At 32.9% G+C, this 62469-nt stretch overlaps 3 protein-coding genes and 1 long non-coding RNA gene across 4 annotated transcripts in view; 2 read left to right on the forward strand and 2 right to left on the reverse strand.

Moving 5' to 3' along the window:
* Window positions 1–128, forward strand: part of LOC122295061 (uncharacterized protein At4g22758) — a 1270-nt gene extending 1142 nt beyond the window's left edge. Inside the window, exon 2 of the mRNA XM_043104083.1 lies at window positions 1–128. This exon is cut by the window's left edge and continues 338 nt beyond it. The gene's annotated coding sequence lies outside the window, so the exon portion shown is untranslated.
* Window positions 129–26045: 25917 nt separating this feature from the next.
* On the forward strand, window positions 26046–30742 carry LOC122294811 (histone deacetylase HDT1-like). The gene is made up of 10 exons (XM_043103796.1): window positions 26046–26203; window positions 27229–27299; window positions 27407–27618; window positions 28304–28317; window positions 28393–28452; window positions 28545–28663; window positions 29122–29220; window positions 29349–29439; window positions 30222–30354; window positions 30445–30742. Exons 1-10 carry the CDS (start codon window positions 26191–26193, stop codon window positions 30503–30505), a joined length of 873 nt encoding a protein of 290 aa, XP_042959730.1. The 5' UTR covers window positions 26046–26190; the 3' UTR covers window positions 30506–30742.
* A 2481-nt stretch (window positions 30743–33223) lies between these two features.
* On the reverse strand, window positions 33224–35219 carry LOC122293463. The gene is made up of 2 exons (XR_006237289.1): window positions 34945–35219; window positions 33224–34100 (listed from the first exon to the last, which is right to left on the reverse strand). It is a non-coding gene; the product is annotated as an uncharacterized LOC122293463 (long non-coding RNA).
* An 18148-nt stretch (window positions 35220–53367) lies between these two features.
* LOC122294372 (glucomannan 4-beta-mannosyltransferase 2-like) lies at window positions 53368–60741 on the reverse strand. Its single transcript, XM_043103058.1, has 9 exons — window positions 59825–60741; window positions 59534–59632; window positions 58952–59204; window positions 56871–56981; window positions 55749–55885; window positions 55439–55552; window positions 55094–55293; window positions 54782–55000; window positions 53368–54015 (listed from the first exon to the last, which is right to left on the reverse strand). The coding sequence occupies exons 1-9, from the start codon at window positions 60152–60154 to the stop codon at window positions 53853–53855; spliced, it is 1626 nt and encodes a 541-aa protein (XP_042958992.1). The 5' UTR covers window positions 60155–60741; the 3' UTR covers window positions 53368–53852.
* Between the last annotated feature and the right edge of the window lie 1728 nt (window positions 60742–62469).

Here is a 62469-nt window from a genome sequence, read left to right on the forward strand (position 1 = left end):
TGCACGTCTCTTGGTCATTGTTCCAACCTTTGTTGATCATTGTTCCAAACCTTTGTTGTTATTACAGATAAATCCTAAACATTTGGAGCTTGTAAATATGTATAAACTTTGGCCCATTTCTCATCTTATTTGTTTTTGTTGAAAATTGCCTAATGTATCAATAAAGGGTTTTTCAATTTTGGGTCGAAAACTCACTCAGACGCTTGCAAGAAGAACGAGAGATCTAGTTTTGAGAGGCAATGCCGCAACGCTGATTTTAATGGATGAGTCGGAGCTTTTCCTAAAAATTTGTGAATGACAAAAGAGATCTTTGGACTGAGTAGTGCATGAGTGTCATCGGCGTGCTTGGCAAGATGGTGGGCAATGCGGCAGCGTGTAGCTTTAGGCAGCATTTAAATATTGGGCAGAATTAAGTTGAACTGAATTTTATTATGAATATTAGTAAATTGAGTTGATAGAGTGAGTTATGTGAGATTTATTTAAAATAAATTTAAATGTATTTAGATGTAAATATGAGTTTAGTAACTTTTATGAAAAATTGAAAAGATTGTAGGCTCCATTTATAAAGATGTGTTGAGTTGAAAAATATTGTAGATCTCACGAGTAAGAAAGTTTTGAGTTGAAATGAATTTAGTAATTTGAGATTTAGATATTTAGATGTTAAACTCAACTGAAAATTAGATTAAATTGAGTTTAACAATCAAACGGGACGTTAGGTTACGTTTAAATATTGAGACGAACTTAAATAATCTGTAAGTAGTAATAAATAAATAATAAATAATAATAATAAACAGTAAATAGTTTATAAATAATAATGAATTATTTATGAATAATAATAAATAGTTGAACTATTACATTTTTCAAACATTGTCCATGGCTAAAATTGAGCATATCTTCCTTAGGAGTGAAAAAAAATAAAAAAATAAAAGATTTTCTAAAAGAAGAAGAAGCAGAAGAAGAAGAGAGACACAAAGGAGGCAGTGTGGCCAGGATTTGAATTCTCTAGAATTACAACAGACGAATGGACATATAAAATAAATTTTATAATATTTATTGATTATTTAATATTAATAAAAAATTTACTGACAATCATTAAATACTGTAAATCTGATTTCTTTATTATAAATCCTAGAATCCGAATAAGACCAAAAGGTCCGTTGTGACCTTCAATAAAATGAAAATAAAGATGTTGAGTTGAGATGATATAAATTAAATTTTTTATGAATAATAATGAATTGAGATAGTAAAGTGATTTTTATAAAATTTATTTAGATAAATTTAGATATATTTAAATATTAAAATAAGTTTAAATTTATTTATAAAAAAATAAAAAAAATTGTAGGTTTAGTGTGTAAATAAGTGTTAAGTTAAAAAAAATTTAAATTGAATTAAGTTAAATTTAATGATTTGAGAGTTATGTATTTAAATATTAAATTAAATTTAAAATTAGATTAAATTTAATGAATCGGGAGGGTAAAAGTAATTTTTTTAAAAAAGTTTTGTCTTATATAAAAATAAAATTAAAAATTAAAAGCTGATTCCGCCTGACTTAAAACAGGAAATGCAAAGAGAATGAACGCGACGAGAAGCCATGGAGGGAGTAAGGAGTCCTGGATCTCTACGGTACCTACAGGCTACAGTATTCAGCAGTTAGAACGTGAACTCATGAATTAAACAACACTATTTAATTCTCCTTTTTTAATGTCAATGGAATATGGGTCCCCTATATATGAATAGTAATGCTATATAAATAATTCATATGGATTCATATGTATCTGACAATATTAATCAAATCAATCATCTTTAAAACACGCTTATAATGACATGAATACACATTAATAATGTGACTAGGATATCTCCATTATGTGGAAGGGAAAAGATATTTATATGATCGTGAATTGTGAAACTGTCGTGTAATTATTTTAAAAAAAAATTAATAAAATATGAGATTTATATAAAAAAATTAATTATTTAATAATAGATCTCATTTTTTTTTAAAATAATTATAATATGTTTACGTACTTTATAATTATATATAAACATGAGTATTTTATAATTCTTATATTCACAATAATACTTAAATTCTTTAAAATAAAATAAGTTCAACTAAAATTTAACAATAATAAGTTATAAACCAATTACGAAGATATAATTTTATAAATGTATAGACAATTTTGAAGGCTAAATATTTGTAACTAAAAAAGCGATAAATAAAATAATTTTATAAAAATAGGTTTAAAAGTTAATGTGACGTGACATAAAATTTCTTCTTAGAGTATTATATAACATGATTTACCTGTCCACGTCAACCAATAACAGCATCCGTATAATTAATAATATACATAGATTCTTTACATTTCCATATAATATAAATTCTTTATATTTCTTTAGCCAAGGTTGTCTTTGAGTTGAAATACTCTTCTTCTTCCATTTTGTGGACCGGTAATCCTACTAGGACCCAAAGGGTCAATCATGTAACTCTATATTATCTTTCCATGCATGAATGTTAGATGAAAGAAAATTACTATTTATTGTATTATTATTTTATCATATTGATGTGATGTTATTTATTAATTCTTAAATTTATTAATTTTTAAATAATATTGATCTAATTAATTATAAATAATTCCCACTTGCACAATAAGATAAAAAGAGACTGGCATGATCCTAAAGCATAACTTTGATCAAAATAAACTTTAAGTCAAAGATCTTCACGGTAGAAGCAACTCCTCCTCCTCTTCTCATTCCCACCTTTTCCCATCTACCTATTTTGTCTATCAAGGTAGTTATTTTTTTTAATTTATTTTATTTCCTTTAAAATCGAAAAGACAGATTTATAGAATTTGAACAACTTTCAAGAGACACACGCAACACAAAAAGACTCAGTCAACAAATCGATCCTTATTCGCATCTATCTTACTACTTTTCTTATTGTTTTCCTTATTCTTTAGCAAAATTAAAAAAAGAGTTCGTATCTTGAACGTTTGTCTATAAAGGCTGAGTCATATCTTTTTATGAAGGGTAAGGTTGAGTTTGTATTTAGGTAAAGTGCTGTATCTTGGACATTTGTCTATTGAGAGTATTAGCAGTAGTGAAGACCATATCAATCACAAATAGAAATATTATACTAGTGAAACTCCAAATGCACTAATTGATTTATAAAGTAATGGTTGATAATATGTATCCAATTATGGATATAAGTTTCTCTAATGAATAAATGATGATAATTTTCTTTATAAAAAAAGTCAAAGATCATTTAAAGTAGGATATCTAAACTCCTCAATCAATTTTGAAAAGCTTTAATCTGAGCAAGAAAAGTTCGACACCAAATTGGCTTGGCTTGGTTTGATTTGGTAGGTGAGATATCTCATTAAATCATTACAATTTTTTCAAACTCTTATATAAAATATAATAAATAATTCAATTTTCTTAAATCTTAAAATAAAAATTATATTAAAAAATTATATTCTAATAATATTTTTTTCAACTTTTAATTTTTATCTCATCTCATATAATCTATGTAATTAAACGAGACGACAAATAAAGGTAAGTTTCTACTTATGCATAAAGTAAGGTAAATTAACGTTATTACCAATACCAAAATAAAAATGGCTTGCCTCTAATATCGTAGCCAAATTCATGGCTGTGAGATTAAAGTTTTAAACACTCGTGCATGCATGGTGTGCGATATGTCCAATCCATTAGATTCCCTTGCCAAAAAGATCATTTGGATATGGCCCTTTGAAATTTTAAAATAATTTTATACATAAACATTTGAAACCTAAGTGTTATATTATTATTAAATGGATTACACTTTTAATTTCTTATATTTATTATATTTAATTAAGAGATCTTTGTATTCCGATCATTGCATGCATCACTTATTTGAACCTTTTCATTCCAAATTATCTCTTAAAAATCTAAAAGATGCTCTCTATTATTGGTGAGGAAAGATAAGATACTTTGACATAAATGATCAACAATTCCAAAGATTTGGTTACAAAGAGAAACAAAAAATTTATAAATTAAAGTGATCGATCTATCTTATAATAAAATGAAGTTTATAATTATTATACCATATCAATCACATTAATTTATAAAATAATTCTTTTATGAATCTTTTATAATTCTTTTCATAGATGAAATATTTCGTATCTTATTATTACCATTTATTTTTATATGTTGCCAACAACTAATGGGCCAACAAATATATCCCTAAATAATTTCGCGCAACATTATCGTGGGACTAAGGTTGCATTTGGATGGTGATCAGGTGATCTCATATATTATGTGAATAATAGTAAAAATGTAGTAAAAATAAAATAAAATATTGAATAGTTGTACAAAATAGTAAAAAATATGTGAAAAATAATAAAAAAATAATAAATAGTAATTGAGTTTCTCAGAACACTTGCTGAGATCTAGAAAGGTTATTCTAAACTCTTTAGTCTAATCATTTATTTATTATTGTTCCAAAGTGAATCTACCTTAACCATTTCCTTCCACTTTTTAAGTGGAAATGGTACGTACCACGTAGAACATCGTGTCTATACATAATTTAGTCCAAATCATCTTTCATCTAATGTCAAAACTTTGAGAATTCCATAGATCTATGGAATTTTGAGAGCGTTGTATGAGGTTGAAAATTATTTCCAAGTATCAGATAAAATATTATTTGACTATTTGACTCGAAATCTAGCATTCTCTTCAACATTTACATTTTCAAAATTGTAATATATGTGGATTTAAAATCTTCGAAATGTAATTAATTAACCTCACCTTTGAGAATAATTAATTAAAGAAATTATATTTGATTTATGTTTAGAAATCTTAAAGAAATTATTTATCTTTACCCAAAAAACCATATGTTTTCTCTTGAAAGTTGAAAGATCATTCATAGGTTCACAAAAGTAGTTTTACAATACAGAATGCAAAGTACCTTTGACTTATCTAATAATTCTTTTGATAGCTCTAAAATGGTCCTCTGTTGATGCATGCATGTACTGACCTATGATGTTAACAAAGTAGGACAACTTAAGCCGTATTATGGTATGGTATTGAAGAGCACCAACAATAGATTTATATAAGGTGGAATCTGACAAATTGGGAGTGGCAATAGGTTTGATATCAACCCTACTCTTTAAGTAAATCAAGAGTATATTTTGTTTGGGATAAGAACAAACCACTAGTGGTGTTAGACTTCAATGACCAAGAAATAGTGCCCAAGAAACCGTGCCTAGGTTGAGCAATGAGGGTGTCTAAGTTGAGCAATGAGGGTGTCGAGCAGCTGGTTGTTTTTACTTTTGACAACAATTATAAAATATATAGTATATATTTTGGAATCTAGGATCGATATAGAGTAACAAGTATGTAGTTCCTGCAGGTTTATGATATACAAAGAGAAAAGAATCAGTACAACTGCATTGAAAACCAAGCTTGAATAAGAAGTTGATGAACTTGTGGAACCAAGCAGTGCTTGCTTAAGTCCACAGGAGTCTTTCAGTCCTGAAAGACATGAGGGGGGAGATTTTGGATTATTAGTATAACCAGTAGTTGCTCCGAGGCACGAAGGTCCAAGTTTGACTTTGATGAAGGGCATGAATTTCTTCATCCATGCCGCATATCTATTCAAGATGCTTTAAGGTTGATTTGAGGCTTTTTGGTTCTTTCATACGTTTGGATGCTGAGGTATTTTTAGATTATCTATGAATGGTAGTGAAAGAGTAATAAATAGTAATAAAAAAATAATGAATAGTTTGAGAATAATAATGAGGTTGTTTGAGATTATCTAAAACTAGTGAGGGTGGCAAGCCCATGTGACTGCAGCATGATAAGATTTATACCTGATTGGAGTAGAAGGTGGTGGTGGAGTTATTGTTGATGAAGAATGACCAGCTTCAATAGGCAATTATGGTATGGCCTTGGGAGTGAGTTGAGTTTAAGGAAGAGGGAAGACAAGGGACTACTAAGTCATGAGTCATGGGAGGCAAACTATGGACTTAAGATGAGAATGAGAGCTTTGTGAAGTAGGAAGTCTTGATCAGCAGCACTGGAAGGAGTAGGTACGTGATTGCTTGCAATTGCTGACATTGAGATGTGTGGAGCATAAAAATAAGAAAAAAATGGGCAAGAGAAGAGAAAGAAGTTTGAGAGATGTCTGCAAAGGAAATAACGGTCATCAAAGGTACTGTGTCTAGAAATATAAACACGTGTACTTAGATCAAGACAACGAAAGCCTTTGTAAACAAGGCTATATAGCCCATGAACACACATGGAGAACTTTTTGGGGCTAATTTTTGGGAGTTATAATCAAGTAAGAAAGGAAATAAACAACTAAATGTTCTAAAAAGAGAATAAGATGATGTTTTACTCAATAATATTACATAAGGGGAGCTACCTTGGAGAATTTTAGATAGGAGTTGATTGATGGTGAAAATGGCTGTGGAGAAAGCTTCAACTAGAGGGATGAATTAGGATGGGAATGGGAAAACATAGTTAGACCTACCTCAGTGATGTGCCTATGTTTGTGCTCTGCCCTACCCATTTTAAGCAGGTGTGTATGGGCAAAAGATGTACTACTGAATGCCATTATTATCTAAGTAAGTTTTTAAAACAATTGCTGGTAAATTTAGAAATACCATCACATCATTTTGATTTTAAAGGAAAATTGATTTTCAACACAAGCCTTTGAAACCAAATTAGCAAGAAATGTATAAAAAAAAAGTCAAATTTGATTTTTAATGGGTAGAACTAAGTAAATCTTGAGTGATTATCAATGAAAATCACATAAAACCGATAGCTAGAGGAAGAAGGAATGGGGAAGGTCCCCGTAAATCACAATGTGTTAAGTCTAAAACCACGATATTCAATGATATTAAAAGGAAACCTATGACATTTTCCAAATTGATAGCTAGCAAACAGATGGACTAGGCAAGATTAATGTAACGGATAAAAGTCCATTTTCATTTAAGAGTTCTGGTACATGATTTGAGATATGCCCTAATTTAGCATGCCCAAACAAAGAAAGAGGCACCGAGTTGCTGAGACCAAATGAGGATTGATAAATGATTAAGAACATAAGAGGCCATCAACACAACTACCGGTTCCCAACTTAATTCCAGTGTGTAGGTTGTGTATGAGAAATCCAGAGTCAAAAAACTTGATGGATGGAACAATGATTATTAGTAGTTAACTTGCTACTAGAGATTAGATTTTTAATGATGTGGGAAAAATAAGAGAATCATTAAGAGAACCACCATGTGTAACTGGCAGAGAAGCTTTGAAGCTCCATTTCCAACTAAAACTTGGTTCGTACTCATGTAAATGGTAGAGGTATCAAGTTGGGAAATATGTGAGTATGGGTGTACTAGTTAGGCTTGTTTGGACTATAGTCGAAACAGGAGAGGGAAAATACTTTTTGTTGTTATTCACTGATGTCTGTACTGAATATGCGTATACATACAATGACCATTATACCCTCATAACATACACTAATTACAACTACGTACTCTAACACTCACCCTCAAGCTGGGGTATATATATATATATATATCATACAAACCTAGTTTGGAATAAATAAGTTTTAACAATTATAACATAGTGGTTTGGTGAACACATTTGCAAGATGATCAACAGATTTTACAAAGGGTATAGAAATGTCACCATTGAATATCTTATCTCAAATGAAGTGACAATCAATCTCAATGTGTTTAGTCCTTTCATGGAACACGAGATTAGATGCAATATGCATTGCAGCTTGATTATTACAAAATAACTGAAAATGGACAGGAGCTGGAAACTCAATCTCATGAAGAAAGTGTTGCAATCATGTCAGCTCACTGGTAGTGTGAGTCATTGCTCTGTATTCATCATCTGCACTAGATTGAGCTACTACTGTTTGCTTCCTACCCTTCCATTTAACCAAGTTACCTCCCACAAAGGTACAATATCTAGTATTTGATTTTCTATCTGAAAGAGATCCTGCTCGATCAGAATCTGAAAAAGCTTCAATTCTAATATGTCCATTTGGTCTATACAACAATCCAAGGCCAGTAGCTCGCTTAAGATAACAAAGAATATAAATTACAGCATCCCATTGTGAGACCTTAGGCATTTGTAGAAATTAGCTCAATACACTCACTACATAAGAGATATCAAATCTAATGGTAGTCAGATAATTTAATTTCTCAACAAGTATTTGATACCGACCTGGATCTCCAAATAACTCTCATTCCTATTTCAAGAGTTTACGAATTGAATCCATAGGAGTATCAATAGGACGTGCACCTAATATGTCAGTTTCTTTCAAAAGATCAAGTACATATTTTCTCTAAGATAAATTAATACATTTTTTAGATCTACTAACTTTGATTCCAAGAAAATATCTAAGTTTACTCAAATCTTTTGTTTGAAACTGATAATGTAAAAATTGTTTCAGTCTGTTAATTCCAGTTGAGTCACTCCCAGTAAGTGCATGTTTGGGATTGTGGTAGGAAATATAACTTATAACTTTAGGACCTATAACTTATAATTTAAGTAATAAGTTCTACTATTAAAAAATTATTTATTGTTTGGTAACCATATATTTAAAATACTTTCAAACATGTTATGTTTATTTGAAAACAAATTAAAAAAGTACTTTATAAGGTAGAAATAATGATTATTTGAATTTTTAAAGATTATGATCATATCCTTGAAAGTTTAAAAGTTGTAATTATCTTAAAGTTGTACGGATATTTTCGTCTATTGACATTCTTTTTAAAATTCGAATTACGTTCCGTATTATTCAGAAAAGCATATTTGAGAAGAAGCATCAAAATGATGCTTTTTCTCAAACGTATTTTTTAGCTTATTTGAGATTAAAAATATTTTAATATGTAACACCCAAACGACCTAATTTTTTCATTAAAGAGTTTTTAAGAATCTTTAAGCACTTTTTATGACTCCTAACGCAACCTCAAACAAATCCTAATTATAATGTTATATACGCATACAACTAATAAGATATGATCTGCATCACTATGTAAATGAAATACCAAGTGATCTGTTTGGCATTTATGAAGACCAAATATCAATACAATATCAGCGAACCTCCCAAACCATGCTCAAGGAGATTGCTTCAAACCATATAATGTCTTTTTTAACTTGTACTCAGTACCTTGACACTCCCCATGAATAACAAACCCAAGTGGTTGCTCCATATATACTTCCTCATTTAAGTCACCATGTAGAAAGACATTTTTAACATCTAACTGAAATAATGGTCAATCCAAGTTAACAGCAAGAGAGATTAATACTCGAACAGAAAAAATTTTGGCAACGAGGGAGAGTGTCTCGTCGTAATCAATGCCATAAGTTTAAGTGTAACCTTAATAATCAAGCGAGCTTTCAAACATTCCACAGAACCATTAAGATGGAATTTGACTGTATAAACCCATCTATAACCAACAAGTTGTTTTCCCGGTAGTAGAGGAACAAGATCACATGTTACATTATGTTGAAGAGCATCCATTTCATTTTTCATAGCTATCCTCCATCTCAGATCAGATAAAGCATCCTGAATTGTTTTAGGAACGGAAAGTTTTGAAAGTTGAGAAGTAAAAAATAAAAATGATGGAAACAAGGCATGACAAGATACATATTGACTAATCGGATGTTGAGTAACACAAAAACAAGTACATTTTCAGAGAGCAATATGTGGAGAGTCTGAAGCACAAGATAATTCAAGATCTAAAGACGGAGACAAAGTTGATGGAGGCAGGGGAGCCAGGGACCGTAAGTGAAACGAGTACACCTGTAAATGGACAAGGAAAGTCATTGAAGAGGATTGGGTAACAGTTGGTGATTGTGCAAGAGAAAAGATAAGAGTAGATAATGGTAGATGATCACACTCAATAACCAGAGATGTGTCTAAGAAATAAGGTATGGAATAAAAAAATGTGATATCAGCACTCGTAAAGTAATGTCTAAGACCAAAACTAAAGCAACGATATCCTTTTTTAGTATAAGAATAACTAATAAAGAAACACTTGGTAGCACGTGGATCAAGCTTATCAAAACTTAGACCAAGATTATGAACATAGCAAAAACACCCAAAGATTTTGGGAGGAAGAGAAAAAGATTGCTATGAGAGAAACAAGATGGAGAAGGAAGAGGAACCATCGAAAATAGATGAAGGTATACGATTGATAATGTGACACGTGGTAAAAACACCATCACTCCAGAAACATTTAGGAACATGTATGTGTAATAAAAGTGTTCAGGTTACATCTAACAAATGGCGATTTTTGTGTTCAGTCACTCATTCTATTGGGGTGTATAAGATGATGAAGTTTGATGAACAGTTCCTTTATTGCATAAGTAAGTAGCAAAAGCACTAGATTGATATTCTTTAGCATTGTCAAAACGCAAAACTTGAACCTTTTGTCTAAATTAAGTTTAAATTTCTTTTCGAAAAACTTTAAATATGGAAAGAAGTTCAAAATGTACTTTCATTAGAAACAACCATGTCATACGAGAATAGTCATCAACAAATATTGAAACTTGTTTGATACAATGTTGATTGGTCCTCATATATCATAGTAAACCAATTCAAAAGGACAAGATGCTTGATTATCAACTCGAGATACAAAAGTCACACGATGATGTTTACTAAGCTAACAAGCTTCACAAGGAAAGGAAGACACATTTCCAAAATTCCTAACTTGACGTTTCAAAAGAGAAATAAATGGGTGTTCAAGGCGGCAATGCCATTCAAAAGCAGATGATGATAAGGATGTGAGGGCTCGAGTGAGTGACTGCTTGACATTAACGTAATACAAACCACCAACTTCATACCCCGTACCAATTTTCTTCCCCTTCTTGAGATCCTGAAAGATACATACAGAGGGATAAAAGGTAACAGAACATTGAAAATTTGAGTAATTTTACTAATGGACAGCAAACTAAAAAGAAAACTAGGAGCGTATAGAACATATGACAATGATATAGAATCAGTGAGCTTAATGGATCCAATGCTTATAATTTTGGTAAGAGAACAATTAGCAAGATTAACACTCTTGGGAAATGACATAGTACCTAACTTAGATAAGGAATGAGACAAACCAGTCAAATGTTCATTAGCTCCTAAATCGATAATCTATAGATTTTGAGTAGATGAGACAAGACATGCAGATGTTGTACTTGGTTGGGTAAGAATAACTATGGAAAATGAAGCCATCTGTGTGACTAAAAACTGATCATACTCATCTTTCGATATGCTAATCATCTCTAGAATCAAGTTGGAGCTCATTGCATATGATGTAGCATCTTGGCAAATAACCTGATTAGCAGACCCAGATAGTCTACCATATAGATCCCAATAATATTCAACGAAGTGGTTAGTGTAACTACAATGGGTGTAGTTACGAAATTCATGACCTCGAGTGCGGTTACCTCTGGCATCACGTCCCCCATGTGCACCTCTACCACCCCAACTTCCACACCCACCAGGAGCAATATAGGAGGCAAATAAAGCGAATCTCTCATTATTCTGATCAGAAGATAAATGAGATCCATGTCCAGATAATGTGGCTTGCAGAAGTCAAGAGAACACATCAAGAAATGAGAGAAGTTGTTGACTTGCCAAAATTTGAGAGTGAACTGACTCATACTCAGGTTTTAAGCCAACAAGAAACCGAACAAAATTGAGCTCCTCACGTTGTTTTAGCTTAGTTAAAACATCAAAAGTGATAGGTTAATAAATTTTGAGTTCTTCACATATGCTTATCACTTGAGAATAATACTCTTCCAGGCCCAAAATACCATGTTCCAACCCAAAAAATTGTTGACAAAACACATAAATACAGGTTATGTTTCCAGCACTCGAGTACATCTGTTTGAGATGCCTCGGTATCTTTTGAGCGGTGTCAAAGTGTACTAAACTAGCACAAATATTAGGCTCAATACTAGCCAACATCAATGAGCAAATTTGAGTATCTTCTTGCTCCCATTGAGCAAATGTAAAACTAGTTGAGTCAGGATGAGATCAACCAAGTGGGTACAATGAAGACCATTGGCTTTCAAAAACATTTCAACAAATTTTGAACATAATATATAGTTTTTTTCATTTAACTTCACTATAGTCATAGGCATATTAACGTTTGGTATAATAGATAGTGAATCAAACTAAGCTGTCATGGAGAAAAGTATGAAAATATGGATGAAAACTAAAAAAATAAAACCTGGAAAATTAAAAAACCAACTTAAAAACTCAAGTCTCATATATGTATCGGTTGAAAATAGACTGTACTAGTTGAAACAAGCAATTTTCATATCTAAACTGGCTTGTTTCAGATTTGAACATGTATATTTCAGGTATGAACCAACTTGTTTTAGGTCTAAACCGATTTTTCACAAATACATTGATTTATTCATTGCTCACTTTATCGTGATTTCGTATAGTTCATCAAGCGACTCAAAGTTGACATCATGTACTAAACTGGTGTGTATCGGCCTGTTTCAGGTTTGCCGGTATCGCCTTCAAAGAAAAGCTTAAACAAGAATAAGCTATCATAAACCAGGGATAAGGGAAGCTAAGTTACTTGATTCCTGTTACCAAATAGGTGCTATTCCATATAGGAATATGCTCTTACTCCAGGTTGGTGGCATGTACAGTCGATGATAGGATAGTGGAGACCTACAACCAAATGCTCTGAGACTTCCTCGTTGGCCGGCGTTAAACAGTAAGAAAGAAAAAATTACTTTTTGTTGTTATTCATTGATGTTTGTATTGAATATACATATACATACAATGACCATTATACCCTCATAACATATACTAATTACAAATATGTACTCTAACAAATGAGTTAAGATGAGATGAATCGAGATAGTTTGTGAATCGTAACAAGATATTTGAGTTGAGATGATATGAACTAGAAATAGTTTGAGTTAAAATGTTTTATGGGATCTTGAGAAATGAGAGAGAAAAAGTAGAATAAAAATATTATAATGTTGAAATATTGTTAGAATATGAATTTTTAATAGTATTTTTATTTTTAAATTTGAAAAAATTGAATTGTTTTTGTATTTTTTTGGAATATTGGGAAAAATGTTTTAAAAGAAAAAGTTAAAAATTTAAAATTTAAAATTATTTGTGTTTGTGGTGTTTAGATATTAAAATAAGATGAAATGACATGGGATGAGATGAGATCGAAGCATCTTTATTCAAACCAAGCAGAAGAAATTTCATTGATGGAAGAAAAGGATCATACACTATTTGCAACATGAGCAATTTGATTATATCATGACCAATTTGATTATATCTTTCCTAACAAACAGTTATAGCATGACTAATTTTGCCAAAAGTTTAGCAAATAAGTTAGTTTGCTAAACTGGAGGAGTTTTGTAGTTTGAGTTTGCATATACACCAATTGCGCTTTGAGTATGATTACCTTGTGTTCCCCCATGATGATTACCATCACGACCGGCATTTTGATCTCCTTTTTTAGCAGAGAACACTACTGCAGTGGTGGCATACCCTTCTAGAAATCTAATGAAGTCATGACTCTATGCTTTAGGAATAATATCCTTGAAAGATGCTTTTGGAATATATAAGGCTAAGAATCAGTTTGATCGGTGGTATAAGCAAAAGGACATGTCGAATTTTTTACTATTCAACAAAGAATTCATTACTGCATAGTGTAAAAATGTGTATTTCTTATATATTTATTGATAGTCAAAGAGGGATATATATATAAAAGATTTGAGAAACAGATCCCATATGATTTTGGAAGAGTGATTTACTGGAAGAGAAATCAAGGGAAGCAATTTTCTATAAATGTGTAGTTGTTAACACTCCCCCTTAAGTTGGATTATGAACATCATGAATATGCAACTTGTGAAGAAGGTAGATGAATTGCTGAAGTCCCAATAGTTTGATGAAAATGTCTGCAAATTGTGTATGGTAGAAATATGTGCAATTTGAATCAATCCTGACTCAATTTTCTCATGGAACAAATGGCAATCTAATTCTATGTGTGTTTGTACGCTCGTGGAAAATAGTGTTAGCGACAATATATAAGGCTGCTTTGTTGTCATAGAACATAGTTGCTGGTTGTGGATGAGTAACCTGTAAATCACTAAAAAAATAACGAATCCATGTAAGTTCACAACTGGTTATGGCCATGGCTTGGTACTTTGCTTCAGCTGATGAGCGAGACACTGTTGTTTGTTTCTTAGTTTTTTATGAAAGTAGTGAGTCTTTAAGCATGGTATAAAAACTTGTGGCGAAACGTCTTATCATATGGCAACTTGTCCAATCTAGGTCACAATGAATTGTAAGAGAAAGAGAGCTTGCAGTCGAGTACAAGAGGCCTTGACCAGGAGAATTCTTAAGATATCGAAGCACCTACATGGTTGCATCTAGATGGAGTTCCTGAGGTGCATATATAAGTTGACTTAAGGTATGAACTGCAAACATGATATCTGAATGAGTGATGGTAAGGTAAATAAACGCCCTACATAACAACGATAAGTGGATGGTTTTCTGGAGAAATTTACCTTTCTCTTTGGATAATTTCAATTGTTGCTCCATAGGAAAATTTGAAAGTCGAGCAATAAGTAATCTTGCATCAAATAAAATATCTAGAGTGTAGTCTCTCTACGAAATACAAATTCCTTGTTTAGAATCTGTCACGTCAATTCTAAGAAAATACTTAAGTTATCTAAGGTCCTTAATATCAAAATGATCCTATAGAAAACTCTTAAAATGAGTGACAACTAAATGATCATTTCCTACAATAACTATACCTTCCACGTAGACATGGATGGCAGTGAAACAAAAGCCTCTTTAACAATTGAATAAGAAATAATCAACCTTAAAAGGTGAGAAACTTACATTTTGAAGAGCATAGGAAAGTTTTACAAACCAATTTCTTGAGGCTTGCTTAAGCCCATATAAGGACTTATTTAAGCAATAAACACAATTCTCACCCTATTTTTCAAGACCAGGTGGAAGAATCATATAAACCTCTTTATCTAAATTACTATGGAGAAAATCATTATTGACGTCTAATTGATGAAAAAAACCAATTCTAAATAGCTACAATAGCTAAAAGACAATGCACAATAGTTGATTTAGCTGCAGAAGCAAAGGTTTCATGATAGTCTAACCCGGCCTTTTAAGTGTAACATTTAGCAACAAGATGAGTTTTGTAACATTTGACAATGCCATCAGACTTGTACTTAATCTTGTAAACCCAACGACAACCAATTGGTGCATGTCTAGTGGGTAAATCAACCAAGGTCCATGTTCCATTAACTTCCAATGCAGCAAGTTCAACATCCATGGCCTTAGGTCAATGAGGGTTCTACATAGCTTGAGCAAATGTTATACGATCTTGTTCTGTAGAAATAGTAGCAATGAAAGAATGATGAGTAGGAATTAAACGATCATAAGAAAGGAAATTGGATAGAGAGAAACATGTACCTTTAGGAGGGACTTGCAAGGATCCCAATGATTGAGTGATAGAAGAGATTGGTTGCATCGGATAGTGGTAGTCTTGAAAATGAATGGGGCATTGACGTTACCATATGGATCGTCGAATGATTAGAGAATGAGGTATATTGTTTGCAATGTTTGTGTGGGTATTTTCGATTGAAGGTGGAGTTGAAATTGTAGTTTATGGTAGGAATGTCAAATCATGTTAACAAGTTGTGTCAAGGTATGTATATTATATTATATGGGTAAACCCGACTATGACCTGTTAAGCTTATTGCATCAAAATCTCAAATCCTAACATGATCCATTAACATAACTAGTTGACATGACATGACTTGTTTTGACTCGTGAATGAATACTACGAAATAGGTTAACATGACCAGACCTGTTCAACCCGTTTATGTAAATGGGTTGAACAGACCTAAAATTAACCCATTTGGCCAAATTAAGTTTAGTATAATTTTATATAAATGTTAAAATCACAATATCTATAAAATATATATATAAAACTAACTACAAGTACAAAATTGTAATCTAAACAATCAAAATATCTAAATTAAAATCTCAATATTTTTTTTGATATAAGGGTATAGCTGTAATTTTAACTTTCTAAACAGGTCATAAATGGGTCAAAACGGATTGACCCATTATCAATCCTTTTGAACCAAAGCTGTTAAGACAATACTCGAACTCATTATTATCGTGTCGTGTTCTTGTTAGATTAACGGGTCATGTCACATATTGTCACTCCTAGTCATAATATCCATATGGGTTCATAAATACGAATCAATGCGTGTGAGAAAAATTAATTGGAATAAATGTTATATCCGCGTCAACTTTCTTCTTCATCTCTTTCTTATGCTATTTCTTCTTCTCTTTCATCTAATTTTTCTTTTTCTTTTTATAGGTGGTTTTTCTTGTTGAGTAGAGAGAAAAATATAAATATAGACAGTAAAAATAATTATATATTTTCATGTATTTAAACTTGAAAACTCTTTCACAGGTCATACAACATACCTTTATGTTGGCCCTAATAATAAACTAGAAAACTTGGACCATTAGAATAAGGAAAAAAATATTTGTTTTCTTTAGGTATGGTTTCTATTATATGAAAAACCAAGCATAAACCTCCCTACATTTCATATACACAAAATTCATTCACTTTCCTTGACACCCATCCCGAGTGTACAAAATAGTTTGAGCATATATCTCTTAACTTTATTGAGCTTTCCTTTCATCTAGAACCTTGAAGAGAGTGAACCCTACTAAAGTTTTGAACAAGAAAATAAATTTTCAATTTCATAATAAGTCATAAAAGAAAAAATTAACTCCTAGTTCACCTAGACATAAAAGTGATTGTCCCACAATTTCAATAGAAACTTCTAAAATTCAAGCAAAGAGACATATAATAGTGATCAATATAACAAAAATTGTTAAAGCGTCAAACTTGAGTTTCAACAAAATTTTGTCAAAAAAGTGCATAAACAAACAAAACACAAGCACGGCCACACAAATATATTACCAAAGCTCATTTAGAGGATGAGTGGCCTCCAAGAATTTTATTCCTAGGAAAATTATTTGGGTCTATCAAACTATAAACATTAATTATCATCACTATTTATCTCTTGCAACTATATCAAAAACAAGTTTACGATATCCTCTTATGCATGATTTTGAAGTACAACATTTCTATTGTAATCTCTACTAAAGTCGATTTTGAGCTTTTTACCTTAATCAGTTAGTATTTACAACCCAAATAAATAAATGTTTATCAAAAATATGAGTTTTTTAAACTAAAACATTGTTTTCAATAAAAATTGTTTTCAACAAAAAGCTATCATGCATGCTATCATATAAATAATTGTTTTATTTTTATTTAAGTGTTTTTTAATATTTTAATTCGAAGAGAATCATTTGGGCTTATCAGACTATGAACATTACTAATTATTATTACTAATTATTGTCGATGAATCTGACTGCAAGATTGGAAATTGATCTATGATATACTCTTTTGTATCATTCCAAAACAATGTCTTTTGATTGTGCCCTCTTCTAAATTTGGCTTTGGATTTTTTATGTTTGATTGGTTAGGATTTCAAATTTAAAAGAATTATTATTTTATTAAAAATATGAGTTTTGAGTTTAAAATATTATTTTCAACTCAAAATCTCACGCATGTCAGAAATGAGTATTTTGATTTTATTTAAAATTGTTATTTGATATTTTATTCAAAAGCAAAATGTTTTCACTAATTAACTTATGAGCATTAATATTCAACATTACTTAATCTAGTAGTTGACTCAAAAACTAGTATATGATATACTCTTTTGCATCACTCCAAAGCACAACATTTTGATTGTGACATATCCTAAAATCAAATTCAAAGTTTTATATTTGATTTGTTGGAATTTATTACCTGAAAGAATAATTGTTTCAATTGAAAATATGTGTTTTTTAGTCTAAACTTTATTTCGACTCAAAATATCATGCCAGATCATCTAATAAATAAGTCTAAAATATTATTTCAACTGGGTTAACTACCTTCAAGGTTCCTTATACGTGCTTCAACCTGTAAAAATTGTTTTCATGTGAGAAAAATTTCATTATAAAGGTCATACAAGTACTAACACAAATTTGTAAATTTGTCATGTTGACTTTTATTCGATTTCTCAGTCTTATTGAGCTATTTCGATGATCATTAAAAACATCATATTTAATATAAAATGAAGTTTTTGCATTAAGAGATCGAGAAATTCTACTCTTAAACCTTGATGGTACCTTACCAACTAACGAGGCATGTGATATAGGCTCATATTTGGGAGTAGCATGCCAAGCAGCTTCACAAGATTAAATTAGTCACGTCCATGAACGACGAGGCGAGCACCAACAAGCTCTTTAACAAATGAAGTCAAATTTGGTGCAATTGTAATCATTATATTTTCAATACAATATATAGTTTAGTTTATTTAAATGACTCTAAGGTGACTCATAGAAAATTATTGATTATTACATCCACTAACCAATATACAAGTTTAGATAAAATTGAAAAAAAAAAAAATATGAAATGGGTTGCAATCCACTTATAGTACATTAAGTGGTCTAAAAGAGATGAATTCTACACAATATTTTTAAATACTTAAAAAAAAAGCAATTCAATCTCAGAAAAATCAAGTTTTGCAACACTAATACAATCATCTATGAGCATCACCATCATGCCATAAATGATGTTATCTTGAATAATCTTGATGAGCTCAAAAAAGACCAACCATACCATTCTCAAATCCTTATTCCTTATGTATTCAGGTTTGTATTAAAGTCATCAAGCAATTCAATGGTCTAAATGATTATTGTCTATACTTATGAAAAGATTATACATATGAGTTAAAAGTAGAGCATATTTTCAACAAAAACTATCATACATGTCATCTAATAAATAAGTATTTTATTTTATTTAAAATTTTATTAGATATTTTATTCCAAATAAAATTGTTTGGGATTGTCCGATTATGAACATTAATCATCATTGCAGCTTAATCTAGCAACTAACTCTGAAACATTAATGTGGTGTACTCTTGCGCATTATTTCAAATCTAACCATTTGAACGTGCTCTCTTCAAAAGTCAGTTCCGAACTTTTATATTCGATTGGTTGATATTTCTTACCTAAAAGTATCACTCTACCAATAAAAAATATGAGTTTTTGAATCCGAAATAATATTTTCGACTTGAAATAACAGACATATCATCTAACAAATAAGTATTTTGATTTATTTCAATATTTTTATTTGATATTTTATTCAAAAGAAAAGTGTTTACACCTATCAAACAATGAACATTAATTTTTATAGCTACCCAATTTATCATCTATCTTTGAAATAGATTTATGATGGACTCTTGCGCATCATTATGAACCATGACATTTTGATCATCCTCTCTTTTTAAGTCAGTTTTGAAATTTTTTATTTGATTATTTGCTATTTCTGATCTAAAATAATAATTTTTTGAAATGAAATTATGATTTTTTTAGTTTAAAACATCAAGAAAATTAGATACAAAAACCAGTACCTGACAAAGAGAGAACTAATTTGTAGAGTTCATTTATATTAACCAAATCAATGTCACTGATTTCATTGCTCATGGATATCATAGTAAGTTCCTTCAATTTTATTTTAACCTCATTTAGCAATATTTGTAATATTTGAGTAATTAAAAGATAAAATTTTATGAGTATAATCTTCATTTTTTCATTAGAGTAAAAATATGATATTCAATATAACAAGGAGCTTAGTTAACTTAAATGTGATGTAAACTTAAATGTAATGGACTTTAAGGTGACTCATAAAGAGTGATAGGTTAGTGGCAACCACTAGCCAATATGTGATAGACTTAAAAGTCAAAAACCTTTATTTCATATGTATTCTACTTTATTAAGGTCATCGAACAACCTAATGGCATGAATGATCATTGTATATATTTATGAAAAATGTAATATATATATATGAATTAAAAGTGCAGCATTTTTTTAACAAAAACTATCATACATGTCATCTAATAAATAAGTGTTTTGTTTTTATTCAAAATTTTTTTATATTTTATTTTAAAGAAAATTGTTCGGACCCATTAGATTATGAACATTAGTCATCATTGCCTCTCAATTTAGCAACTAGCTCCAAAACATGTTCATGATATATTCTTGCGCATCATTTCGAATCACAATCATTTGAGTGTGTTCTCTCCTAAAGTCAGTTTTGGACTTTTACGTTCGGTTGGTTGTTAGTTCTTACCTAAAATTATCATTGTAGCAATAAAAAATATGAGTTTTTTTAATTCGAAACAATATTTTCAACTCGAAATATCATAAATGTCATCTAACAAATAAGTGTTTTGATTTAATTTAATATTTTATTTAGAAGAAATGTGTTTGGCCCTATCAAACAATAAGCATTAATTATTGTCACTACTCAATATAGCATCTAACTAAGAAACAAGTCTATGATGGATTCTTATGCATTATTCTGAACCACAATATTTTGATTATGCTCCGTCCTAAATTTAGTTTTGGAATTTTGTATTTGATTAGTAGGTATTTCTTATCTAAAATAATTATTGTTTCAAATAAAAATATGAGTTTTTTATTCCAAAACATTATTCTTGACTTAAAATATCATGCATGTCATCTCATAAATAATTTTATTTATTTATTTATTTTTGATATTATTCAAAAGAAGATTGTTTAGGTCTATAAGAGACTATAAGAATTAATCATTACTGTCAGTCAATCTAGCAGTTAGCACGAAATAGGTTTAACATTTACTTTTACGCATTATTTTAAATTATGACATTCCAATCATGATCTCTCCTAAATCGATTTTAGATTTTTTTTTTTTTAATCTTATTGGTTGATATTTCTAACCTAGATAAGTAATTGTTTTGCAATAAATATGAGTTTTTAAGTCCAAAATATTGTTTTCAATAAAAACTATAATATATAGCATCTAATAAATAATCATAGTCTCAATATAGCAGTTAGCCTGAAAAGAAGTCTCTGATATTCTCTTATGCATTCTTCTAAGCCATGACATTTTGATTGTGCTCATTCCTAAAATCAATTTTAGACTTTTAAATTTAATTGGATGATATTTCTAAATTAAAAGAATAATTTTTTTATTTCTAAAAATATAAATTTTTTTGTCCAAACATTATTTTGGACTCAAAATGTCATGTATGTCATCTAATAAATAAGTCTTTTTATTTTTTATTTAAAATTATTTTTTGATATTTTATTTAGAAATTTATTGTTGAGGCTTGTCAAACTATTAACATTAATCATCATCACTACTTAATCTAGCAACTAGCTCGAAAATTAGGCTATTATGTACTCTTGCATATAATTCTGAACAATAGTATTTTAATTATGCTTTCTCCTAAAGTCGGTTTTGGACTTTTTATGTTTGATTGATAAGTATTTCTTACACAAAAAAATAATTTTTTTAATTGAAAATATGAATTTTTGAGTCCAAAACATTATTTTCGACTCAAATTATTTTTAATGTAATATAATAAGTTAGTATTTTTTTAATTTAAATTTTTTATTAGATATTTCATATAAAAAAAATTGCTTTGTGTCTATTAAACTTTGAGCATTAATCATTAGTACCGCTCAATCTAGCACTAAACTCGTAAACATGTCTATAATGTATTTTTGCACATTGTTTCAAATAAAAACATTTTGAATTATGTTATTTCTGGATATTGGTTTTGTGTTTTTTTTTTTTTTATAAATTGGTTTGTATTTCTTACTCATATGTGGGTTGTGGTAGCTATGAGAACTGGTTGTTTTGTATTTTTATTGCTATTGAGAAGCAAATTTCTTTAAAATTTTTTATATCTTATTCTTTTTTCTTTTGTTATTTTATTTTTTATGGGACATCTTTTCACCTCTCACTTTATTGTTTTGATAATTAAAACTCTAAAGCCCAAATTTAAAGTTACGATCTCGAAATTGTCGGCCGTTCAGAATTACCTATAGTCATAATATCCATATGGGTCCATAAATATGGATCGATGCGTGTGAGAAAAATTAATTGAGATGTTTTACCATCAACTTTTTTCTTCATATTTTTCTTCTGCTATTTCTTTTTCTCTTTCATCAAATTTTCTTTTTTTGCAAGTGATTTTTCTTATTTAGTGAAGAGAAAAACATAAATACAAAGAATGAAATTACATATCTTCTTGTATATACACTGAAAAACTCTTCTTCAAGTCATACAACATACATCTATAGTAGCCCTAATAATAAACTAGAGAATTTATATGAAAACCAAATATAAACCTCCCTACATTTCGTATATACAAATTTCATTCACTTTTTTGGACAACTATCCAAAGCATGCAAAAATAGTTTGAATATATATCTTTCATATGATTTTTTCCCGAAAGAAGGGGTGTTGGCATTCTATTTATAAGGCAAGTGACAGTGAAGATGCATTCACCCCAAAAGATGAGGGGGGTAAAGATGCATGAAAATGAAGAGCATGCGCAACTTTAAGTATATGGCGATGTTTTCATTCAGCCACACCATTTTGTTGTGGTATGGATGTACAACTATGTTGTTGAAGCATACCATGATATGAATGAATGATAATAAATCATTTGAAGAAAACTTAGTACCATTATCAGAGCGAATGCATTTAATTTGGCATCCAAATTATGTTTTAACCATGCGGAAGAAATTTTTAAGAAGAGAACTTGTTTTAGATTTAAAACACATTAGGTAAACCCATGTACAATAGGAAATGCTTTGCCTCCCCAAATACTGGGCTCCGGTTAGATAAGCAATAGAATGACCTCCCCAAATATTCCAGTGAATTAACTCAAAAGATTTAGGAGAAGTTATTGAGTTACTAGAAAAAGGAAGATGAGTTTGCTTTGCCATCGAACAAAATTCTCAAAATAAGGATGCGTCGAAACAAATTTCAGGAAATGCTCGAGTGAGTCATTGAAATCGTTTATAAGAATGGTGTCCCAACTGTTGATGCCAAATGTCTGGAGAAATTTTATTGCAAGCAAAACAAACTGTAATAGGATAAGAGTTAATTAAATTGAACAAATAGAGGCCGCCAACTTCTTTACCAAACCCAATCATCTTCCTTGTTGTAAGGTCCTGAAAAATATAAAATTTAAGAAAGAAAGTAATAAAGCAGTGAAAAGAACGAGTGGGTTTACTAACAGACATTAAATTGATATTGAAGGTTGGAACATGAAATACATAATCTAAGTGCAACATGGAAGTAAGATCAATGAAACCAGTAGAGAAAACATGAACAGAAGTTCCATTTGGTAATCGAATAGGAATTGGATCAACAATAGAGGCATGAGAAGTAAACAAAGTAGAAGATGAGGCTATGTGACCGATGGGCCCTTGTGTTAACGATCCATAAGGAATTTAAAGTTGAACTTAAATTAGAGAAAGTTGTTGTAGAGATGAATGAAGAACAACAAGTATTTGTTTGGCTAAGCTATACGAGGTACCTTAATTAAGTAAAGCTAGAATTTGTTTATACTGTGCTAGAGTGAATAATGGAGCCGCAGAAGTAGAGTCATCTTGGTTAGCATTATGAAAAGATGTCTTAACACCAAGAATACCTTTGGTGTAAGTATCATCTTTTGATTTATGTAAACGATGGTCTGGTGGATAACCGTGTAGTCGATAACATTGGTCAATGGAGTGGCCAATTCTAGGTAGTCCAAATTTGTGAGAATGATCACATGTTCGATCTTAACTTTTTCATAACCCGACCATTCGTATTAGAATTTTAGGCAGAACGTGACCCTAAAAAGATTAATTCACAGGAAGAGCCATGCAGTCATAACTATGGAGAGAATTGGGGATCTCTTGTTGTTTTTTTTCTTGTAGGACAAGAGCATAAGACCTATTAAGGAGAGGAAGATGATTCATCAATAAAATCTATCCACGGACAACAGCATAGGAGTTGTGAAATCCCATAAGAAATTGAAGAACTCTTTCTTCTTGATCATGATCATGGAGAGTCTTTATTGCTCCACAATTACATACTGGCAATGGTGAATAAGATGTCAACTCATTCTAATATCCCTTCAGCTTGTTGAAATCAATTGCTACATAGGGTTGGTCTCGTAGCGAGGAAGAAATGGCTTGTCGAATTTGGTAACAATGCGGAGCATTACTTTAAGAAAATCGTTCTTTCTAGTCAACCCTTACATTAGAGGTAGAATTAGTGTAGATAACACTAGTGGGAAGATCAACATTGACTGAATTGAGAATCCAAGAGAGAACCATGCCATTGCATCGTTGCCATAGTGCAAATTCATCTAGGTACTTGGTTGGGTTTAGTCTAGGAATTGTTTGGTCTATAAAACCCAATTTATTTTTTACATTTAAAGCCATTCGCATGACCTGACTCCAAGTCGAATAATTGTCCCGAGTTAATGAGCCAGAAATTAAAATGATTCCTTGATTATTTGGACTGTGAAGATGGTATGGACTAATGATATGGTCAGTCGCAGAAGAAGTTTTGACCGACATAGAGGGGTTTTGAGATAATTTTTCCATGAAAGAACTTGAAAAACAAGGATTGAAATATCAGCAAGTGTGGGAAATATGAAGAAGGAGAGCAAATCAATGTGAGAACCAAAAAAGATATAAAAACGAAGAAGAGAATAACACGATAAGATTTTCTTTGATACCATGTAAAAATGTGTGTTTCTCATATATTCATTAATAATCAAAGTGATATATATACAAGATTTGAGAAACAAAACCCATATGATCAGACTACAAGAAGGAAACAATAAGCTATACAAATAAATTTTATACAAACTTTCCATAACAGAATTGAATGATTTTGGACAAAGTGATTTACTGGGAGAGAAATCGGGGAAGCAATTTTCCATAAATGTGTAGCCATTAACATATAAGGATGTGCAAAAAAAAAAAAAACTACTAGTCTGACTTGCCTGCTCGACGCAAACTGATAAGAGTTCTATTGGGTTGAGATTGTTTTAATTTTGAATATAAGTCAAGCCGATATGTTCATTAAATAGGTTTATGGTGTACGGTTACTGAGTAGAAAAAATATTCTTTCAATTTTTTGTCTGTATAGTTAGCACCACAACTTTTTATGGAAAGTTATACTTGGCCCTATGAGTTTGCGCCTTCAAAGTTATCGCTTGGGTATTTTATTTTTTTATTTTTTCTTAATAGTTAAGAAAGTGAGTATTAATAAAGTGATGTAGTTTTTATTTATTAAAATATTTAAAATAAAAAAAAGATATAATTTATATTAATAATAAATTTGAGTGGGTAAACTCATAAGGCAAGAGCACCCACTTTTTATTGCATGGAGTGAATCTTGAATCAACTTTTGCTTGTTTGTTAACTCCCCAGTAGGTTCTATTTAGCATTGGCAGGCCCAGAAGGACAATTGGGCCCAAGTAGAAATCCATTCATGGATTTTACACACAAATGGCCTAATAATTTGGTTAGATTTTTTTTTCGTTAACACAGCTCAATAAGAAAGTTCTTGAGATCAAATTATTAATATTTTAATTTTTTTTATAATTATAATAAACCTTATTATAGTGTTTACACACCTATTTATAAGATAATCTTATAAACTATAAATGTCATATTTTTATGGTATCACATATTATTATTTCATTAAATATTTTCTAAAAATTTCAGTGAGACGATAGTTTAGAGCACTGACAGGAAAAACTAAAAAAACAAAAAAACATTGGCGAGAATCTTCACTAATGATGCACGTATAATTTTTATTTTTATATAACTATGTGTTAAAATGACCATATAATACTATTTTTTATATAAAATAAATATTCTATTTATAAATAAATTACATAAAAATTATCATATAAATTTTTTTATCAGATTTTAAAATAAATTTGACGGGTGATATAAAATCATATTAATTTATATAATTTTTTTATAATTATAATATTTCAGCGTTATTTTATAAATTATTTTAAATATTCATCGTTTAAAACATAATTTTATAAGAAATGTAAAAAGGATCGCAACCGAATCATTTTCCTTCTTTATAATGCCCTCCGAACCCTCGTAGTTCTGTCTCTTCGAGAAGCCAGCCCTACTGACAGTCTCGCTCTCTCAAACAAACCCTCTCCAAACCCTAGCCTTCTTCTTTGTAGCCGTCCATGGAGTTTTGGGGTAAGCTACCTCCGCTTGCTCTCTTTCCTTCTCCATTTCAATCATCTTTATCCTACTGTTAGGGTTGGGTTTCTCATATCTATTTCATTTCTCGCGGACTGTGTTCTCTTATTCATGTTTTTCCGTCCGGGTTTCTTTTCTTGCATATGTAGTACATCTGATTGTGTCTCTCTGTTTCTTTTTTTAAGAGTGTGTGCTTTCGTCTTAAGAAATTGAATTTTCTTTTGTTAAATATATATATATATATTTTCTGTCTTGGCTACCCTTATGTATGGTTTTATTGAAATGAGAGAGAGTATATGGGCTTGTCTTTTATCTGTCATTTCCTTTTGTGTTGGAAAACTACGTTCTAATTTTTTTTACGAGTTTGTTTCTGTTTCTTTTCGGTAAGCGCTTGTCGCTTGGAGCTGGGGAGTTTGTTTTTATTTCTTTATGTTAAAAGGTACCGGGTAATGTATCTGTTACTTTTAGGTTTAGCTGCGTGCAGTCGCGTGATTTTTGTTTTGTAAGATGCTGGAAATGGTTTTTATTTTATTTTTTAGATGTTGCAAAAAAAATTTAAAATTTTGTTTTCCAATGCTAAAGTATCTATTCTGGGCCTGAGAGAGAATGAGAAGAAAAATAATGAAATTCCGAAGAGACATAAGGATGAAGTCTTATGCTTATTTCACTCTCTGTTTGTGTTTTGTGTGTTGCTTGGTATTATGATGATTTCGAGTGTTGTGTTCTGTTATGGGTGCTCCGCTGTTTTTTGTTCCTTGAAATAATGATGCTTCCCTCCCCAAAAACACATTGTCAGCTTCTAGGTACGCTTGCATATTATTTGTCTTTTGGATGTCACTTTTTTAACATCTTCTACAATTAGTTGTGTGGATTGTGGCCACCCACAACAAAATGGTTTTGTGGATTGTGGTGAATCCACTCAAATCAAATCATTTTGTGGTGTGATTACTCTTGGTATAATGAATCTATTTAGTCATATCAATGCACAGACATATGTTGATTCGTGCTTTTGTTTCTCTAAGGTGTTGAAGTCAAGGCAGGACAGCCTCTAAAAGTAAAACCTGGCGAGGATAAGGTCCTACATCTTTCACAGGTAAGTGTTATTGTAATTGTGCTAATATTTTATTTGGGTAATTCTCAACATTATATGCAGTTATTTTGTGCGTGCTGGGAATGTCTGAAATGGTGCTTTTTGTGCAGGCATCTTTGGGTGAGTCTAAGGCCAAGGGAAATGAATCTGTTCCTCTCTTGTTGAAGTTTGATGATCAGAAACTTGTCTTGGGAACCCTTTCCACAGAGAACTTCCCTCAGCTATCTTTTGATTTGGTTTTTGAAAAGGAGTTTGAGCTCTCTCACAACTGGAAACATGGGAGTGTCTACTTTTTCGGTTACAAAGCTTTTACCCCAGAAGAATATCCTTCACATTTTCCCTTCCTGCCCAGTGAATGATTATTTGATACTTCCCTTCTTTTAAAACTGGTTGATAGACCTTGAGTTTCTTGTATTTGGTTAAGTTATTTGATCATTGATGTTCTTTATAACTTCTGAGTTCTTTTTGAAGTCTCTATTGAAGTTATGCTCTCTCTCATTGAAGCTTGCAAAACTGTTATTTCTGCAATGCATTGGTCTCAAAGCTGAAAGAATCTCATTGGTCTAAGATGAGATGAGATGGTTTTAGATGAAAGATAAAAGTTAAATAAAATATTGTTATCATTGTTTTGGAATTTGAAAAAGTTGAATTATTTATTATATTTTCTGTGAAAATTTAGGAAAGTTGTAATGATGAGATGAGATGAGTTGAGATGATGTGAGATCACCTCCCAATCCAAATGAGGATGCTTTCCTTGTTTTTGCCACTGGACTGGAGAGTTCACCATTCCTGTTGCTTCGTATTTTTATCTAGACTACCTGAATATTATTTTTCTCATGTAATGTGAGAAGAAAGTCCATGGTTGCAAATCATGCTAATGCCTGTTGCATGCTATCTACTTGAGGTCCAGATGTCTTCCTTCTTTGATGGTGGTAGTTATTATAACTAGTGTGTTCTTACCACTAGTTTTTTGTGCTTCCTTGACTTTCTGATGTCGCCTTTGCCACGGAGGATCATGATGGTGAGTGCTGTGAACGTCCTTTTCCCTAACATATCAATTTTGACTGTTAATAATGTCCCCTTTTTAATTGTACAGATTTTGATTCTGATTCAGAGGACGAGTTGGAGGATTTGCCATTGAACAGCATAGAGAATGGTGGATGCTGCCACTGCATTTTACAGTTTTAATAGGTGATTTTCTTTTGAGATTTTATCCCCTTCTGCCATTGACTGGTTAATAATTTTCAGGTAAGGCTGGTTCAATAGTTGCAACTCAAAGCATTGCTTCCAAGCCGGAGTCTTCTGAAAAGAAGGTTAAGCTTGTAGAACCAAAGAAAGATGATGAGGATGATGATTCTAGTGATCAGGTATGCTGTCATTATATTGTTGAATAAATGCTTCATCCAGCTGTGCTCTATGCACTTTGGTTAATCTTTTTATATCTTCTTTACCATATATAAATATTGATATAAATAAGAATTTTTTAAATTGCTAAGCATAAAAGTTGCAAGTTATTTCCTAATAGCAGAACTTTTTTTGTTTCCTCCACTCTTGGAGACATGAAATTGCAACAGAAAAGTTCATGACCAGCTATTGCAATCTCCAGAATACTCTTCACAAATAATCTTTTTATTTTTATTATTATATTTTCCCAACAAGCATCTTGGGCTTTTTAGTGTTCATGCGCCCTTGGTGAACCATAGTGTCTCAATCTTGTCCCCCACACAAACCCCTCATATTCTCTAGAGAGTATATATACTATTTTTTAAATTGCTGGTAGAATATTATTTGATCGGCTTTGAATTTGCATAACTAATTGTTACAGGATGATGACGATGACGATGATGATGAAGATGATGACGACGATGCGATGTTAGTAGAGTCTGGTGATGAGTCTGATGAGGATGAAGAAACACCCAAGAAGGTTTGAAACTTCTCCACATTTTTCTTAGAAAATATCTGGACATTATATTTTTGTATAATATTAATAATCTTACTGATCTGGATCTTTTTTTTTTTATAATATCTTTAACTTTATGTGTATTGTTGAAGGCTGAACTGGGCAAGAAGAGACCCTCTGATTCTGCAACCAAAACTCCTGTTCCTGCTAAAAAGGCAAAATCAGCTACTCCTCAAAAGACAGGTGATTTTCTTTTTTTTTTTTAGCCTTTTTCTCTTCATACGTTTGTTAAATACGATTTTTCTACAGATAGTCTGTAAACCTTATCATATATGACGGATGCATAGTGAGGTCACAGATTCAATTACTTAGTGGGTGCTTTACTTTATAGCAATTAGAAAAATGCCTTTATTTGGTTTTTCATGTGTGCATTGCTTAGATGTGTTTTTATAGTTTATCTTGAGGTAATTAACCATTTGCATCTGTATGTAGTGTAAATCAGCAGTCATAATACCAATGATGTTCATTACTCTCTTACATTTCCTTTTTAGGTGTGGGTTTATATGTTTATATTCTATTACCTTATCCCTGACACAAATTTTACTTTTTGTTATTGGTTATTATCTTTTATTTTAATTTTTTTTATTCCTAATTGAATATCCCTGACTATTTTTTAAATTAATGACAAGCTGAATGTCTCGTGTGCCTTGTAACTTAATTTTGGCACTAAAATGATACGTCCCTGTGACCAAACATAGCCATCATGTTTTGTGCCAATTGTGTTTGTTTTTTGACTGATGGATGGTTTCCTATGTTTGCCAGAGTTTATAAATTACGTGGAACATGCGTGTTGGGAATCTCTATGGGTGTTTTTATCTTTAAGTTTGGATTATTTTTATTTATGCCTAGTTGCGCTCCTGCCTTAAAGGTCCAATGGTTTACTTTGAAATTTATCTGGCATTGAAATCAATTATGGCTAGACTAAGCGCGGGCCTTGATATGATGGCTGTTTATATATGCTATAGATGGTAAGAAGGGTGTTCATACAGCAACTCCGCATCCTTCCAAGAAGGCTGGAAAGACTCCTGCTAATAGTGATCAATCCAAGGCACAGACCCCAAAATCTGGCGGCCAATACTCTTGCAAATCTTGCAGCAAGTATGTTTGCTTTCAATATTGGAGAGTGTTGACTCCAAGTCTAAATGAGGTTTTCATTGTGTTTTAACAGCTTTTATCTCTCGTGTGCAGGAGTTTCGGCTCAGAAACTGGTCTTCAGTCTCACACAAAGGCCAAACATAGTGGCAATTAAGTAACTGGGGTGATTTATCTTCAATATATGGCTGTTGTACCATGCTCTTGAATTTTTTTTCGTGAGAATTATAGAGCTGAGTTTTATTAGAGGGTTTTGCTTAGTACTCAAGTGTCGAGAGGGGTTTTAGTTGTTTTTGGACGTCTTTCAGAACCATTGTGTTTCTTGGACCTTCCTTAAAGGACAGGTGATTTTGTCTTCATCATATTTTGGTTTAATCAACTTTTATCTGCTATACTTCTGGACTGCTGCACAATTAATTAGTAAACTTGGATGGTTAATTTCTATAAATGGCGCCAGGTGGGCTTTTTATTTTTAAGGGCCAATGTGGATTAGCTGAATTAAATTAGTGTAAAATGTCCCGTCTCCGTCATATGCCTCGCTCCTAATAAACAATAATGTTAGCCAATTATATATAATTTAAGAAAAATGAAACAATTTCACTGCAAATGCGTGCTTAGAAATGATCTGTATAACATGACCAATAATCTCAGATTATATGTGAATACTAGTGAATGAGGGTAAAGAAAAGGAAGCAGTAGAGGAAAATGAAGAGATCGGAGAATGGGAGAGGAGGGAGGAAGCTAGCTAAAGAAAGGAGGAGATAAAATTAGGAAGGGGAAAAACTGCAATGGATGGGGGGGAGGGGGTAGGGAAATGTTCAGGAGAGGAGTCAGAGAGCCCGGTACTTCTCCATTCCTTCGGTAAGCTACTGTTGAGGGAGATGAGGAGTTTAGAACAAAGTTTTGAATTTCCTTTTGATGACTGTTTTGAGGAACTGAAACGAAAAATTTTGGTATCGGTGCATCTTGGTATATTATTTTGGAATAGACATTATATAAATAAATTTTCTATATATATAAACTATATTTCATAATAACATGATCAGCGTAATAATAAGCAATGAAAAACGTAACAATGGATAAAACATCGATGAAAAGCATCAATTTATTTCGGCTTTTTGATGAAAAGTCGAAATAAATTTTATTTTTATTTTCTACTTTTTTAATTGTTTCAGAGCATAAAATTAGTGTTAAAACCTTTGGATTTTTACAGTGCGAAGTCAGCGTCTGGAGATCTTGTATGCCAGTGTGGAATGTACAAATTATATTCATTTTTTCTCTTAATGTCATAATTACTTTACATATTCATTTTTCATAAATTACTGTTCTATCCTCAATTTTTAATTTATTTTAAAAAATATCATTAAGTTGAATTCTGGTCCAAAATGACCATTCCGGCCGAAATACCGAAATTCAATCGGAATGGACAGAAACTAGCCGAAACAGTCGGAATTTAAGATGGTACGAAATATAACCATATCTTATGTTGGTTATTGTTTCGGCATGAAAAATTCCGCCATTCCAGCCAAAAAGGAATGAATTGTAAAACTTTAGTTTAGAATACTCGTGAGACTCCTTCTCCCCATCCCCTTCTCTATTTTTACATAAAAATAAAAATAAACCCTCCAAAGAAATACCAAAGCACACCTAAGCGAGTTTTATATTGAAAGGAAATGTACGAGTAAAAAGATAACACTTCATGTAGTATGTATTTTGGTGTACGTACGTTTCTCCCCAAAACCAAGTGGAAACCAGACCAAGCAGGATTCTTTGAACATTGGCAGACAGGTTCAAGAACATCCTCTTCAAGACAAACTCATAGTTGAACATGTATTGTGGTCGATCCAATAGTTAGAAAATAATTCAAGCTGAAAATAATATGAGAGTGCCCTTTCTTTGTCTGAAAATAAATTCTTCTTCTGTTGCTGCAGTAAGACCGAGCTTTCCAGCAACATTTCTTGCTTGGAAAAAATATGAATTATTAGCTGATACTTCAAAATGAATGCATGAGAAGAAACCGTATATGATGCAGACGAAATTTTCTTTGGAAAACAGTGTGAGAATATATTGGTAGATCAGCACAATAGTCATGGAGAAGGTTTTGAATGTTGGCTTGCAAAGAATTACATCGAATAATATGGCAACATTGACCACAACTGAAATGTGATGTTGATCCTCTTTCTCTATTCAATCGTTCTTCTTTGGTTTGTTTACCCAAATCTAAACCATCTTATCTTATTTCATCTTATATCATCATTATAAATTTTTTAAATTTTTATACAAAATATAATAAATTATTCAACTTTTTGAAATTTCAAAACAAAACTAATATTAAAAAATTATATTATAACAATATTTTATTCAACTTTTAACAAAACATCTCATCTCATCTCATTTGAATTGTGTAATTAAATGACATTATTTTTAACTTATCGTCGGAGGAAAAGTTGCACGGAAGATGATTAAGCTAAAAAATAATATTATAGAGAGTAAATGAATAGATATTTGATTTGGGATGAATCTAGGGTTGAGCACCGATTGGATTGAAGTCGGAATGGCCAATCTCTGACTTTGACTTTGTCAGAGTTCAAATCCAACCTCCGACTTCAACTCTGAAATGCACATCCTCCGCTCCCACTCCGACTCCAACTGTTGGAGTCAGAGTCGGATTTTGGGCTTTTTTTTAGTCTTTTTTAACTTCATATTGGCCCACTTTTGAAAAAAAAAAATTGTGTGGGCTTTCAAATTTCAAATTTTTCAAAAATTACAATCAACTAAATAATTCATTTTTTATTATAAAAAAAAAAATTCAACTAACTTGAAACAAGTAACATGATAGTAACATACTAACATGCTGTCAAAAATAAAATAAAAATAAAAGAAATGAGAAACCCAACATTTTCTAAGTGCAAACCAAATTGAATGTTCCCAAAAAGGTAACAACAACAAATTACAAACTTCCAAATGCACCAAAATAAATTAAATTACAAACTTCTAAATGCCCTACAAATGTTCCCAACAACAATAAAGTAAATGTTACAAATTTCCATCTTTGACTACATCGAACCAGGCTACAAAGAGCCTCAAAGCTGGAGCAGAATTGCAGCAGATGGGTCTCTAGATCGAGGGAACCTAAGTCATATTAGCACTATTTCAGAGTCAGAATTCAGACACATCCTAAACGGGTGAATAAAGAAAACAAGCAAAAAGAACGGAGAAATAGCAGCATTTTGGTGATTAATGGATGTATTGATCAATCCTGCCTAATATGCAATTAATAAGCCATGTGGGGTGCTCCTTGTCACCAGCCATGAGTAGAACCACAATGTACAAATTTGCATCCAAAATCTCTATAAAAAGAGATGCAATATTACATAGAATGGTCCAAAATCCCTCTATACTTTTTTTTTTTTTTTTTTTTTTTTTATATATATAAGTAAAAATCTCTCTGTACTGTTACTATCATCTTCCAGGTACAGGAAAATAAAGATATTTTTTTAAAAAAACTTTGCACTGTAGCAAAGCCAAAAGTGGAGCCAGTTGGCTTCTTAACAGCAACTTCAAGTTCCTCACACTCAATATTGGAGCCATACGCTTTACCGTTCCCATCCTCGGGGACATGGAAACTCACAAGATAGAAGATGCTTCTCATTAGTGGGTCGGTGTAAAGCCCCTCATTTACACCTTCATATAGAAGATGCTTCCCATAATAGTATGGAATTTCATGAACTGCTTAAGTATGTATGAGTCTTCTGAAAATGGTGGAAACATTAACATGTAAATAATTTTAATAGTACAAATATTAACATGCAAAATTAAGACATTGTTCACATTTGAGCTTACTAACCAGAGTTAAAAGGATACAGAATTAACAGAGATGGAAAAAGGAAAATAATAATAAAGGCCATCAGTGAAAAATGAGGATGATTCTGACATCTCCAAAATAAGGACTACATACACCACAAATCAAAGAATAACATTTATTGCCATTTACATCAAGTACGAAGTTCATCAAGACAATATATGGAACAGAGTACCCTAATAGAAGAAGGTTCATTCTTAGTTCAGTAGCTACAGCTATTTTTGTAACAACATGATGCTGTGCCAGCCATCCCCATTAATTAGAGACTTTCTAATTAACAGAAAAGAAACAAACATGCAAAAACCTTAGCTTTTATGTGTGGAGAATTTAAACAAATCTTAACTAATTGGGTAGGGTATATATTCTTGCACAGATCCCAAACGAACAAAGACATTAGGAATGAGTGATGTAGTTTGATATGATACCCATTCAGAACCAAATTATCCAACTGTTCTGCAGCCTGATGCATAATTTTCTAAAAAGGAGGATGGTGTCTACCCTCACGGCCATTTCTAACCTTGGTTTGAAACCAGCAAGTATAAATCAAGCATCTAACCACAAGCATAAAATGACACAAGTAAACAACCTTTGAGCAGAATATATATATGTAAACAACCACAAGTATATTCGACTTGCCTAAGACGAGGAAGGCTCCAGGGGATTCGAAGAAACCCTAGAGAGAGAGGAAATTCGAGAAATTATTTAAAGTTCTTTGAGGAGAGCGGAATGCATACGCAATCGAACTTCTCTAGTTTGTGAAGATCGCGATGAAGGCTCAGAGAGAGATGTCACGGGTGCTTGTGGGCTGGCTCATGAAGAGGAGAGAAGCATCGAGGCTATATAGCAAGGACGGGATTGAGTGGCAGCAATGACTTTAACTACTAGTTAGGAAGCATACGACTTGTAGGAGTGCTGTGTTAATAATACGCTGCGTTTTGGTGTAAGTAGGTTGTGAGTCAAGGTCGTTTAGTTTTGTTTGAGTCTGTGTTTTGCTTGAAATGGTGCATTCCATCTGAGCATTCACATTGGTCTATGCATATGCATATGCAAAGTCATATTTGCATAATATGAGTCTAAATTCATCTACATTGGATTATGCATCTTCAAATATTTGCATAGTTATGTACAGTACCTTTACATGTTTAAAGATCTACTATTCACTCTCCAAAACATATTTTATTCATTCTTTTTCTCTCCTCCCACTCTCTTTCTACATATTTTACCTTTAAATATTTTATTACATATTTTACTCATTCACTTCTCAAAAAATATTTTACTTAAATATTTTACATATTTGAATATCAAACCCTATTAAAAAAAAGCAAAAAAAAAAAAATAAAATGATAATATTTTATTATTATTTTGTCTCAAATTTGCATAATCTAATGTGGAAATTTTGCTTGTATGGTAAATTAGATCTCCAAAAGATGTGATTTTGCATATGCATATGCCTAAACCAATGTGAATGCTCTTAGGAGATATTAGTTGCGCTTTATGTTTGTAGTCATGCGTTTTGGGATTCTTTCATGCTCTGCGTGTATATAAGCAGTGCGTGGCCTGTGTAAGACTTCATTCTTTATCTCTTGAGTTTCAATAAGAATTTGGAGGTTGAAAACTCCCTGGCAAGGGAATCTTGCATTTGGTTCATTCTTTGGCGTGCATCATTCTTGTTTCTTCATTACTTGGTATTCTTTCTATATTCTGAGTTGTTTGAGGAGTGCAATAGTGTTCTTAGTAGCAAGAACGTTACAAGAGATCTGATACGACTATATTACCTTTGACCAAATGAATGGAGAAGAGAGAGATAGGGCTTACCAGAAGAGAGAGAAAAGTCGTGTGGTGGGAGGGGAAGCGACGACGTGAAAGTGAAAGGGTGGGTGACGGCTCCAAGGGAGGCTAGAGTTTTAGTAAACGACACCGTTCCCCTGTACATTTGTTAGTATAAACTGTATAATAATTATAATTATCATTCTATTTATGATTTTTATAATCATAATTTCTTCCATCACTAAAAATTATAATTATAATTTTTTCCATCATTATTATTCACATTCGTCAATTTAATTGTTAGTACTGATAATGACAATTATTAATCAAGAAGGTTTTTTAAAAATGTGAATCCATTCATCATAACAAAATTACAAATGTGACTTATTAATACAGGAAAATCCCGACTATAAGCCAACCTATTAATCTACTCTGGAGTATCGCCGTACATGAAGTAGCGGACATTGTCTTAACTTCTAAACCTCTCCGAAAAGAGAAAGCACTCTGTATAAAACAAAATGACCAGCCCCTCCAACCTTCTAAGAAGGTGGATTAAGGGACATAACTGCTTTGGACACTAAGTCTAAAAGTGTACTCCTAATTTATTACTAACAAAATAACATAAAACTACACTATCATACAACCAAATACCAACGAAACCGAGCATCAGCGAGGGCCTGGCGGCACACCCACCCCAGAAGACGGCATCAGTAACCCAAGCACAGCACGAGTACCCAGCTTACATGCGGACTGACTCACTAAAAAATGAGTAGCACTAAAGCTATCCCAAGTGTAGGAGAATGTCGTGTAATAATTAGGAATAAATTCCTAAATCGTCTCCTCACGGAAAGTTATTCAAAAATCAAATTCGTTGAAAATGGTGAAAAACTTCACAAAGAGAAAATAAAATGATGGTATGTGCAATGGATAGAAAAGGGTACTAGTCATGGACTAGATTCATGTTTTTAGATTTTGATTGTCGGATTGGAATATAAAGGACTAATAGATTAAACTCAGAAATTAATAAAACTAAATTAAGAATTAAACTAAATTAGGAAGTAATTGACAAAGCATGCACTAAAAATTAAAAAGCCCCAAAATCAATGTTCTAGGGTTCATCATTATATTCAAATCACAAATTCTCAAATTAAACCACCGTAATTGTAATCACTATTAAAATGAAAGCTTAATTGAAACGATAAAAATAAATAACATGAATTAAATGAATAACAAATAAATTACTCAAACGTCTAAATCAAAATTCTCCAAAATAATTTAGAAACTCAAAATTGAAATGAAATAGCAAGTAGGAAATTGAAAAGATCAAGCCAATTGAATGGAGATGAAGATTCGAAGCAGTGGAGGAGGCTGAGCTACAGTGGCAATTGGACCTCTCAAGAAGTTCTTCAATCTACTGCAGTGTGAGTGAATGATCCAGTGGAAATTGTGTAGCTGCGTGAATGATCGATTGTATGAATCATCCTCTCCGAATCTGAACGAAAATCAAAGGAAAAAAGAATTCTAAGTGTTTCTCTAATCAAAATAGAGTTTTCCAAGCCAAAAGTCGGTCATAAGATGTAAAAAATCATTTATATACTCTAACGGCTGAATAAACACTAATCTGTAAAATGCGATATTCGCTCGAGCGGAGTATCGAGCGAACATCGAACGTTCGACTCTGCCTAAATTCGCTCAAGCGGAGGGTCGAGCGAACATCGAGTGTTCCACTCTGCCTGACTTCACTCGAGCGGCCAAATGCCTCCGCTCGATCGATCTCATTTCCCGCACACTCGCTCGAGCCCACTGTCGAGCGGAAGTCGAGCGTTTGAATCTGCCTGAATTCGCTCGAGCGGCAAAAAGCTGCCGCTTGAGCGATACGTACCATAATCCATAGTAATCAACGGTTGATAAAATTAAAGCAGAAATTCATGCTTTTAATCAATTAAAATTACAACTTTAATTTATTCATTTTTCCATATAAAACCAATGATAAAGTAATGAAAGAATTAATATATATTGGTTCCAAAAGCATTAAAAATACAATAATTCAGCTCAATCACACCCCCCAACTAGCATTTTGCTAATCTTTGAGCAAAATAGTAAAAATTAATTGAGATGAATATTGCATAAAGATCGAAATTCAAACAAAAACAATCAAACATAATTCTTAATTCTCACAAAAGTGACACGTTACTACTCAACTCCCAAGGGTTATACCCACCAAGACTATCTCAACAATCTTTTACATAGAATTAAGGCAAATGTCTCAGAACTCAAATGTGTGTGTGGAGCTAAACTGGTTGTGTGTTCCTCATTACTAGCCATGATTTGTCATAGGATTTTTCAACCTTAAGATTAATCATTGCTGATTCTAACTACATCAAAGCCCAAGAGTCTAGCAGTTTTCACACCAGCTCTGTTTTTAAAGGTTGAACACTCAATCCCCAAAGTCTTGGGTAACTGTTTCTAGCCCTTTTTACTTAGGAAAGTTCACTAAGTTGCTTTTATTCCTTTTCTCTCTCTTTGTTTTTTTTTTCTTTTTTTCTTTTCTTTTCAAATCCTTTTTTCTTTTTTTCTTTTTTTTTTTCTTTTTGGCATGGCTCGGTAGTCCTGCAGTTTGCTTCTCCAGTGTTAAATCAATAAATGGTAAATAAGGAACACTACAAGCGTAAGCATGTGCAAAATATCCTTCAAAATTTGCCTTTCGTTCTACAAAGATTTTATCAAGTTTCATCTCAATAAACATAACATCCCGGTGTTTCAAGCTACATATCAAAAAAATATAATGCATCAAAAATCATGCTCTATGTTTAAGCTTGAAAATAAATCTTCACAAATGATCTCGCTCAATTACTCCACCAAAATGCTCAAATTTCACAAATCTTATATTTATTTATTTATTTTTTTTTGTTTTTGTTTTTTTTTTAAATGTGCACACATACTACCTCCAACTAGTGAGATACATAGTCTTCAATGAATCGAACGAAAGAAAACAAAGTGCACAGAACTAAGCAAGCAAAACAAACAATCAACATGAAGTATAAAACCAAAGCAAAAGAACAAATAAAATAAATGCAAGTAAAGAAAACTGTAAAGAAGGAAAAGCAACTTAAAACACTTCCCTGGGGTCTTGCACAAGTAAGATCTCTTCATGTGGATCAAAGACATTCAGAAATGACTTTAGACGTTGTCTGTTGACAGTGAAGCTATTACCATTCTTCGGATTGACAATATCTATTGCGCCATGAGGATGAACGGTCTTTACAATGTACGGCCCACTCCATCGAGATTTCAACTTTCTAAGAAAAATATGCAAGCAAAAATTGTAAAGGAGGACTTCCTGGCCAAGTGTGAATTGCTTTGGATGAATTTTCTGATCATGCAGAATTTTCATGTGTTCCTTTGCAAGCTGAGCGTTGTCATAAGTATTCTGACGAGTTTCATTCAATTCATTGATCTGCAATTTTCTTAGCCCTGAAACTTCATCAAGTGACATGTTAACATGTTTTATGGTCCAAAGAGCTCGATGCTGAATATCAACAGGTAAATGACAAGTTTTACCATAAACTAATCGATAAGGAGACGATTTGTTTTAAAAGCTGTCCTATAAGCCCACAAAGTATCAAGAAGTTTAACCGACCAATCTTTCCTATTAGACTTGATGATTTTCTCTAAAATAATTTTTATCTCTCTGTTTGTCAATTCAGCTTGCCCATTTGTTTGAGGGTGATAAGGGGTAGAAACTCTGTGTGTGATACCATATTTCTTCACAAGTGTAGAAAATAGTTTATTGCAAAAATGAGAACCCACATCACCTATAATAACTTTTGGCATGCCAAAACGAGCAAACAAAGATTGCAAAAATTTCAGAACAACATGATGGTCATTTGTTTTGCAAGCAATGGCCTCCACCCATTTTGAAGCATAATCCACAGCCAATAGGATATATGTGTTTCCAAAAGAAACTGGAAAAGGTCCTATGAAGTCTATTCCCCAACAATAAAAAATTTATAAAGTAAGAATAGGGGAAAGAGGCATCATGTCTCTTTTGCTAATGGATCCTAATTTTTGACAAGGCTCACAAGTCTTGCAAAAATTATAAGCATCTTTAAACATGGAAGGCCAGTAAAAACCGCTTTGCAAAATTTTTGAAACTGTTTTCTTTGCTGAAAAATGACCAACACATGCACCCATATGACAAAATCTCAAAACCGAAAAAAACTCATCATCAGGAATGCATCTTCGAATCAATTGGTCTGAACAATATTTAAAAAGATATGGATCATCAAAATAAAAGTGTCGTACCTCAGAGAGAAACTGACGCTTATCTTGGGTGGACCATTCAGAAGGCATTCGCTCAGTCACCAGATAATTGACTATGTCAACATACCAGGGAGCTTTATCAACCACAAATAGCTGCTCATCCGGGAAACTATCATCAAGAGGAAGGCAGACATTTGAAGAAGGAGATGATGACAATTTAGAGAGGTGGCCAGCTATCACGTTTTCAACTCATTTCTTGTCCTTAATGTTGATGTTGAACTCTTGAAGTAATAGAATCTAGCAAATCAAGCGTGGTTTTGCATCTTTCTTAGCCAACAAATACTTAAGAGCAGAGTGGTCAGTGAAAATAGTAACAGGAGAACCAAGAATATAAGTCCAAAATTTATCAAGTGCAAAAATCACTGCAAGCAATTCTTTTTCAGTAGTGATATAATTTTTCTGGGCATCATTCAAGGTTCTACTAGCATAATAAATCACAAATGGCATATTATCCACCCGTTGCCCAAAACAGCTCCTAAGGCATAGTCACTAGCATCTGTCATAATCTCAAAGGGAAGGTCCCCCTGCAGGGGTTGTATAATAGGGGCAGTGGTAAGCGACTTTTTCAGGGTATCAAAAGCTTTTTGGCACTCATCAATCCAAACAAATTCAATATCATTTTGTAAAAGAGTGCACAAAGGTTTTGCAATAGAACTAAACCCTTTAATAAACAGCCTATAAAAGCCAGCATGACCAAGAAAAGAACGAATATCCCTAATTGTCCTAGGGATAGGAAGTTTAGATATTAATTCAATCTTTGCATTGTCAACCTTTATACCCTCAGAAGAAACAATATGCCCCAATACAATGCCTTGAGTAACCATAAATTGGCATTTCTCCCAATTAAGTAAAAGATTTTTTTCCTCATATCTCTGGAGAATATGTGCCAAATTATGCAAACAACTCTCAAAGGATTTTTCAAAAACAGAGAAATCATCCATGAATATTTCACAAATATCATCAATCATGTCAGAAAAAATACTCATCATGCATCTCTGAAAAGTAGTTGGAGCATTACACAAACCAAAAGACATTCTAGTAAAAGCAAAAGTGCCAAAAGGATAGGTGAAAGTGGTTTTCTCCTGATCCTCATGCGCTACAACAATTTGATAATAACCAGAGTAGCCATCCAAGAAACAATAATATGCATTACCAGCTACTTTTTCCAAAATTTGATCCAAGAATGGTAAAGGAAAGTGATCCTTCCTATTGGCTGAATTGAATTTTCTATAGTCAATGCACATTCTCCAGCCAGTAACCATTCTAGTTGGAATCAACTCATTTTTATCATTTTTTATGACAGTCAAACCAGATTTTTTTGGTACCACTTGAGTTGGACTTACCCACTTACTGTCTGAGATAGGGTAAATGATATCTACTGTGAGTAGCTTAAGCACTTCCTCTTTCACAACTTCCTTCATGGTAGGATTGAGCCTACGTTGAGCATCACGAACCGGTCTAGCATCATCTTCAAGATGGATTCTGTGGGTACATACAGCGGCATCAATGCCTTTGATGTCGGCTATTGTCCAACCAATTGCGTCTCGATGCTTCCTTAATACTTCAATCAACTGTGCTTCATCCTTCTGATTTAGCTTTGAGGAAATCACCACCGGAAAAGTGCATTCTTTAGGACCAAGAAACACATACTTTAAATCTTAAGGAAGTGGTTTCAGCTCTAATTGGGGAACTTCTTCCTCTGAAGATTTAAGCATGTCTGGTGGTGGTAGAGCTTCAAACTGGGGTTTCCATCTTACTCCCGCAAATTGTACTTTAAGTGGTAAAGAAAAATATGCAAAACAATCAAAAAAATCAAAGTCATCTTCATTGATATGATCAATTTTCTCATCAAGTAAAAATTCAGGTGTCTGAAAAATATAATCATCACCAGAGAAGGGAGAAGTTGAGTAAATAAAATCTATTGGTGTCAAACTCTCCACAACATTCAAATCACTTGTGTCATCAAAATGTGCTGGCATCTTGCAAGCATTGAAAACGTTCAACTCAAGTGCCATGTTTCCAAAAGTAAGTTTCAAAACTCCACTTCTGCAATTGATCAATGCATTTGATGTAGCTAGAAATGGTCTTTCTAGGATGAAAGGAGTTTGGTAAATAGTGGAGACCGGCTGCTGCATATCAAGAACCACAAAATCTATTGGGTAGTAGAATTTGTCCACCTGGACCAACACGTCCTCTACAATACCCCTCGGTACCTTAACTGATCTGTCAGCCAACTGTAGCATGATGGAAGTCTTTTTCAGCTCACTCAATTCCAACTGCTCATATACTAAGAATGGTAGCAAGTTCACACTACTTCCCAAATCAAGTAAAGCTCTCCCAATGCGTGATTCACCAATCATAATGGAAATGTTGGGAGAGCCGGGATCTCCAAACTTCTGAGGAGTCTCGCTCAATATCAATGCACTAACTTGCTCCGTTAAGAAATCTTTCTTCTTCACATTCAACTTCCTCTTCACTGTGCACAAGTCCTTCAAAAATTTTGCATATGAAGGCACTTGTTGTATGGCATCCAAGAATGGAATATTGATCTTCACTTGCTTGAAAATCTCTTGAATCTCCTTGTGATACTTGTTCTTTTGGCCAGCTGCCAATCTCTGAGGATAGGGAACCACAGGTTGGTATCCCTTACTAGTCTCAACATCTGCACTCACAGGCTTCTTCAGTTCTGGTCTCACTACTTCTGATTCTTTCTCAACTTTATCAATCTCTGTTACATCTTCAGGTGTAGGACCAACTACCTGTGTGTCTATAGGCATCTCTGGTTGGAGAACTTCCTTCCCACTTCTCAAAGTAAGAACTGCCTTCGCTGTCTTAATAACATCCCCTAAGACATTATGCACTTGCTGTTGTTGCTGCCTGTATACTTGAGGATTAGGCTGAAGCTGTGATGGAAATTTTCCTTTCTCTAGGGTGCTCAAGGTTGTACTCATCTTATTAATAGTACATCGCAACTCATTTATGGCCTGAGTGTTCTGATTATTTGTGGTGGCCTGAATCTGCATGAATTGCTGAAGTATATTGGCCATCTGAGCCATACTGTCATCTAGAGTCTTCCTTGCAGATGATGAAGGCTGAGAACTCTGTGCAGCTACATGAGGCTGAAATCCAAGATAAGCTACATAAGGATAGCTCTGAAGATTCTGATATGACGGATACTGGTGTTGAGGAGCACCCTGATTAAATGGCTGCTGCTGAGGTGGTGGGGACCGACCAGGCTGATCATTTCTCCATGAGAAATTTGGGTGATTCCTCCACCCCGGATTATATGTGTTGGAGAAAGGCTGATTCATGCTCTATTAACCCAGTTAGCTGATTGCATCTGCTCAGACCCACCTTCTTGAAATACTAGCATAATCGGGCAGTCTTGGGTCTTATGGTTTGAATCAGCACATATAGAACATGCCTCTACTATTTTCACAGCCTTCACTTTTTCCATTTCCATGACCTCTAGTCTTCTAGTCAATGCAGCTATTCGGGCTTGAACATCAGTGTCTTCTTTAAGCTCATATTTGCCCCCTTCAGAAATAGCCCTCAGTGGCTGCACTGCTAATGGAACTCGATCAGTACGAGTGTTCCATTGTTGTGCGCTCTCAGCAAGGTAGTCAAAAAATGATAGTGCTTCATCAGGTTCCTTGCTGAAGAACTCCCCATTGCATATTGTCTGAACAAACTGCTTGCATTCTTGAGTGAGACCAGTGTAAAAATAGCTCATCAACCTCCAAGATTCAAAACCATGATGTGGACAAATGTTCACCAAATCTTTAAATTTTTCTCAACTGGCCTGAAAGGTCTCATCAGGTCTCTGATTGAACTGGCTGATTTGCTCTTGCAAAAACTGAGTACTTTGAAAAGGAAAAATTTTTTGTAAGAATTCATGCTGCATATCAGACCAACTAGAAATAGAATTAGGCCTCAAAGAATTAAACCAGATCTTCGCTTTATCCTTTAAAGAGAAAGGAAATAAACGAAGTCTAATGAATTCATCAGTAACAGCCCTAGTGATAAAAGTAGTGCAAGCCAACTCAAAATCTGTCAAGTGTTGGTAAGGACTCTCAGAATCCATCCCGTGGAACTAAGGTATCACTGACATCATGCCATGCTTAATAGAGAAATTAGGTGCATTTTCAGGTAAAACTATGCATGAAGGTGTAGTGGTGCGAGTGAGTTACAAATAATCCTTAAGAGTGCGTGGTGCAAGTGCAGCCATGTTTTCTGATTCAATTTCAATTTCCTCACCTGACTCACTAATAGAAAAGACAGAAGAGCTATCTATCTCCAAATTGTGTATACTACTCTCAACACTCGATGTGACTCTAAGCAACTTATTTGAACTGTCCTTCACCCATGACATGAAACATCAGTTTAAAGAGCATAACAAAAATAACGAGTTTAAATTTAAGCTAAAATACTTTCCCCAGCAACGGCGCCAAAAACTTGACTCACTCAAAAATGAGTAGCACTAAAGCTATCCCAAGTGCAGGAGGATGTTGTGTAATAATTAGGAATAAATTCCTAAATCGTCTTCTCAGGAAAAGTTACTTAAAAATCAAATTCGTTGAAAAGGGTGAAAAACTTCACAAAGAGAAAATAAAATGATGGTATGTGCAATGGATGGAAAATGGTACTAGTCATGGACTAGATTCATGTTTTTAGATTTTGATTGTCGGATTGGAATGTAAAGAACTAATATATTAAATTCAAAAATTAATAAAACTAAATTAAGAATTAAACTAAATTAGGAAGTAATTGACAAAGCATGCACTGAAAATTGAAAAGCCCTAAAATCAATGTTCTAGGGTTCATCATTATATTTAAATCACAAATTCTCAAATTAAACCACCGTAATTGTAATCAATATTAAAATGAAAGCTTAACAAAACGATAAAAATAAATAACATGAATTAAATGAATAACAAATAAATTACTCAAACGTCTAAATCAAAATTCTCCAAAATAATTCAGAAATTCAAAACTGAAAAGAAATAGCAAGTAGGGAATTGAAAAGATCAAGCCAATTGAATGGAGATGAAGATTTGAAGCAGTGGAGGAGGCTGAGCTACAGTGGCAATTGGACCCATCAAGGAGTTCTTCAATCTGCTGCAGTGTGAGTGAATGATCCAGTGAAAATTGTGTAGCTGCGTGAATGATCGATTGTATGAATCCTCCTCTCCGAATCTAAACGAAAATCAAAGGAAAAATGAATTCTAAGTATTTCTCTAATCAAAACAGAGTTTTACAGGCCAAAAGTCGGCCATAAGATGTAAAAAATCATTTATATACTCTGACGGCGGAATAAACACTAATCTGTAAAATGCGATATTCGCTCGAGCGGAGTGTCGAGCGAATATCGAGTGTTTGACTCTGCCTAAATTCGCTCGAGCGGAGGGTCGAGCGAACATCGAGTGTTCTACTCTGCCTGACTTCGCTCGAGCGGCCAAATGCCTCCGCTCAAGTGATCTCCTTTCCCGCACACTCGCTTGAGCCCACTGTCGAGCTGAAGTCGAGCGTTTGAATCTGCCTGAATTCGCTCGAATGGCAAAAAGCCACCGCTCGAGCAATATGTACCATAATCCATAATAATCAACAGTTGATAAAATTAAAACAGAAATTCATGCTTTTAATCAATTAAAATTACAACTTTAAACACTGATTGACGGATGGAGGGAAACCAAAAAAACAAATAAAACAGACGGAAGAAAAACAAAACAAAATTAGTGGTGCCTGCAACACAACCACTCTTAGAGGGGGTCCGACGGTCGTTCGATGATCACCTGGAGTCTTAGGACCCAGAAAAGCCAGGTTTTGATCCGTCAGGTGGCTCCCCGGTGGCGCGTGACAACCACTCTCTGGTTCTGTCCGAGACTCCATCCCATGCGTGCGAGCCACGCTCCCTCCCTTCTGGCGCCGCGTTCAGTGGTCATGAAGATCGGCATCTGGCCAACGCTCTGGTGGGTTGCTTGTTGACGGTTGGTGGCTGGAAACGGTCTCGCCGGAACTCCCCTCCTTTATTTACTTGAAAACACACAAAAACCCAAACAAAAGGAAAGCTAACACAAAACAGCAAAAAGAGAGAAGAAGGGGAAATTTGGGGGGGGGGGGGGGGAGCCGAAGCTCCCACCTCCGTCGGTCGATCTGGTCTGTTAGGGTTTTATGGAGAGAGAACAGAGGGTTTTTTCAGAGCCGCTCTCTTCGCAACCGTGGATTTATAAATCAAGAAGGTTGTATTATAGTATTGATTATTGATAATTACATATTATTATACTATAGTATTACATGTTATAGTCTATAGACTTGTACTATGGTTTTTAAAAACGGTAGTATCTTATTTTGTAATAATTATTAACGATTATTGTTTAACCAGTTTCAAATTACAATTTACAATGTTATTATACTATAGTATTACATGTTATTAACTCAATATAATAATTAACTCATGGGGCCTTGCTAGTATATTATTGAGTTTAACTAACTATATAAGATATAATATAAAATTTATATCATCAATACTTTAGTTATTATACATTAGTAATTAGTATTACGTGTTATTATAAATTTATTATTTAGATATTAGTGTTTATCCATTAGTGTTACGTATTATTATACATGAGTATTATAATGTTACATGTTATTATGCATTTTAATATTTATATAATAGTAATTTAGTGTTACATGTTAGTAATATTGAAATAGCATGATGTTTACATATATTAAACTATTATTAGTCAATTTAGTCTATATATTATAGTATAAATATATTATTTTATAATAATTAACCCATGGGGCCATGCTAGTATATTATTGAGTTTAACTAACTATATAAGATATAGTTATATTAAATCTATATAATCAATACTTTAGTTATTATACATTAGTATTACAATGTTACATGTTATTATGCATTTTATTATTTATATATTATTATTAGATGTTATTATATTTATATTTATATGATTAATATCTAGAAAAACACATATTTTTATAAAATATGTACAATATCGAAGCAGAGTTGGAGTCGGAATGGAAAGGAGTCAGATTTTTCAGATTTCTGCTCAGTTTTAGATGAATCAAAAGTAAGGGAAAATGGTTCAATATATATTAAAAAATATATAATCATTATATAGAATATAACCATTGGAGAATAGAAAATGTTAAATGTAATTAAGAAAGACTTAATTCTCTACATGTCAATTATTGATATGCTGAAAATCATAAAAACTAACGAAATGAGTGTGGTAAGTAAAATAGTCAACAACATTGTAAGTATATATAACACTACTCTTAAAGAATATAATCTTCAAAAAAGTAATCAAATGAAAAATACAGACCATTTGAGATTATGATTGTTGTAATAATAATCGTTTGAAAATATGACCGTTAAAAAATATAATACAGAAATTATAAAAAGAAAAAAAAAATCATAAAGCAAGAGTAATAATAGATTATTCGATTGACATAAAGAAAGAATGAATATTGGAGTGTATATGAATAGGGAATAAAAAAGTAGTTTTGGTCCTAAAGGCTAAAGTCGGAGTGAAACTTGGGGTAATTGTGAGTGGTAGAAACTTGTAGGAAGAATGAATAAGCATCAAGCTTTCTGTGTTGATCTGAGTGGATTTCTCATTAGCAACAACTACCTCAAAGTTCCCTCCAATGAGTAGATTTAACCCTATTTTTTTTTTTTGCAACAGCACCACATAAAAAATTGCGTACTGGCTGTGTGTGTCTGTAAACACTAAACACCATCACCTCATCTAGCCTCATTATTTTCTACCCTATCTTTATTTTCATCCTTTAACTGCATTCTCCATTTTTTTGGATTCACTTCTTCCTTGTCCTCATCATTCTTCAAAAAACTGTTCTGACAAACATATTTTTCTACACTTGTGACACGGACTAAACCACTCGTCACAAGTGTAATATAGGCCCTTTTCACGCCTCTCCTTCATTTTTGATAGTTGTTCTTTTAAGGTTTTTGCAAATTCTTTATTGCTGATGGGATTGTGTTTTTCCTTATTTTTGGACTCGAAAATTGGCTGAAAATTTGTCTTCATACAAACGGGCCAATCCCACCACGGCTGGGGATAAATAGGCTGATTGATCTGGCTTGTAGTTGTTCTTTCCCTTCTTACACCATCCTTCAAAGTTTCGAAACCAGTCAGGATCTACCCACCGGAGCCTTAGGTCCAATCTTTTCGAGTTCTCTAGTCCTTGTTTAGATTAAACCCTACTGATGCTTAATTGAGCCCAACCCAGCCCAGCCCAGGAAAAGGACTTTTGTTTTGTTTTATTGGCCCTGAAACAAGCTTTCCCTGTCCCTTTCTGTCCCATAAACTCACTGGGCTGAAATTGTACAGTTCCCAGAATAAACCAACTCTCAAAACTCATTCATGTCAAACCCTTTTCTTCACCTCTGCGATTGGCTTGTAAACTTTTGTACTTGTTTGAATAATGTCATATATAGTTATACTTGAGAAATTTTATTTGCAGTCTCTACTCAGAGACTGCATATGCAAGTCCTTTATTAAAAGAGAAAAAATATCATTTTAAGAGGGATGTTTTAGTAATTTTAAAAAGTTTCAAAAATAAAATTACTTATGCATGGATTGCAGTGTCTATTTGAAAACTGTACATAGCATTGTTTTAGTTATTTTTGTGTATTTTCTGCACACTTCACTGATGTAATTAATTGCATTATTATTTTTAAATATACAACTAATTACATCAATGAAGTGTACAAAAGAATATACAAAAGTGACCACATAAAATTTTTGCTCAAAAAATTACTTACATACATTAGATATACTTTATAGTAAAAACAGTTTTGCAATCCAACGTATTATCCACATCAGTTTTTATCTTTATTTTTATAAGATGAGCCAAATATTTCTGGACTAAAGAGACAAAAGAACTACACGACGAAAGGGTGCAGCAAAAACTACAATCACCTCCTGCAATTGAGTAGCGGTACAGTAAACTCACGTACTCAAATATCTAGAAATGCCAGGTTTATGACTAGGTTCATGATACAGCCAAAGGACACGAAGAAGTGAGTTCTAGGAAAGTGGGAGCGGGATGAGGTAAAAGAGAACAAAACAATACTTCCTTTTGGCAATTCTGTGGTGGAAGGTATCTTGGATTTGTCCATCCGTGTGTTTTAGAGATTTACATATAATGTACCAAACATCCGTCTTCTTGTACTTCACTTAAGTTTTTGCCTCAATGTATACCCATACTGTCTCCTGTATATTAAGAAAATAAGACTGCATTATTAGAAATGGACAGTAGCTTGCAAATGCTGCAGAAAATATGTTCAAGTGGAGAGCTGCAAACATGATTTTTAAAGCCATAAAAAACACACATACACTAGCAGTACTAAATGGGGGGTTTTTGGTGCTCAAACAAGGATTTACCATCATACAGAATTTTTGTCCGAACATTAGGGTCTAAAATACGATATTTATTGAATATTTAATGCTACTGTTATTCAAAAAACTCACTCGATCAATTATAAATGTTACAAAATTTTACTTTCTGTCTGTGTCTTTTTAGCACGATACCCAAATCCAACATGCAATAACTAACACCAACATTTTAAAATCTAACAATTATGTTATGTGGAATCAAGGGAGAAAGTTGGGTGGCTATGAGATCGGTCCATTTAATGTATGGAAAGCATAGATGAATATATTACAAAAGAAGAAGTTGCTGAATCTGACATTAACGAGCTGACCCCATGTTGCAGAGAATGGGGCTAAGCTTTACACAACTAATGGACAACTGACGTAAAGAAGATCTCATGATGTGTCAATGTTGCATTGGATGCTTCATTTTTTAATTGTTTCAAAGAATTGGAGAAGAAGACAATGCTAATCAACAGCCCAAGACTGTGAAACCATGTGAGAGGAGGACCCCTCATCATCATCTGACAGATTTATCATCCAACATCTATCTCAAATAATACTTTGGTGGTCATGTGTCTCTGGCATCACGTGTTTTACTTTGAGTGTGTTTGGAAGCAACTTTACCCCTATCTCGAAAACAAAAAACAAGTGAATTTTAATTGCTGGACTTGGATTAGAGTGTACTGCCATCCATGTTTACGTATGTAGAATCAGTATTAGAATTCAAAACAGCTTAAACCGATGGAAAGATTAATCTTTCAACGTTAATGAATGAATCTTTTTGCTGGGATTGTCGGTCCTGAGACAACATGGGACCGAGCATTTAAAAAACCAGCCAGCTTAAGGTTGAAAAACAGCCAACCAATCTGGAAAAGACAGCTCATTTTCATTTTCTCACACACGTACTGCATTAATTTGCATCAACTGGATTATACGACTAGAAAAAGAGTCGTTGCAGGAACATGTGCATTTCGTACGTAGCTTCCTTCCTTCCTTCCTGCCTTGCAAAAATCCACGAACAAAGCCAAACATTAATAAATAGGAACTTCACTTTTCTTGTTATTTCTTTCACTTGCTGTTGTCTACATTGGTAAGTAATTATATATATAAATATATTCTCTAGTTGGTCCAGCTTTGTATTCTCCTTTACTTCAATATAGTACTCTTTTTTCAAGCAACTTTGCATTACAATTAAAATTGCTCATTTCGACGAGTATGGCTTACATCCTATTAAAATTTCACTGGATACATCATGTTAGAAAAAATGAATGAACAATATTGTTATAAGTGGAAAAATGAATCGACATATAAAGGAGAGAGGGAGTAGAAGAGGAGAGAGAAAGTGCTCGGGAAATTGGACTAGTTTGGTTACACAAAACTAAACCATCTCATCTTATATAATCGTTATAATTTTTTAAAACTTCCACACAAAATATAATGAACAATTCAATTTTTTCAAATTTCAAAATAAAAATAATATTATAACAATATTATATTCAACTTTTAACAAAATATCTCATCTCATCTTAACTACGTAACCAAACGAATCTCCAAAACTTTGAGAGAGAAAGTCAAGAGAGAGAAACAAGAATTTTAAAATTGAATTGAGATTTGAGTAAAAGGCAATTTAAATACTTAGATATGCTTGTTTACTTACATAATCCAACGCTTCATTAAATAACTATTTTCTTGATATAACTTCCATAGGGATCCATCTTTGTGTCTCTCTAAATCATCATGATTGATACTAGTTGTAACACCATCAAGGTGTCACCTACCCAACCACACTGTTGTGGCAGATAAGTTTTGGTGATTATGATTTGATTTTTTTTTTATATTACTAATGGATGTCTACACATCAATACCAACATAAGTGTAAACAGCATCAATCCTAAACCATGGTATTGAAAAGGAGCTTTGAAATATGTTCCTAAAATAACTGAAATTCACTCATTATTGTACAACTTTTACTTTTCTTTTTCTGGTTTGGTGATTGCTAAAAGTAATTGGATGTGATTGGAATTCCTTTTACATATTTTCTCAGCAATTAAAATTAATTTAATTAGGATTTTTAATTTGGGAAAAATTACTAATTATTTTATTGCTACCACCAAGCTAGAACTTTTATAAAAATAAAAAATAAAAAACTAAGCAAGTAACCCCTAAAGAAGGGTCATTGTCCTAATTCTAACAGGGTTTAAAAAGGTTGATGATGATAGATAGTAGTTGGTACCTCATCATTTCATGACAAGCCTATCAGAACAACTTGCTTTGGAAGTTTCCATAATCCATGAGACCAATAATTGGTATCTTTGGAAATACTTATTTTTTAAAAAATAAAATAAAATAAAATAAAAGTCATGTTGCCCTCCCAAGGATCTAAAGAGACTTCAATGTGCTATCTTTTAATAATAGCTTTAGTATTAAAATGTGTATATATATATGCTGACACTGCATGCCCCCCTCATTGGGTGCAGCCAAAGGAGAAAAAAAAAGGTTGGGAAAGATAATGACGCTTGTATTAGAAGTAAAACAAAAAGAAAGAGTAAACAATGTTGCCTTTAACATGACATAATTGTAATTACAAGGAAACAAAATGTTTAGCAATGATATAACATGGGATCATTAAACCCAATTCATGCAAATCATAGCTGCATATGATTGGGACTAGCCATGAGAGAGAGAGAGAGAGAGAAACCCAATTCATGCAAATCATAGCTGCATATGATTGGGACTAGGCATGAAAGAGAGAGAGAGAGAGACGGCATCGAAAGAGACATGAAAACGTTCCTCATGAAATTCACTTTACTTGATTAAGTTTGGATAGTGAATTGAGATAGTTAAAAACATATGAAAGTTAAATAAAATGTTAGAATATTATTTTTTAATGTTATTATTAATTTGAGATTTGAAAAGTTGAATTATTTAGTATATATTGTGTGAAAATTTATACAAATTATAATGATGAGATAAAATGGACTGAGTATCTCTTTCAATTCAAACCAAGTATTGTTAGTGAAGGAAAATGTATACTTATTTATTGATTTGAGTATGATAGAGATCAAACTTTGCTAAACAACACTGGTTAGAATAGTCAGGTGAGGATCATGATCCTGATCCTGATGTGAGAGAGAGAGAGAGAGAGAGAGAGAGAGAAAATTTGCATGCTCGTTATCATTGATATAACTTGGGAGGAAGCCCACAAGTGCATGGTGGCCCCTTAGCTGGGGTAGAAGCTTGTTGTCTCTCTTGTCCCTAATTCCTCTATGTTTTCAAATTTTTATTTTTGTTTTTCACTTTTTTTTTTTTAATTTGTAAATTTTTTAATTATTAGTATTTTGTTAACTTTTTAGACCTTTTAAAAAATTGTTTTGGGGGCACAATAATCTTTATAGTCATTTTTTTCTGTCAAATTAACAGAATAATAATGATATTTATACAATTATTTTATAATCTGCCAAGTTGATGGTGCCATTTCATAAAAAATATTCAAGTCTTTTTATTTTTATTTTTTTATTTGAAGTTAAAATGTTATATAACCACCCTCCATTTAAAATGAACTTAAAAAAAAAAGTTCAAGTGTACCATTACCCTTGACAAAGAGGCCAATTGACAAATATACAGGGGCAATTGACAGTGGGGTAGTGCTTGAGGGGAAAAAATGTAATTGACTTTGATTACAAGTTCATCCTTCTGTTTGATAAGATTATTGACCAGAACTTAGAAAAACTAACAAATAGGAAACAGAAAAAATAGAACAAAATCTCACAATTACATTCTATTCAAACCAATTAAATTACATAATCTCCTTGTTTTCTTGCACTTGGTTCTGTATAAGTGTCTTTTTCCAATATCTTGAACATTGTCTCTGTGATTTTCCAAGGTTACTTCTGAGTAGTTGAGTGACATTCTGAGGAAAGCATGCCAAGAACTTTTTTCCCCAACATGACGAATGGCCTCTTCTTGAATGAATTGAAATCATACAAATTGCAATCAATCGTTGCTCATGGGAACTAACCTCCCAATTATATATAACTTCTTGTTGACGACGAGATAGATACGAAATGGCATGGCAAACACAAAGATGATGAGCCGTTTTAATGTAGATTACTTAATATTGCAGGCTGCCACTAAGAGCTGGGAATGATGGTGCCAATGTAGCCAAATCCTGCGATGAGGAAGGTGATGGTTTGGAGGAAGAGATATACAAAGTAGTTGTTCTTCCCATGCACAAAGTCATAGCATCCACAGAAGAAGAGGAAAACTCCAAATCCCAGCTCCAATGTATGCATCCTGTTTAAATTTAACCGAGAAGAAACAACAAAAGAAAATTGGCATTAGGAAAGCATATAAGCACGCACCTTTTACCTTCAGCACATGGAATTGCATATCTTAGATGCAAAGATGTCAGAAAACTGAAATATATAATGCCTAAATCAACATGGAATCTAACTGTAGAATATAATACAAAATATACCTTCTTGGTTTTGTCCTCAAGCGATACTGACAACTAGTATTTACAAGCCAACAGACTACAATAAAATTCTCACTCTGCACAACCTCATGTGAGTTTCGTCTCCTTCGTTGCCATGTGCATTCGATAGAAGTATGTAGAATATAGATAGAGCAGGGCCATTTTCCATTTGAAAATGAAAAGAATAAATGGAGAGATTCTAATAAAATAGAATCTCTAACTTCTATGCTCCTAATTAATAACCTACTAATACAAGGGTTCAGAACCACTGTAATAAAGAAAAACCCAATAGAACAAACTGGTTTCTAGGACTTGCAGGAGTTGACAGTGTTTCAAACATTAATTTCTGGTAATATGTGGAATTTCTCTTGTGGCCTTGCACCACTTTGTGGGAACTACATATGTCTGTCTACCAGTGTTGATGTGTCTCGCAAATCAAAGGGCTAGAAGGATCAGAATTACTCCTATAGTTAACAAGAGCACCGCCATCTACTAGTTGGATAATCTTAAGGATTAATCATATTATTTTGTCATGCTGGTTTTAGTCCATCCAGATGAGAGTTCAACGATCAAATGAAAAATTACCTGTTCCCAAGTTTAAAAAATCCTAGTCTTTTAGCAGGTCCTTTGGTGTGTGTCTTGTTCTTGTTAGCATCTTTCTTTGAAGCAGAATCTCCGAGTTTTTCAGTGACAACCCATTCATTGGCTCTCCCTGCTTCTAGCAGACCGATTAATGTTGCCTTGGTACGGTGCAAAGACATCACATTCTCAAAAAGAATCCAGTAGAACAGTAAGTGAATTGACCTGCAAGTTTGAGATTACCTAAGCAAATGTTGTTCGGACTAAAGAATCTAAGAAAATAGGCAAGTAAAAGAAGAGTAATACAACATGGCAGACCTTGGGGTTCCTACTGAGTTAAGAATGGTGATGATGGAGGGAATATAAACAGCTCCCCAGATTGGAACATGAACTTCAGGAACCAAGATGGTCAGGGGAAGTACAAAGCAGTAAAAGGAGAAGGTGACCATGTGGGCTATGATCTTCCGAACAAAGAAGAAACTGTAAATGACATATACTTTCTTCCACACTGTCACGTTCTGCAGTGGTATACAAAACATAGATTACAATAACTTAGAAGCTGCATTTTGAAAGGAATGAAATGATTGCCAACTGAAGGCATTGGAACTACTAGGAAGTTCTCTTTTCACAAAACAATTCTATGGTATATTTCAATAAACCAACCTTATTTCTAATGATCTCCATCACCATTTTCCTAAACAGATTAGCAGGACCACAAGACCATCGGTGCTGCTGGAATCTGAAGGCATTGAAAGTACTAGGAAGTTCACTTTTCACCTACCATTAAGATAATTGGTAATTTAGTAAATTTAATAATCCACCAACATAAATCTAAGCCTTAAAGTAAATGCTACAATTCACTAAGATAAAGGTAAGTTAAAACTAAAATATATTAAAAGACAAAGTTCGCATTTGCAACCAAGCTAAATACAGACAAATGGAATAACCACTTCAACTTTGCCATGCTAGATACCTGGAGGTCGCCAAGATACAAAAACTTCCAGCCCCTAAGACTGGCACGGACAGCAAGATCCATATCCTCCACCGTTGTTCGGTCTTTCCAACCTCCTGCCTCATTAATAGCAGCAATTCTCCACACACCAGCAGTCCCTTAAAGATCATATATAAAAATGAATTCATTACTTCTCTTCATGGCGAAAACAATGCACATGTTTGTTAGGGTTTGGCGACAGTAATTATAGAACTCATTTGAAATTATTCCCTGAAAATTAGTATATAAATAGTTCCTTTCTATGTTGTTTTGGCCTACGAAGTGCCTTGGGTTCAAGTTTCATCATTTGAGATTCTTCTAAAGTAAATTGAACAGGGGAACTCAACTTTCTAATGCATTGTCATGTAACATTGACAGCAAAACAAGAATACATTCCACAAGGCATCACTTTGAGTTTTTAAATGCTAACATGCATTTTATTTTTAACTTCACATGCGCTTGTACTCCCACTTCTTTTTAACTTCCATTTCTTGGGGATTTTTTTTTTCCTAGAATTTATGAGTCATTTTCTTGGGAAAGTTAACAATGAGAACGATCATTGTGAGTGATGGACCCCACAATTTTTTTCCCACCACTTCAAAATTCCATATTATAGCAATGGTTTAAATTTTAACAAAACAGCTCAAGTTATAAGAACAGTTGGTCATAAGAAGATCTCAACCAAAGTACTTTGAGAAAGTCAAAATGCATTTGTTCAATCATAAAGCATACTCTGAAGAATAGACTAAACCCATTAATAGTTTTGTAGAGTAGGTGAATTTTATCTTTACCTAAACTTCTCACCAGTTACAATAACCCTCACAAAGCATATTAGCACATGCAATTGACCAACTAAGTTCCATTCAGTTCTCAAACATTGAACTGGTCACATGTTGTCGCTCAATGTCTTAGGTTCTATACTTCAAACTATTAATTTTCTTTTTATCTTATTTTTTAAGATTAGTTTATCTATTCTAGTTCATGTGCATTAAACAAGTATAGTTAGAACAATCTCATTAGTTGATATGGTCTAAGTAGCGTGGATTAACTTAAGTAAAATCTCGATTAATGCAGATCGAACCGGTTTATGTGACGCAAAATTACCATTGAAACCGAAGAATGCATGTGTTGCAGACCCTACTTCTTGCTCTACTGTGAAATGGTAATCCAATGACATCTCTTGCATTCTTGTCAACAAGCACTCATCAGCATTCACTGCAAAAACAATTTAATTTTGTGTTTCACATTTAATTCTGTTTTATCAATCATAAAAAGGTAAATATTCACAAACTTTAATAAATAAATAAAACAAGAATCACAGGAACAGTGCAAAAGATTATATGTATTTTGCTTAAAGCATTGATAATTAAAAAGTAATGAAAAGTTTTTTTTTTTTTTTTTTTTTTCAGTAAAAGTTCTCCTGTCAAAGCGTCTCATCTTTAATTAAACAAAGGGGGCAGAAATCAGGTAGGGCCCCACCCTCACGAATCCCCTATGCTGATGAACTGGCATCCGCCCATTTGATTTTCCCAAAAAAGTAAAAAAAGAAGAAGAAGAAGAAAGTAAAGTAGGGGATATGCTCACATGGAGTAGAACTGTCCTCACGTGACCCAAATGAAAATTTGCCACATCAAGGTGAGGGGGAGAGAGGTCCAAGTGTCGGCAAGCAGACAGAGGTCCACCATTTGGACAGGTGGTCCTGTCCACTTCTTATATTTCTTTCTTATTTTTTCTTGGGACCAACCTTTTCGTTCAATTATTTTATCAAGATGATATATATATATATATATAATATGACTACTAAATAGGAGCACGTGGGAAGGCAAAATGACTCAATTGACCTTAGCCTTTCACTGTGTCCAAGAGGAGTCAGTCTTTTGACCGGAACGATCCGGGTTGTTGTTCAAATGCAACGAAGAACTTTAACGTTCTTTTCGAAGCGAAATTGACAAAAATAGCCCAACCTCAACCATTGATTCTGAAAGCTAGGACAGTAACGTCAATCCGACACTAAAAGGAAACATGCATTAAAAACTGTGATAATGCAATTAGGTCGATAGGGAGCTTTATGTCCAATATATTCACAGCTCATATAAATCTGCACACAAATCCTAACATTAATGGCCATTAAAATATTGTTTAATACGGCTAATATGAAATCTCACCTACTAATCATCTCTCTCTCTCTCTCTCTCTCTCTCTCTCTCTCACATTTGGTTTTACACATACCCTTCAACTCAATGCATAACTAATAATATTATAAATATTAAACACATTTTTTAAATATTTTGAAGTTCATATGTTTATATTTATGCTAAAATTCAAAACTTGGATATCAAGTTTTATGAAAGAAATTTTGAGAGTGTACAAGTTTCGTGTATTTTTTTTTTAAATAATAAAATTTACTATTAAAAAATATATATTTTTTTATTTAAATCTTATATTTATCTATTTTTTTCAAAGAAAGTATTCGAATCATGTGCATACTAAGACTATAAAAATCATTTCCATTTTTATAAAAACAAAATCATAAGATAACTAATGTAAAGAGATTAAATAAAAATAATTCTATAAACTGTCGTGAGTTCACATAATATATTAGATCTATTTTATATTTAAAATAATTTTATAATTTGATGTATTGTATCAAATCATGTTAATTTATAGATTAATCTATTTATTGATAATGTATTTCTCAACTCATAATATGTAACTATATACCGGACCACTAGTTGTCATTTTCACCTGTTTTTCTCACTCTCATGCACATCAACAACACAGAAAAGAAATATCGAATATGCTGCGTCTTTATTTATCCCTAAATTGCGATGTTTTACTATTAAAAAAAAATTTGCAATCATATTTATTTATATAAAAAGATATTCAATAAATTCTACCAAAAAATAAATTTCTGTGCCGTTAACAGTAAGTGATGTACGGTCTAGAGATAAACAGGTGTCGAAAAGAGAGGCCCAAAGTGTGGGCTCCACTCCCGTAATTAATGCGTGCAGTCTGCAACAAATCCCGCCGACGACAAACAGAAGAAAAATAAAAAAAGGAAAACAAAGCTAAGAAAGAGCACCGACACTTTCCCAAGAACATATCGAAGATCATTAGGAGAATTTAATGACTGTAATTAACAGCCAAAATATAATGATGATCTCAGTCAAAGTGGTAAAACATACCAAATCTCCAGCGACCTTGAACCAACGCAATCTGGGGGTTGTGGACGAGGAAAGGGATGGCTCGCCGGAGATAGTCCGGCTCAGGCCGGAAATCAGCGTCGAAAATGGCTACGTACTCGCAGTGTTTGACGTAGCTTCTCTTCAGACCTTCTTTGAGTGCCCCGGCCTTGTACCCTACCCTGTTCTCTCTGATTTGATACGTTATATTTATGCCTTTGCTTGCCCATCTCTGGCATTCCACTTCCACCATTTGCTGCAACATTGTTTATATCAAACAGTTTTAGTTTCTACTTTCATACATTGGTTTTGTTGCAGCAGCAGATCAGGAACTGGTTAAAAGTGGACTAAATGGTAGAAGATAAATAGACCCAGATCAGGAAGAAAGGCTGACATGAGTAGGAATTCCGGGGTGCGTGATTTTGGCAGTTGAATTATATGTGACAGAAACAAAGAAATGGAGAATTGGCCCATCTCGCCATTGCAATTTGCAACACTCATGTAAGCAAACTTTGGAAGACAAAATTGAGTTATTAGTATCGTTTTAGGAAGTGATTTGATGGGTTTATGACAAATGGAGGGTACCTTGATGGTAGGATCAGTTGAATCATCGAGGACTTGGATCACGAGACGATCCGACGGCCATGAAAGCCCGCATGCCGCTCCAATGGAGATCTTGTATACCTGACCCAAACATCCATGAAAACACAAGGCAAAGAAAAGCATCGAGCTTTAGAACTTTCATAGAACCCAGAAAAGAACAAATAGCACCAAAAAGAGAACCCCAATGGTAAAAAATACAGGAAAGCAGGTAAGAAAAGAGAAGAAGAAAAAAAAAACTCTAAACAAATCCAGAGAGAAAAACACAAAGCACACCTCTTTTTCATTGAACATTGGGATTTGGATAAGCACAACAGGGAAATTGGAGCTGCCCATTTCCAAGTCTTCCTGCAAGAGCTCATATTTGTAACGCTTTTCTGGTTTCTTCCAGAAGAGCTTGACGAGGATGATAACCACTCCCATGTAAAGCCTCTCCATGAAGAGCATGAGCGACATGGCCAAGCAAATGTACACCCCAAGAGTCAGCAGAGGTATTATCAATGGCGCTTTGATGAGCTCCCACATCATCCCAATTTGACCTGAAATCTCATCTCTCACCCCCTGAAACGTTTCTGGCAACAGAATCTTCTGCGAAATCTCAGCCATCTCTCACTGTCTCAGCACAGAAGATGAAGGCCCCCTAAAACCCTCTCTCTCCCTAATTTGGGTTTATGTGTTACTAAAATGTAATGGAGTTGGGACACTTTGCAAGTGGCTTTTTCACTCAATATATAAGGATACAAATACAAAGAGAAGGGTACTATACTACAAGTGGAGATCTCCCCACTCCCACAAATAGTAAATGCAGATTAAAAAGGATCTTTAACTTTCACTCATCTTAGGCTCCTCACACACTCCGTGCCAGCCAATACTTCCTGTTTTTCACTATAGAAATGAAGCAGAGATAGAAACAGTATTGGGGCATTGCTTGCGAGAGAGAGAGAGAGAGAGAGAGAGAGAGAGATGAGCAGACAGAGAGAAAAGGAGTTCTTATATAGTCATTTTTGGTACTGTTTGGTTTTTCCTTTTTGTGAATAATTTACTTGTTGTCTAATTCGGATTTTTGGATTTAAACGACGCATTCTCATCGTTTTTGTCGTCTTTAAATATTCCGAAGCCTTTTCAGAACTATCCCAACCGCAAATGAGAGTTGCATCACGGTTTTGCAGGATTTTTACCAGGAGAAAGAAGATGCCAAAATAAAAGAAGGAAGAGAGAAGGGAGGAGAAGGAGAGAGAGGAGAAGCCTCGCCGGGGGGGGGGGGGGGGGGGGGGGTGGTTGTTTGTGTGGGGTTTCAGTAGCCTGAACTACCCCATGAAATTATAGGAGTGGAGCCATTACATATTTGCATGCAGATGAAATTTCTGAACCCGAATCTTGAGAATTTATGAACTTTGCAATTTACGGTCCAGCACTATAATTACTTAATTTTTTACGTACATCTTAAAAGGACGAGAATTTTCTGGTCTACTGAAAATCTTTTGATGATTAAAATAAAATGTATAAAAATGAAATAGGGTTAAATTCAAAACTGATCATTGTAATTTATTTCAAAGGAAAGTTGGTTTGATAGTTCTTAATTCTGCCTTTTAAGCTCATAAAAATGAGATCAGTACATCATATTTTCTATTAATAAATTGTTAAAAAAATGTACTATAAACACCAATGACGGTTCGACATCTGTCACTTTACAGACAACATTTTTCTGCTAGATGTATTAAAAAACTTTAAAAAAATGGTTTAAAAAGTAAAAATATAATCACTAAAAGGCTAGAAACTTTTTTGAAACGGGAAATTACAAAAACATTTAAATATTTTAATATTAAAATTATAATTCATTTATTTTTATATCTAATTATATTTTAAAAAAAATTGGTTCTTAAATGTTATTTTTTTAAAATTTTATAATATTTTTAAGTGTCTTGTTTAATTTTTAATACACGTGGGTATATGTGACCTGTAAAGTGACACGTTTCTAATTTCTAATTGTATTGATACTGACGTGGTATTTCTAAATGTATATGTGGTCTTGAACACTCGTGCTAAACGCGCTTGAAGCCATTAATATGTCTTCAATATATTGAGATACTATCCACGTGTACATTGATGCGTGCAGTGTTTTTTGAGTTTGATGAGACTCTTTGTTAAAATTTTAGATTTCTTTCTGTCTTTATCTTTGAAAGTGTAAAATTCCTGAATATGCTAGTTCTTAATTTCTTGAGGATTGAATCCAAATGATACAATTTTATAGTGTGTATGCTCGTATATTATTTTAAAAAAATTTAAAATTTATTAATAAAAAATAATTTTTTTATGTAAATCTTATATATATTTATATTTTTTTAAAAAAAATACACGAAATTTGCCAAACATATTAATGTAAGTATCATTTTTCATATTTTTTATTTTTTATCTTTTGATTATGTGAACTCATTATTTAAACTTTTTTTTTTTCTATTTTTTACCGTTCTATGGTGGGAACTCCCAAGAATGTTGACTTCAAAAGTGGAGAACTAGAACTGTGCACAATTAATGACATAGAATTTAGAGTTGTGGCTTAATGTGTAGAATGTAGATTAATTATATAGTTTTATATACAACTCATGCATACCAATTCGACCTACCAAACAGCCTTGATCTAGGGTTACTGTCTGTCAATGTGTCATTTTTCTGGTAATTTTTCTTCCCTTTTTTCTTCCATGTTTCATAATCAGAAATAATTGAGGTACTTTAATGTTTGTATGGAATATATTAATACAGGCACATGCACCACTAGCTGCACACCATACAAATTTCTAATCACTCATTTTCAATTCTTTAAGAATCATTTAATTCAGATATAGAAAGACATATCATTGAATATCTATCTACCTGATATTCACATAGAAAGAGTATTTATCTCTTTGCCAATTCAACCATCT

The sequence above is a fragment of the Carya illinoinensis genome, chromosome 14 (assembly GCF_018687715.1).
Source record: "Carya illinoinensis cultivar Pawnee chromosome 14, C.illinoinensisPawnee_v1, whole genome shotgun sequence".
NCBI classification, from domain to species: Eukaryota; Viridiplantae; Streptophyta; class Magnoliopsida; order Fagales; family Juglandaceae; genus Carya; species Carya illinoinensis.

Bases quoted from the DNA above. Each gene is read 5' to 3' on its own strand.
- LOC122294811 (XM_043103796.1), top strand. The intron at 28,664-29,121 runs GTATGCTGTCAT...TAATTGTTACAG, and splicing joins ATGATGATTCTAGTGATCAG to GATGATGACGATGACGATGA. The intron at 29,221-29,348 runs GTTTGAAACTTC...GTATTGTTGAAG, and splicing joins ATGAAGAAACACCCAAGAAG to GCTGAACTGGGCAAGAAGAG.
- LOC122294372 (XM_043103058.1), bottom strand. From the start codon at position 60,154: ATGGCTGAGATTTCGCAGAAGATTCTGTTGCCAGAAACGTTTCAGGGG. The intron at 59,205-59,533 runs GTACCCTCCATT...ACAATGTTGCAG, and splicing joins CAACTGATCCTACCATCAAG to CAAATGGTGGAAGTGGAATG. The intron at 55,294-55,438 runs GTTGGTTTATTG...ATACCACTGCAG, and splicing joins TGGAGATCATTAGAAATAAG to AACGTGACAGTGTGGAAGAA.